We start from the raw sequence: 72089 nt of genomic DNA on the forward strand, positions 1-72089 counted from the left end.
ATGAGCTTAATCGACCATCATAGCCTAAAAGAATATAAGCTCTCTGATACCCTTCTCGACCCCGTCCAATGTGGATTGTTCCTATATTTTTTTAATCTTTCCAAAAGCGAATTTTAGGTACTGATACAATTTTTTATGAATTTTTCTGGTAATAAAATAAATTTTAAACGCAAGCGAAGAAAAATATAACTGTCTAGACTAGCCTAATTTTAAAGCCCCTAATTTTCCCACATTCACTTTAAAAAGCAATAAAAGACACAATGCCCTAAGCCGCTCTTATAAACTGCTGCTATCCACACACATAATCTTCTGCGACAACTTTTATGAACTAATGAAATTTCCAAACCGATATCCACCAGCCAATACATTGTAGTCCTTTGTTGCCCCGTAAAGTAGCGAACAGGTGAGCAAATTGAAGTTCTGCTGCAAATAATGTGTTGTTAGTGATTTTCCGTATCAATAGCACCGTTATCAGGCTAACCTTATTGCGAAAGTAAATCCAATGACGTCGTATTTGGGGCGGACAAATTCAATTTTGGAACATAATAACTACGGGCAACGGTGCATGTGATATACCCATGCGCACTCACCTATATTTTTACAACAAAGCAAGGGATATGAGAAATTGGTTAAAGAAGTTGACAGCAGAAAGTAAAAAAGCAAGTAAAAGTGATAAAAGCAATCATAAACATAATCTACCAACAATGAGTACAAAACACCCGTTATATTACCGTTTTACTATAGGAGTAGCAATAGCAACGCAAGCCTGGTACAATCACTACACGGTAGCTTGTGGTGCGCTGTCGCTAAGTACCGTAAGAAATGCTCTAAATGTGCAACAAATCGCTGACAAAAGAATACCGCCACAAAAACACCGACAGAGGCAAATAAGACATCTCAACCACGAACAAATGTGTGTTAAGTCAACGCAGCCCCTAATTTACCCTCATTCACACTGCTCCTTGGCTCAGTGTGACACCCTTTTGAGTATTCGAGAGTTCGCCTATTGCACTGTCATCATATTTTGATGATTCCACCTTTCGTGTTGCCGGCATTTTTCCCTTCCCTCCTCAGTCTTCCGTTTTCCTCAACCACTTATTTTAATGGTTTCCTGTTTTAAATTACCTAAATGACGTATACGCCATTTTGGCGACGAGAGGTGAAAGTGGCGCTTCCGATTTATTTTACTCTGTTGTGGAAGTTAACCGCACGCGCTTAACTTCTTCCCCTCGGTATGACGCACCACAATTGATAAATGCGGGCGGCACTCAAATCAGACACTTAACAAAACCAAAACTAAACAATCACTTCCGTAAATCAGAGTATCCGCGCGGAATACAAATTTTAACGGTTTTACATTGAAGGTATTTTCGCTGGTTTCATCCTTCCACCATACCAAATACAAAGAACTGTTTTTAACTTTTTCGTGGCTTTTTCTAAAATTCAATTTTGGTTTTTACCCTCTATTTCTTTCTCTAATTGGAGTTTGCACAGCTGGCCCGCATGAGAAACGCCTTCTTCACGCCCTGCTCCACAGCTACAACAGTTTGGAGCGACCCGTCGTAAACGAATCCGATCCACTGCAGCTGAGCTTCGGGCTAACGCTAATGCAAATCATCGATGTGGTGAGTTTTGTTAGTCTTTCACTCTTCTTTTTTGGAAGTAAGTAGGTGTTACCCGTATCACACGCTCTCACACGTTCAGCAGAAGTTTAATGTGCAAATTACATTTTAATACGCCCTGAGGTATGCTACACTAATATCATTACATGAGCAAGCAAAGGCAGTCACGCGGGTATAGCGCACAAAAGGGATTATTTAGCCTTCAATTAGCCTAAAAATATATACAAATATTATATGTGAGCGTGTTTCACACACATCGTCAAGCTCTCGCCTAGTATAGCGACCGTAAAACCGATACTGGTAGCAAAACCGGCGAACAAAATTGTAGGCGGTAAAAAAAGATTTCACACGAACCTAATTAACAAGTGTTTAAGCGTATATTAAGAAAACGAAATAGGAAAAACGACTGCTATCATAGAAGTAAGCACATGGGGGAAGTGATTCCGTAGCTCTTTTTTAATGCTACAAAAGCATATAAACATTAATTTAGGGGCCACAAGTTGTGAAAAATTTAAACAAAAATGATTATTTTTTACATTTCGGTGGTCTATGCCTTTAAAATAAACTACTAAAATTAACAATAAGTATTCGAAATATTAAGTTACAGAGTTCCCAAGTCAGCTTATCTTGTTCCAACACAGCATTTCTCGATTTCGTTGCGGCGGCCCACTAATAACTAGACATTGATTGTATAATTAGATGTGTATTTATTGCAATTCAATTAGCAACTTTCCTGTTTGTTCGTTGTCGGGTACGCGTCTTGCATGTTCGTCAAGTTGGGATTGACTACGGTTACTTTAGCATGGTTGCATTCTTTAGTACTTAGGTAGCTTAAGTTAGAAATGTAAGTAATAGTTATTTAATATGGCTGTCCGCTTCGAGTTGTCCGTCCGTGTACGTCTCCTACATTTATTTTACCTACCAGATGTAATACACTTTTCCAGTCCCCCAAACACGGAGCGGACACTTCAGTTTGGAGAACAACAGAAAATCATACGGAGTCAAATCTGGATCTGAATTCGTATACGGTAGTTGATCGATCGTATTAATTGTGTTGTGGCTTTAAATTTGATCACAATCGCGACTCTATGCGATGGTGTCTTATCATCGTGCAAAATCCATGAATTATTCTACCGCAATTCCGGCCAGATATTCTCACGCAAACGTCCCAATACAGCTAAATAGACCTCTTTATTTACTATCTGTCCCTCCGGAACAATTTTGTTATGCACCAAGCCACGAATTTGGAAAAACAATGAGCATTACCTTGATTTTTGAGCGGCTTTGGCGTTTTTTTCGATTTATTTTCGTTTTTTTGTCTCCATTCGAATGATAGTTAGCATGTTTGCATGTCAAACTCATAAACCCATGTCTCATCGACGGTTATAACGCTCTCCATTAATGTGAGATCGGAGTTCACAATGTCAAGGATGTTTACGGTGCTATTTTTATTTTCTATTTAAAATATCAACAAAATCATTCGCACGGATTTGCGAGAGATGGCGAGCTCTCTTGATACCTCTCTAACACTTGCTTGATGATTTTCCAGCACCATATCCTTCACCTTTTTTTTCATCATCTAACACCCCTTTCCTTTTGGTCCGACCCCGTCGAAACAGCACGTTTCCTGCACCTCCCGTTGGATGACGTCGACGAAAACCTAGATAACCCCTTATCATCCTAACGGGGATTGATAAACGTTAGAACAACAAGGCCGTCCAGTACGAAGCACATCTTTAACGATCTCTCTAACGTTCTTGAAGTCTTTCTACCACTCGTTAGACTTGTGTTTTTGATAAAACTGAATCACTGTAAGCCTTTTGCAACATTCGTAGGATCATAGATCACATGTAAATGGAAAAATATTAGATTTTTTGCTTCAAAAATTTGTGTGTGTATTAAAACAAGTAATACAGTGATTCTATTTTTACATAATAACCTTTTTAGGCTGGGCCCCTTTACCATCAAAAGTAAATTATTTTTAATTATAAGAAAATATTGTTTACCGTAGAATATTCTTAGAGCCAATAGTTCATTAGTTTTATATCCAAGTACAAGCATATACGTTTTTTTAAATAAACTCTAATATATTCTCAATATTAAAACGATGATGTTATTTTTATATTTAAACTAAAGACGAGCGAAGCTTGAACAACTTGGTGGACCCAAAGTGGCAGTAGAAAATGCAGTTGTCGGTAAAGGGAGTAATTAACTTGCAGTTAGACAGACAGGCTGACGTCATGCGGTTAAGCTGTAGAGCCGCCGCATTGTGAAGTGAATAGCATGAAAGCAAAAGTGTCGCTTATCACGTAATTTATTATTGCTCGTCTAAGCAGTTGACACCAAATGTAATTCCACACACTAACACGCACAGTTTATAGCAGACAATGGTGCGTGTAAGCAGTAACATTCCGGTGCACCCGTCACTCCAGTAAGAAGAGGTCACCTGCGGCCACTTTTATGATATCTGTGTGCGTAAATGCTTAGCAAGTTCAAGTACAAAGCAAACTTTATTTATTTCCGTTTCCGTCGCTGCCATTACTTTACTTATATAAAATTGTATTGTATATATTTACTTTACAGCAGGAAATTTCATATTTGGAAACTATGAACGCCAGCACGACCTTGACTTTACATGACCTGTGCAGCTTTTCGCTCTTTTTCACTACACCCATATTTAATTTATCAGCACAGAGATCGCAGTTGGTAATCATATTTGCTACAGCGCTCATTCAACACACAATATGTTTACTCAGCACTGCCAACTTTCCTCCCTAATTAAAGTTCTAATTAAAAGAAAACAGAATAAATCTTTTAAAAGCGTATTAAAAATGAAAATTAACACAACAAAATTATTTAGTGTGAGTCATTTGAAAATGGAAGCTTCTACGAGCGCTGTAGAGGAAATTCGCAACAGAAACGGAAACTTACTCTTAACCAATGCCAAGCGAAATTCGAGGAATAACACACGAATAAAAAAAATAAAAAAAAATAAAAAAATAAGTTAATCAAACACTCGTCAAGGTAGGATGCAGTCGCACTGGTGCACGCGAATGCTTTCATAAGCCCAACGATGCAGCTGCGCCTATTGTTATGCTACGTTTGCCGCAATTATCTTCCGCTGAGTCTTCTCATTCAGCTTTGCGTTTTTGTTGCTTTGTGGCTTTGGAAACCTACAAGTGCACTTGCATACACATCCTCAGCCACATTTACACACACACTGGCGTGAGGCATTTGATTACCACTTGAGTTGAGTAGCTGGCGAGACGACACTACTGGCATAATTAGAAGGCAATGCCACTTCGATGCTGAGTGGCGCAACAATTTTCAAAGTCTGCAGCTCAGCCGCCAGCTCACTCACAACATACCAACCCACAAGCCGAGTGACAAGCCAAAGCACAAACCATTGCTTAAACTCTTACGGTGGACTACAGAGTTTACACAAGCTTGCAATATTTATCACTTCATTCGAGAAATTCACGCCCTCTACCTCCACACACACCCACATATGATACACACAACCATATGATTTACTTGTGGTTTCCCTTCCGCTTTTCCGCGTTTTCTTTTGCCAATTACGAGTTCAGGCTGTCGCCTCAATCCACATGCCCTGGTTTACTTATTAAACAACACACACAAACAAACATATTGTTTGCAATACATTGCGACTATTTAACAATACTATAATATCTGTTTATCTAACCAACTTAAAATTATAGTAATTTCGAACAAATCAGCCAATATGCATTGTAATGTAATGCCCCCTGCAAAATAATTCAGTTTTACTGTAACGGAAAATTACCTGCTTACAAAACTAAAAATATTGCTGCTGAACACTTTTTTCTTATTAATATGTCCTTGACTTTATTTCTTCTCAATTTTCATTCACTTTATAGTTTCTTCATTGGATTTTCTGCAATGTCATCAAACTGTACTTAAGAACACTTTAAAACTGTTTTCTTTGCAAATCACTGAAAGTAATAAGCCATTAATTTATTATTTGATTTATTGGTGACTTTTATTCCGTTCATTTTGGCAATGCATTTCACCTAGGCATCTTTCGTTTCATCCAGCAAAATATTTTTTTTACATTGCCAGTCGTGTCCTTTGTTATATTTATCTGTCTGATACATTTCATCAGCTGAAAATTTAATGAACTCAGCATCTAGTTTGTCTAAGGCTAACTTTATTAATTTTATTCAAAGTCGATTTTATGAATATTTATGAGGTCACCAAAGGTTTCACACCGAACAAGTACACAAGCTCTCACTTTGAATAAGCAAGGGAAGTTGCCATTATTTACTATCAAAATATGTTCATTCATTCATTTAAATATTGTAGGAAAGTTCATACAACTTTACCCACTTCTCCACACTTGAAATCTCCTACAAAGAATGCGTCTCATTCATCAATATGAGTGAATCTTTATTATACGAAATTATATTCAAACACATCGAAGCTTAGTATTCGTTATATTATTTTATACTCTTGCAACATGCTGCCACAGAGTATATTAGTTTTGTTCACCTAATGATTGCAAGTATCACCTAAAACTAAACGAGATAGATGTAGGGTTATATATACATATACATAAATGATAAGAATGAAGATACGTGTTAAAATCAGGTGCCTGTCTGTCCGTCCGATTTTTAATCCGTGCAAGCTATAAGTTGAGTATGAGTAGAGATATTTTGATGAACTTGGTAGTGTGTTCCTTGGACGAGTTCGCTGATTGGCGTAATCGAACCACAGTTACGTCCACAAAATCGAAAACCTATAAAGCGCCACAACAAAGCACTAAATTAAGACATAAAACTTTAATTTGGCACAAGAGATCACAGTAGCAAGAGGCGCCTGTGAACCAAGAATTTTGAAAAAATACCTTCGTCTTTTAATTGGCTTAATGTACATATCACCTAAGCCACTTAAGCTAAAATAACCAAAATCGCTTAGGACATACACCTTTGGGATCCCCATCTACACTGAACAAATCATCTATTTGAAACAAATCGGAATATGGCCCAGTTAACCCCATTTAAAGGTACTGCTAAGAACTAAAAATGCGATAAATCTATAACTAAATACGCCAGAGACGTTAAATATTAAATCTAGGATGATCTGAAAGGGCACTAATAATTCCCTTAAAGTATGCAACCTTATGACCAAAATTTTCCAAATCCAAACCAAACCGTCCAAGACCCGTGGCACCGAATATGTGGACACCAGATCTTGATACTTAACTTTTGACCGAAAATATTGGTCAATGTATGGGATATACAATCGAAATTCATAGAGAATCCTTTCTTAACAATAGTCGGGTCAATACTTCCCTGAGCTTCCATATACCTAATACAATGATTTTGGAACTTCCGTGTGGCTTTACTCCATATGATTGGTGATTGCATTTGAGGTACCGCAATGAAACCCAAGGAACATTTTTATTAGTATGTGGCATGTTAATAGTATGTGCATAGTATTGGCAGTAATAGATAAAATCGGGTCGGTATTACCCCAACTCCCATATACTAGATATGTACATATAATGGTTTTCGTATTTCTAACAAGCCTTATGCCGAATATGTCGATCAGTTTATGAGCTATATACAGTGTATTTATTTATATATAAACTTCCTTGGATGTTGATCTTCTGGTTGACGTTTTGCTTCTTAAGGACTACCCTAGCTTTGATTCAAAGTTGAAAGAAAAAGTTATGCAAGTATAAAAGTACCAATGAAAAGGATGCAGAGGCTCAAAGGAGGCTATAAGAGCAACTTTACTAGGCGGCAGACTGGTATCAAACCTGCCACCTATAGACCACTTCGCTGAAAACTGCATAGCAAAATCGGTGTAACAACTACTGTCTGCAGGAGAATTTACATATATTGTAGAACCTACGGACATAGCTCGGTACGTAATGGCGGTTTGGTAAACACCGACTACATGATTCCACTTTTCAACTAGAAACATATAAAAAGATAGTTGGCGTAAAGGTATGTTTGCTACGCGCAACACTCTAAACATTTATACGGATGGATCGAAAATGGATGATGTACCTGCAAAAAAAAAAATTGTTTCCAGATGCAAACAACTACACTTGTACTGGGTGCAGGCCCTGTATTGTCTACACGACGATCAGGACAGAAGTATGGTAAAGAAAATAAAATCTCAACGGAACGAGCTACCTGAGAACAAACCTGTAAAAGTCATGTGCGAAACGGTAGAACAGAGGTTCATAAACTTCTTATGGGCACTCGATAGAAGAGATTGAGGTAACATGATCGCAGTATTGGTCACTGTCTGGTGGCGACACACGCCTGCAGAATGGGGCTGACAGACTGAGAAGACTGCAGGAAATCTCTACATCAAGGCACTGTGTTATAGTCTGTTGATATTACATTGAGGCTACACACTTCGCGCATCTATGCGTGTATGTGTGTTACCTATTACTATTTCCTTTTCTTTCACTTGTTACACTTTTTTGAAACCGCATTTCGAGGCATAAGATAAGTTTGGGGCAATGAATCACTAAATTCATTTAATATTCAGTCCCATGGCAATTTCGCCACTATTGGAAAGCCTGTATATGAATTAATTATTAACGTGTAAGAAAGAGCAGAGTACGGGACAGACCGTCACTCGGATTTAAATTCTTCTCACAATGCTGATCATTTATATTGGGTAGTCGAAAAAGTATTTTGGTATTTTGTCAATTGATGTCATTGCAGTCCGATATCATTGTTACCGGTCACATTGCGACATATAGTTTTGAAAAGGTAAGATCTTAAGCTTCATTTAAACAAAAGAAATGGAACGTGGAAGTTGAAATAAAGTTGTTCAAAAATTATGCTGTATCAGTTCGAGTAGCACAACAATGGTTCGCTCCCTTCCGTGCGAATTTCGAAATTTCATACAACCGTTAGGTGAACGAAACTATTATAATCCGTTGCAACATGTCTTATATTGTTGATAAAAATTTGAAATTAAAAATTTGCAAAAATATTTTCATATTCATATTTTATGAACAGGTATTTATAAAACTGCCAAGGACTAATTAAGTTTATTTCTCAAAAATTGATTTGTTGCTATGTTTACTATGTTCAACAGCCTAAAACAACAAAAAATGACTAATTACCAACGTGCCAATACTTTTTCCGTGCCGTTTTCCGTGTCAGAACATCATTTACAACACTCACGCGAAGAAGTATGAGCTTACTCTCTACATATGCATTCCGTTTGCTGGGAGTAATTTATTTATATTATATAATGTGAGGGTTTGATGCCAGAATGACTACCTTTAATGATATTTTTCCCTTCATTATCGCTTTAAAGCTCTTTTTCTATTCTATTGAACGCTATACATTATCCTTATAAAAATGTGGACGCAACTAAATGTGCCTAAAAGTTTTACAAATTCTTCCAATAATATTCTATATGTATTATGTTACAAAAAAGGTATGTATGTCAGTTAGTGACAAATGGAAACTACACATGCGAAGATAAACATAAACATATCTAAGTACAAGGACATCCGTGGAAATCATGCTCCCAGGATGAGAAACCAAAAGTGAGATAAAGTGTAAGTGTATGTAGTACGTTTGATGTCAGTCGACACCTTCACGTACACAAACAATTCGCTTAATGGATATTTACTGCAGATGTTTCCAAGCACGCTAATCTCGATTTTATTTTCAAAACCCAGATTTGTGTCGCTACGCCTTGTGCAGATTGATGCTGCGGCTTTTACTGCAAGTCAGTGCAAATTTTCAAATACATCATATGCTTCTCTCAAAATAATCAAGAATTGCAAACATGTAAAGCCAATTAGCCTTTTCAACTTCATTTTTTCCATTCATTGACTGCCCACACACTATCTTCCAAAAAGTGAAAAATTGTCACGCATGCTGATTTGTCTTTCTATTCGCTCATGGTTACGCCTTTTTCCGAGCCCATCAAAATAGCACATGATAATTCAAATTGTGCTAATATGTCAGTTATTTACATAAAAATCCACTTAAGGAGTTACATGGGTTTACTCGTATAAAAACAGCATTTTTTCAAAATTTTTTTCTTATAAAAACTAAAGTAATGGGTTGTCAAAAAAGTCTTGCGGTATTTTTGTTGATTTTTTTTTTATTGAAATTGAAATGAATTTTTGATGACTCATGCCCAGCTCTTGACCGATGCTACGGCTGCTACTATGCCGGTCTCTTTCGACCAATTCAGCGATTTTATCGCATTTTTCGACGACAGGCCGTCCGGAGCGTGGCGCATCTGCGACGGGTCCATAAACTGCACAAATTTTATTGGCGGCTTGAGATGCATTTTTGACTTTATCGTAGTAGTACTGTAGAATATGCCGTATTTTCTCTTTATTTTGCTCCACGTTTGCGACGCTATAGCTCACGAACGACTTAAAAGAAACGACAATCAATCAAACACGTGTTAGCGCGTGAAATGAGCCTTCCAAAAAGGTATAGCAAGACCCGATGTTACTAGAACTACGCGCTTTCAGCGTCAACTAGCGAAAATACCGCAAGACTTTTTTGACAACCCATTATTTTATTAGAATTTCTTATCGTCAAAAACAATTGTATCTTCGAAATCATTACTAGCACCAACTTGAAAATTTAGGACAATATTCTAAAGCTGTTATAAAATTTAATAGGACAAAGTCGATTTCTTGGAACCCGTAAACCCATGTAACCCCTTAACTGCATTGATAAGATAGCGAAGGGAAAAAGTATGAACCCAACAGCGAGCAGTTGGTTAATGAGTGAATGCTGTTACCAGTTAAATGCCAAATATTTTTTAAAAGACTGTCTGTATGTACGAAAATATTAGCATCTGAAAATGAGTTATGTAACCGAAAATGAATTTAACGGTATTAATTTAAATGAGCATGAAAAGAAGCATTATTATGCCACAACTAAATTTATTAATTGTTGCTCCTCAAAATAACATATTTACATTTTTTTTAACAAATAATACGGTACATTGGTATTCAGTTAAATCGATTTAAACTTCTTTAGAAGGTTGTCAAGGAAATATAAAAGTAGTCTGTGGCCTCATATATTACAATTAATATCACAAAATTTTAATAGAACGATCCGTAGGCGAGAATTTCAATTTTGAAATGATAATAACCTATACGGGAAAAGCTAAATTTTTCAAGCTAAAATTTTACAACTTCTTATTTTACATCCAAATATGGAATACATGTCTGTCTGCATGTTCATTTAATAAATCTTACTTAAAATTCAAAATTTTTTCAGAAGCGTGAAATTATACGCGCAGCATCGCCATAATTTTCTATGTTTCACATACAAAAATGAAGAGCAGAGTACATATGAGCACCATCATAAAAGGGCAAGTAAAACGCTAATAAAGATACATCTGAAGTCTACTAGGCGGCTGAGGCACGTGAACATTACTAAAAGTACACAGATTGAATGAAAAGCACAAGTAAATGCTAAATGGATGTGGAGAGGGAGTAGTAGATACTGGGAAACGAAATGAATGAAAATACTTCAAAGCCACTGATTTCCTCTTGACTTTCGCGCTGCGTGCTGCTAGGCTGAGAAGCCGCACGTGACAGGCACACAAATGCTGCTAAATGCGTAGAAATATTTTCGTTCATATTTCACTTTATGCGTGTAATATAATGAGGCAAAGTGAAGATTGTTGATTTGCTGAAGACAAATTTGTTGAAGCAACATTCGGTTTCAAATGGAGAACTTGTTAGCAACATTCGGAGGCTGTAGGTCGTGCAGACGAAGATCTCATGAGCAGCTTTTTGCTATGAAATGGTAGAAGCAAGCAAAGAGGAGTATGAAAAATTAATCTGAGATTAATAATGTTGATAACACTGTAGCGATAATAATGATTACATTTTGGGTTCACTGTGATTGTACTATTCGCTTAGTTTATTGTTGGTACGTCACAAACGTGAGTTTAAAAGTTCATCAAGTAATTGTAAATAAGGCGTTCACACAAATTTCAATTTTTGTCTCACACATGCTAGAACTTATTTTGCATCATTTTTCTTTTATGCTCATTAATATCTTTTCGTTGTTCGTGCCAAACTCCGACATGCTTCATTGAAATAGAAAAAATTACTAAAATATACCGGGATTCAGTATCCAACTGAGCTTTGCATTATTCTCACTGGTCAAAGGCACTGTGTAGTGTGGTTGTAGCCGCAGTGGCTGAGCTGTAAAGGCAAAAATTGTAACATAAATAGGAACAGCAATAATAACACACACACACACACACACACACATTATTTCTTCCATACTCAAGCTGACATAACGCTGCCTCTTTCCTTTCTCTAAAGAGTTAATGTAAGTTTTTGTGAAATTTTCTGGTTTTCTGTGCTGTCATTTTAAAATAATGTGAGTGATCGTACTTCCTGATCCTTCAATTTTATTTTTTTTGGAAATTCCTTTCCTCATTTTACAATTTTCAAATAGCTTCATAGCATATTTTCAGGCGTCCGAGCGTCATATGCAGCAAAAATGCTTTTCACATCAATTCTGCCAACCGAGCAGTCAAGCGGGAATAAGGCTCCGGACCTAAACCACAAATATGTTCATATACAGGAAACTCTTTTTTGCATAGTTTTACATTTTTGTGCTTTCGCAGCTTCTTATTTTGTGGTTTGCCTTTGTGTTAGTGTACATAATGCTCAAACCAAATTCACACTTCGGATTTTTTTGAGTCATATAATGGAATACCACCGACCTGCTCTCGAATGTGTTTATTTATGAGAATACACTGGAGTATTCACACTTGAATGTAAGTTAAAAATGAAAACTGAGCAAAATTTAACAAAAGAATTGAATTTTTGAAACTTTAAAAGGGTTGTATCTACGGTTTCTTTCATTGAGACACGGATAATAGGACTAAAAATAATTATGGTTGCTTATGTCCAATTTTGGCGAAAATATCTGACAATCTCACTAACGAGCGGATATAATGGAAACATTTTTGCTAGAATTTCCTCACTTTGAGCAAATAAAAACAAACTTTATATACCCTCACATATATACTATTAACCAACCGCTAGCTATCTCATTTGCATGAAAACCTTCTTATCTAATGCTCTTCGAAAACTGTATTTAAATTTGTGTAAATAATTTTTATCCGAAAGAAGTACCCGTGTATTTAAATTGCATTCAGCAATTGGACTTTAAATCGTTTGTGAGAACTATACACTCAAACCATACCATTTCAAATAACTGTTATCAATAAAGGTACAAACATCCACCTTTGCATATGCGGTCACACTGCAATTGCTAAAACTACCAACTCTACTTTAAAAAATTATAGAGGCTCCGCTTTGTTATCATTTTAACAACCTTTGTTTTTGTTACTGGCCCAGCTGCGCAGTCTAACGATAACAAGTTCCACAGTGACGATAACACCAATGGCAGTGGTAAAATAAAGCAACCAACAAAGCAAAGCCACAACCAAGCGGCACGCGGCTCTGCATCGTCGGTGGTGTTCCATCAACTCGCACTTCCGCTACCACAACGGTGAGTGTAACGGAAATGACCCCACACGCATAGTGGCGAAGCGAATTTATTATATATGGGAATATGAATGTGAATTTCTGTGTGTGTGTGTTAACCTATATGAAAACCTATCCACCATGTTCATCGTTTGCACCTTTTCGTCGCCATTGATGAGAGTTTTCCCACTCCTGGTGTCGCTTTCAAAAGCAGGAATAAACAAACAGAAGTATGGGTTTTCACACAGGCCAGCGAAAGCTGTGGGACATGTTAAGGAGTTTTCAATTCACCGGCAAAATGTAACGCATTGCAAGGTTACGCATACGCTCCGCTGCACCGACCAACATTTCAATCTAAGCGATCATTTGAGTTATTGTTTTTGTTGATGATGTTGTTGTGGCTTTTCGCTTTGTGCTGCAAGTCATGCAAAATAAGACATTTTAAGCTCTCATGTGGGAAACGGTCAACTAAGTAGCATGAGCGCAAGTAGGTGTGTACCCTAACCAAAATACAAAGCAGAAGCAGCGCAAAACTAATTTCCATGCAAGCCCACATAATAAGAAAATTATATATCTAAAAAGGATGCGTTTTTGTTCTAATTTTCACTTCACTTTTCTTAGTAAATTACATGAAAGTTGGCGCGGAGATTTCATTCTTCGCATTCCCCGCGATGAGTTTTGCCGGCAGTAATTTCTTCCCAAAATAAAATAATCTTTTGAATTGTGGTGGCTGACGCTCAAAACAGAATTAAATGCTACTTATTACATTTTTCCCTCTTTCCTAGTTTTTCGTTCGTTGCTTTGTTGTCATTTCTCGGTTTTTAGTTTCACGCAGCGGAGCGCCCCTAATAAGTTGAGTTGCATAACAAATGTAATGAGCAAGCCGACGGTGAAATACAAATGAAAAAATGTTGGAAAACTTGTCATGCAACTTCCGGGCAGTTTCACGCCACAACAACAAGAATAATAATAACAAGTAAGGTAGCAAAAAGTTCGGGTGCAACCGAATATTTTATACTCTTGCAGCTTTTAAGAAGAGAAGCCAAGGAAATACCTAAAGGTATAAAACTTCAACCAGAGGATCAAAATCCAAGAAGTTATAGTGTTAGTTTCGACCCGATTTTATCGATTTAAAGGAGAAGGATATATGCGGTATAAAGTCACCTCAAAGTTCGAAAATCGACATACCGATTTTCATACTGTCGTTAAAGGCTTTTAAGGGAAATGATCTTACCGAATTTGACAACAGTAGCTGAAGTAGTCTAGGAGAAATACAAGTATACATTAAACCTATTATACACGCTGTCAAGAAAATATCGGGAATTTCTAAATAAAATTAAAATTATTCAATCATCATCCAAATTTAATTTAATGGCCTTCAAAGTAACATTTGAGCATGTTCCCCGAAGTGGATATTTCAGTGTGGAGAAGAAGAAAAAGTCACAGGGGGCCTTATCAGGTGAATACGGTGCTTGATCAATGATGATTGTTGAGTGTTTGGTCAAAAGTTCATTCACAACGATAGCTTTGTGCGATGGTGCATTATCATGATGAAGAATCCTTGAATTGTTGGCCCACAAATTTGGACGTTTACGACGGATAGCGTCTCGTTAGCGCCTCATTACACCAAGATAATACTCTTTGGTTTGACGGTTTGACCAGTTGGAACGTATTCTTAGTGGACACGGCACTACGATTATCGAAGATAACAATGAACATTACCTTCCTGATACTTTCTTGATAGGGCGTAGGGCGGGACCATCTACGAACTCGAAACTTCTTTTGTACCAAGGAACCTATACACAAAGTTTCATAAAGATGTCTCAATTTTTACTTAAGTTACAGCTTCCACGAACGGGCGGTCGAACAGACAAAGAGACAGTCACCCGGATTTAAAATCGTCTCGTTATCCTGATAATTTAAAGGATACTCACTCGCTTAGAAAATTAATTTTATTTTCACTCAAAAACTGTTTTAATTTAAGAACAACAACAGTGTAGAAATGGGAGCCTAAACAAACTCGAGTAGTAAGACCTCTAAACATATTATCTCATAACCCTTCCCATAAATTCCAATAAGGGAATTACACAATATTTCTTTTACTCCTTTGCATAACAAAATATTTTTCCCAGTTCAAATCTTAAATGCGACAAGAATTCGCCAGTGCTTCAAGGCAACGAATTTAAATTTTTCCCAAAACTCAGTGGGCATACGAGCATGAAATATCTACCCAAATTCTCTGCTTGCATGAGACCTCCGCTGTTTTTCATTTTTGGCATATTCGCATTTAAATTATTCGCTCAGAATTTGCTATCATTTTGTTCATCTTTATGAAGTCAAGACAAATTCTAGCGTTGCAAGTGCTCAGCAGCTAATGGAATGTCTTGTCACAACACAACAACACACGTGGGCGTGTAATGGCGGGTTTTCCTCTCAGTACACACAGACGGTCGTTGTTTCTAAAACCACATAGCTCCTGAAACAGCAACTGCAATCTCCAACAATTGGTTCTCAACAACCTCTGAATGTTGCTATAGATGCCGAACGCTGCTTTAACAAATTCGTTTTCAGTGAACCAACAATGCTCGTTTTGCCTTACTACTCACCACGTTGTACGCCATGTCATATACAAAAATAAAAGCAATATTAAATATAGTTCGTTTTAATTGTTATTCTTGCTTTCATTGAGTTTTTCGATATTTCTGTTAAAGTTGTAAAAGTACAAATCGCAGATTTCCATAAAGATATGCCAACGAACCCAATTTATTTCACATGAGGATATAACAACGTCCAATCACATACTAATTTGTCGCGTAACAGTGATTAATTACGTAATTATAAATTCAAATTAATTTCCAATTGAAATCATATTTATGACTGTGATATGATTAGAGTAATTAAATAATTAAATTTTCATTTTGACACTTTTGAAAGACCAACAACAACAGTGCCATAAGTTTGTACAACATTTCACCATCACCACACGAAAGCCAAAGCGACAAATTGAATTAAATAGATGTCAAATTAGTAAAACGAAAAAATTTATAAAAATTTGCGAACCTGATTCCGTTAAACCATTCAAACTGCAGCAGAAACTGTGTGAATTCCCCTAAGCAAGCGCAGCTTTACTGTTTTGTGAAAACATTGTCAACACCAAAGCAAACGAGCATGTTGTTGCTATTGGCGTTTATTTATTTACAGCACGCCAACAAGCGGCAATTTGCAAACATTTTGCAGCAACGAATTTTGTTGACGCTATCGATTTTTGGGCCGCAATTATTCGCTGAGCTTATGCAATAGCAACAACGAGAGCCAACTCGGTTGTGAGCAAATAAAAAAGCGAGCAAACAATTTTGGACGAAATTTTCCGGTTATTTGCGAAAATCATTGTGGCAACTCTAATTAGCCACGTGTGAGAGTGTACATGTGTGATCTAGTGCCCTTTAGCATTTCAGCCGCTTTTTATTTACGGGCTAATTGCACAGTCGTTTTGTAGTTCAGGTTTTTGAGGGGTGAAAACTACATAAATATTTACCTTTTTTCGTTAATTTAAATATGAACCACTTTCCACTTTAACGACTGTCAAATGAAAATTCGCTCGTCAAATTGTTATCACAAAAATGTGTGATTTTTTATGCTACTTCTATTACTATTACATTTTTCTATGATTGTTTATTTTCCACCTATATTTTTTATTGTTCCATAGCAAATTGAATTTGTTCTCAAAAAAATACCAACACAACAAAAGCGACGTTCACAGATATCAACTTTAAAGGAAAAATAATTGTTTTCTAATCAAATTATAAATGTAAATGATTCTTTGGCAAAAAAATCCATTTTGAATGGCGGGCAGCAATTTATCTGCGTAGAAATAACGGGTAATCCATGTAGAGTTACTTTTTCCAATAGCATTTTTTTAAAGATCAGGCGTGAGTCGTGTCAAGTTTTAGTGTTATTTTTGTTCAGTATTGTTTGTAATTTCATCTTGGAAAGACTTACGCCTGAACAAAGTTTGCAAATCGTTCAACTTTATTACGATTCACGTACGTTATTCACGTTCTGCAAAGAATATATTTCGCGCGCTTCGCTCAATATATGGTCAATAAAATCGGCTTACTGAGCGAGCTATTCACATACACCCATCTTGAGACCCAGCATTTAATATTGGATAATATTCGAACGAATTGAACTTGTCCAGTAGGCAGTAAAGAAGATATACCCGTCGTGGCTGAGAGTGTACAGAGACTATGGATAGTCGATCCGGCATCAATCGCAGCAACTCAAACTGAGGTGTGGAGCGACTTGGCGCATTTTACGTCGAATCTTAAATTGGAAGCGTACAAAATACAGCTTGCTTGGGCCTCCCCAGCGAAGTTCCAAGAAGAGTCGGCGTTTTTGAAGCACATTTTGTTCAGCGACGAGATCCATTTATGGCTAAATGAGTTTGTAAACACACACCACATTGCAAAAAGAAGAACCGCGTAAGCGGTTTCGACACCAGTAAAGAAGAAGAAAAAGGGTATGTATGTAAACAAGCAAAATTGCCGCATTTGGAACGAAGAGGAACCTGAAGAGATTTAATAGCTGCAATTCATCCAGAAAAAATAACGATTTGATGTGCTTTTTAGGCCGGTGGAATCATCGGTCTATATTTCTTCACAAATGATGCCGGTGAAAACGTATTGAAGCTCAGTGACATTTGATTTCAACAAAACGGCGCCACTTCCCTCACTTGGTATCAATCAATGGATTTAACACTTGAAGATCATGATCAAGATCCAAAATCATGTGATATCACACTGTTAGACTTTTTGCTGTGGGGATATGTAAGGTCTAAAGTCTATACGGACAATCCCGCTTCGATTCAGACCAAAAACTTCACGGATATCATTCGCCAGTTTCCATTCTTCGAAAATCGGACTGAAAGGATGGACCAACTGAGACCTAGTCGTGGCACATTTGAAAGAGATAATCTTCAAAAAATAATAACAAAGAATCTTTTTCGAAGGATAATAAACATTATTCATTAAATTTGTTTCTGTGTTTTTTCTTTAAAAAAAGTAGGCAGCCTCGAAATGGATCACCCTTTAATTAGAAAGTGTGGGACTTAAAAAGTTTTTTATGAATGGCTCAGTGGCAAGCAATTAAATTTATTGAAGATTAATTAAATAGATAATCTTTAGAAGTAATTTAAAAATAATGAGGAACTATTAAATTTATGCCAGTCATTGGTATGTTGGAAAACTTAAAATATAGTATATAAGTATTTGTATGTTAGGTTTAGTAAAAATACAAGTAAATCCATTATTTTGACATTAAATTTAAACCTTTTTTAGTAGTTAGAATTTTTTAATTTATCCCGATTGAAAACACTTCCTTTCTCATTGGCCCAAGTTGAGCGATTACGTACTGCAGACGGTTCAATTATTGGACTTGTACTGTAGATGATTCCCTGCAAATCCCACTGACCACTTTCCCTTAACTTTATTTTAAGTAACCAACATTTCATCACCAGTAACCTTCACCTTCAGAAAAGGCAACGAATCGCAAATGGAACTTTAGTCTACGAGGTTTTTTTGCTTTAATTTGTCAAAATGGTGCAAATTTTTAGCTTCCGGGCATTACATGACGGTTGGACTCGAAGTTTTCATAATTTTACTGAGTAGCTTTACATAAGGTTGCTTAATATAATTTCTGTTATATATGTAGAGTATATAAATAAATAAATCTCTGACCACTTATTACTTGAAAATGTCTCCAAAAAATAACCAAGACCTATTTTTTAAATAACTTAAGACTAAAATAATATAGAATATTAGCATATTTGTAAATACCATAGGCAAATGCTTGACCTCTATACTAACGCATACTTTATTTGTGCTCTTTCATTTTGCAGGATGAAAATAATCAATTGCTTATAACAAATATTTGGCTCAAACTGGTAAGTTGGGAATCAAAAGTACAGCAGATGCAATAAATATTGTCACACCCTACAATAACAAATACCACAAAACACATTCTCACTCGTCATACAAAATTAAACCGAATCAAACGCAAATGAATAAAGGCAGAAAATATCATATAAATAACGAAGCATTATATAAATAAAATACAGCAGAATAAGCAAACTGCTGGTCGGAATACAAATTTATTCAAATCTGAACATGCACGAGCGTCAAATAGTTCGATTAGAGACGCATTAATCTTCACCGTCGGCAAATCGTCTGTCCAGTGTGGTGTCAACATCTCTTGTGAACACACTTGCGCAGACATAGTAAGTAAACATAATTTGTGGTTAAGTGATGGGAGATATAAGAAATTGTATTTGTAAGAGGCAATATTGAATACTAAAATTCGATTTACCATAGACTGCGTTCTTTCTGTTCATTCCTTTCTTAGTGCGCGACTTGATGATTTTGTGCACTAAATTTATTGCCTTTCTTTGGCTAAGAAAACTCAATACTGAAAGCTTGAATAATTGCTTTCGTATGGCCAGACAGAGCGCCTATATTAGTCTAGATTTGAGCTGGTGAGAAATCTGCCATCAGAACGTGCTGCAGTGGACTTTGCAGTGATAAAACTTAATACATTTTGGTGATTCTATTAGGTATATGAGGGCTAAGGGAAGTGATGACACGATTCAACCCATGTATAGCACACATACCTACTACTATCGGGAAAGGATTATCTCTGAATTTCAAATATATATCTCGGACATTGACCGATATCTTAGGTAAAAAGTCATATATGTATAAGCATTGGTCTACATATTCAAGACATAAAACTTGAACAGTTTTGGTTCGGTTTGTGCAATTTTTAGTCATAAGGTGGCACATCTCAAATTTTCACGCAAAGTTATATCCCAAAATATATTAATTAACCCTTGATTTGTAAGCTGAAAATTGAAAGTATCAATTGAAATTTAAAATTTTGTTATATGGACAGTAGGCGTGACTGTTGTCCAATTTTGCCCATTTTCACACTATAACATAGGAATGTCACTTACCAAATTTGGTTGAAAACGTAAGGCGAGTCCCAAGATATGAGATTTCATCTAAAAGTGGGCGGTGCCACACCCATCGTGGAGACGTTGCTCGATAAGGATTCATGTAAAAAGCCAGAAGAGATTTTTTCAGCACTGTGGGTCACCCGTCAAGCCAATTCAAAGCGACCTCATGCGCTGGGAATGCTTTAGAAATAAGAAATTTGCTTGCCTTATGATCTCAATACCAGGAGAGGCACGAAAAAGTGATTCTGTTGCGTGACAACGCTCGGCCTACCCATCTGTAAACGCTTTAATGGCAAGTTCTAACCCACCCGTCAGATTCTCCAGATATTACACCGTCTGATTAGTATTTGTTCCGTTCAATGGCACAAGGTCTGGCTCGGAAGCTGTTCCACTCACAAGACGACATCAGAAAATGATTTGATTCTTGGATAGCTTCAGAAGGTGAACAGTTCTACCATTTGTCAGTAAGATGGGAAAAAGTTGTGTCTAGCGATGGGAAATACTTCACACAAGTCATTTGTAACTAACTTCTAACCATAAAATTGCATATCATTAGAAAAAAAAACGGAGAACTAGTTGCGCACCTAATAAATTCAAGGATATTTTTCTTTGCTCCTGTAAAATTCGTAGTAACAAAAAAAAGAGAATAAAATATAAAAAATTGGATAAAATTTGGAACCAGACCAAGAAACCATGCGTATTAATATACAATGGAAATGTTTAGTCTTACACAAATCAATATTATTCGATGGAGAAAGAATAAAAAAGAGAAAAACCCTGGAAAATAAACTAAACTGATAGACAGATACATGAAACAAAGCTTGGCACAAAAAATTTTTGAAGAAAGACGATGAAGAAGAAAACGAATATAATTGATGTTTGTGTCCAAATCTTTAGTTCTCTTTTCGCCTCGTAAGCGTTGATATGACGAAGAGTGACAACCCAAATCCAAAGCAAGAAGGCAAAGTCTTCAAAACGTGTTTCAAAAAAACAAAAATACAATTCAAGGAAGCAAAGAGAGAAACCCTCAAACAACTTCAATTACATTTCAGCTACAAATCCGCAATTCACTTAAACGGCTAAGCGGCTTTTAGCGAAATTTGATGATGAAGTTAGATTTAATGCACTCACACTCTAATGCAGGCGCTTAGGGACAAATTTATGTTCTTTTAAATCTTCATCCTCCTAGCTTCCAATACTCGAAGTTAGTGAATTGGTGCTTAAAAAAGCACATTTTTAATTTGTAGGGTTTGGGTGAGAGTGTGACGGTGCGTATGAGTGACATTAATTGCTTGTCACTTACGTATGCATGTAATTATAACTGTTCATAAATGATTGATCTAAGTTTGCTTGTGCAGATTACATAGCTATTCACACTTAGAAACCATTTACCTTATTATTCCCACAGTAACAACAACAATCATGGGAGTAATTTTGTTCTCATTTCTTTACATATTCACAATTACCGATAACTCATTTACGAATTATGGCGTATAAATTGCGCACAAGCTGAACGAAATGTGGCATATGTGCCCAAAAGCTTCTCATATGCCTGCATGTTTGTATATTGTACAATCTCGAGATTGCATTGTTCGTTTTGTCTTCAAAAAATATGAATTGGGCGCAGTGGCTGATGCCGCTCGTTTGTGAAATGTTAGAAATTACGTCTGCCTTGAAACCATCTCCCATATGCCGCTTCCGTTTGAAATAGTTTGTTAGCCACGTTACTCTGTTGCGGTCACTATCCGCTACTCCTTTGCCACAACTCACGATGAAATGCCTTCCGTCACTCAGCTTGCAGCACTGCCTTCCTGTAATTTGTCTCTTTCGACTATTGTTCTAGCGCTGGTTATTTGTTCAAGAATATTGGCGAGTCTTCATTTTCGTTTGCTTTGTCAAAATTGCTTTTTGTGGAAATTGGAAATCTCTTTTTCCATTCTCAATAACAGAAACATGCACATATTTGTCACAGATTGTCCACTGGTGAAGAAGAGCGTGCCTGTTTGTTCAAGTATACCACAATCACTTGCCTCCCAATCATTTGTTTGCAGCCGTTTCCATTTGAGCACAATAAAATTAGTTCCAAATAAGCAAAAACTGGCAGGCTTTTCAAATTAAGAAAATACAACATGGAAACAATCTCGTCTCTATTTCAGTGCTGGTTGCCATCTACTTATTTCTCGACTACGCCCCCATTTAAGGCTCTCCTCATGCATTTCTCTCATTCATCTGTTATTAGTGCCTTCGTCGAACCCGCTCACGTGTTAATCCTATGCACTCGCTGAAATCTAAATTAGTGGCTAAAAGCGACTGAAAGTGAGTGCTTGTATAAGCGTTCTTCCCCCCTCCATTTTCTATGAGTTCGTTCAAGCAATTTGTCCGCTTTGCATGCCGCTTATGATTTGGCTGTTGCGCCAGATGCTCTTTGATTACTTCTGGCAACACATGTACTTAGGAAATTTCATTTTAGCGCAGCAAACAATACAACTAATACTACACTGCGCTATTAATAACGGTTTGCCAAAATTAGGCCCGTAAAACGGATTTTAAATAAAAACGTTCGATTGTTTTTGTTGTTATTTAGAACGAATTTGCTTGGAATTCATCGAGAAGCACTGTGGCACGTAAAAAGCATGGACTTCATGATTGCTGTCCTAATTATCACATTTTTCAAAATTGTTTTATTGGAAAGTTAGGAGTACAAATTTAGACGACAATGAAGCCACGAGTAATGGTAAAACTAATATTATTTGGTTAAAATAATAAAGACCATTACATGCTAGTTTTTAACTTAAAATACACACAAGTCGCCCTTATAGTTTTTAAAATATTTTTATTTATTTTAAAAATCGAATGAATTCCCAACTCTAAAACATTCTCAAACGTTCTTTGAAAACAATTAAGAATAATCTTTCATCTATATTTTTAATTCCACGCTGCTTTGGAATGGAATGATGTGAACTTCCGCTGGAACTCAAGCGAGTATGGCGGTGTACGGGATCTCCGTTTCCCTCCACAGATTTTGGAAACGGATGTGTTCATGTACAACAGGTAAGTGAAACTGTTTTAGTATTAACAACAACAAACACGTAATTAAGAAGCTTTTTTATTTTTACGAGTGAGTCATACAGCATAAAAAGCCAAACGAAGACATACATTTTTCGAAAAGAGTATTAGAGCCACGTTATCTTCTCGTCCTGACCGCAGACAATGAAAAAACTTTTGCTTGCGGTTGTAGTTGTTGCCCACGCTAATGCTGTTTGTGGCACCTGCCGAGCTGCCTTCAGCGCAACAGTGACTAGTCCTCCGGGCGCGATGATTATTCCATTCAAAAGCTTATTTCATTTATTCCTGCAGGCACGTTAGAGCCCCTGAGCATTTAATGAAGATTACTACAGTAATTTTCTTCCTTTCATTTTGCTTGTCTCTAAGCTCGCCTGTGCAACTTTATATGTGTGTATGTAATCAGTGGTTTAGTTGGTTCATCTGTTCGTGGCAAGTTAAAACAGGAAAAACCATTGATTCCGTTGCACCGAAGCTAGAATTCCCTTCACAAATTAAAAACTGTATGATATCTTGTTCCGATCTCAATAATTTCATCAGATATATAATATTACTTATATTGTTTCCTTGTATAATAAAGAGACTTTTCTTTTTTTATCAATCAGGTTGATCTTTTGATAAATTAAGTGTTATATGTTTCCATAAATTGACCAGATTTTGGTCGTTGGGTTTGTATGCCACCTATATGATATATTGAGTAGTCGAAAAAGTCTTTTCGTATTTTTTCAACTATCCCAAATTTAATGTTTTTTTTTTGTCTTAATGAGGCTTAAAATCTCACCTTTCCAACATTATATGATGTGACACAATGTGATTATTTGGACTGGAGATATACGACTGCAACGACATCTGCTGACAAAATACGAAAAATCTTTTTCGACCACCCAATTATTTAAAAGTTGATGAGAAAGGAAACTAATTTAATCGTCAATTTTGTCTAAAATTAGAAATGTTGCGATCGGAAAATAATATATTCGTGAAATTTGTATAGGAAGAGTTTTCTAGTAGCCTTTTCAGCATTTCATTGAGGCATTTAAATTTTAATCGATAAAGTAAACTGGAAACACAGTAGTCCTCATGCTCATACATTATGCGGAACGCGTATTTTTGAATAAAAATCCACGATTTCTGGCGTTTTAATTGTCGCTGCCAACCGAAATATTCACATGCAGCGTAACAAGAGGCACATATAATAATTGCATACAAATAAAGTCTGCACAATATTTCATCCGTATGCTTGAGTGGAATCCAGAACACAGCGAAATTAATATTTCAATGAATACTTTGAGCCAACATCAGCATTAATTGTGGTTATTGTTTCGCTCTTTGTGCTTGGAAACGTTCCTAGGGGTGTGGAGGATCTGCATACGTGGTCATGCATAAATACTTGTGTATGTGACGCGTGTGGCTACAAAGTCCTGTCGTGTTAATCCTCACATTCAAAGCGAGGCAAAAAGTGTGAGCATTTGCTAAATCAGTACACCGCTCGCAGAAATAAAGTTGCTATAATCCTAAATTGCCATATTTTTCATTTTAAGTCTTCTTTTAGTGTTTTATTTTTTGTTATTATAAGTTCCTCGCTTCAGAAAAAAACTAAATACTCCTTATAAACCTTTCGAAGTGAATAGAGCTAATCTTAAAATATTGTACTAGGGTGTAATATTTATTTTCGAGTACGACTAAAGTAATCTGTAACATATTTCCTACTGGGCACAAGTTTCTGTACTTTTCCGTGTATGCGCCTCGCTTTCGATTACCACTACGAGACACATTTTATTGCATTCTTCTCTTTCAGCTTCCCCACAGTGCATGGGTATGACTGTAGGACATCGGCATTGCCGATATAACATATAAATCACCAATGTTTCCACAGTCAAATCAATATCAGCATTGCAGCGCTACGAAAAGTAATATGGGTAACATAAACATTTTCATTGTGCTTCACACACATATGCCCTAAATATAGCATAATTGTGTCTTCGTAAAATAAATATTTCTATAAACCGAGAAGTGACGTGTGTAAAAGAGTTGCAAGGTAAAAGTAATGAAAATATAATTATTTATTATTTCTCCATTTATGAGAAAACATACCTATTAACAATGCATTATACGAATTCGAACTAAGCACTCCTGAATAGATGGAGGCTGTCAGAGCCTTGTCATATACATAGAGGCAATTTGTACGCTGCGCCCTCTCTCTCCCTCGTTCTAGCAGATCAGCGCGTTCAACTTTGGCGCAATTCTCACTTCTGCTTTAATTTACGACTTTACTCCCTCCCGGTTACTTTTTGTTTAGTTTTGTAAACCTTGAGTTTCTTACAAAAATATCCCAGAGAGGCATTATATTCACCCACGCGTTCACATACATACACGCACAATAAGTGTTCTTATTTTTCACTTACTCAGTTTTCCGCATGTAACTCACGTGCAGACTTTCGTCGGTCGCACTAAATGAACTTCCCGTTGTTATTACCTTTTTCCGTCTTTTCCACACTTCGTACATACTCACTTTTAGTTTACCCCTACACATACGTCCACATGAGCTTTTGAGTATAGTGAACATCATCTCACAATTCTAGGTTCCAACTAATTTTTTTGCTGTCTTTAACTTTTTGTCTGTTTTCGTTTATTCTTCGCTACGAGGGTACTCATACGGGTAGTGTTCTTATGACTGCTGCACGTCTCGTTAGTTGCTTTTATTGCTCTTTGATATTGTTATTATTATTTCTTTATTATTTTGTTTCATTGCATTTTACATATTTTACTTCATTCATTCATTTATTTTTTTCATTATTTTTGGTCATCCAAAATTCGAGAGGAGAAAATAATAAAAATTCAGACAGAGCACAAGTTCGCACTTTCCAGTCACTGAGTGTCTTTTGGAGAAATATAAGCCCTCTTATTGTTACTTTAGAGAATTTTTCTAGATTAAGATCTAAGACCGAACTTCCGTTATTTCCAGGGTTTTCTTAGACTTACTACAAGTTAATGTAAGGCTACGATTAAAGACCTGCATGTTGCTAAATAATCCTTTGCTTTATTTTTCCACAGCGTCGACGAGGGTTTCAACGGTACCTACGCCACCAATTTTGTTGTCCGAAATAACGGCTCGCGTCTGTACGTTCCGTCCGGTATTTTTAAGTCCACCTGCAGAATCGACATGACGTGATTCCCATTTGACGATCAGCGCTGTGAAATGAAGTTCGGCTCTTGGACATATGATGGCTTTCAGGTAAGCTCTCTCGCAATTAACAGAAAATATATTAACTATTACTAACTCGTTTAATTAGCAAAAAGTTTAAAATAATAAAATTTTTAGCGCGAAAAAAGTAAGTAAAAAGTAAAAGTAAGTAAAGCAAAAGCAACAGCCAATAATGGACCCACAATCCTCTTTTACACGCCGCAAACAATTTCATCGATGTAATTTGGTGGAATTAATTTAACGCCTTTTTAATTTGCTCGCTGCAGTCATCAATTTATTCACTTCCCTCTGAGCAGTTGACACAGGAAGTATTGTTTTAAAATTACTTTCAGGTTCCATGCCAATTTAGAGGGTAAAGTGGAGAGTCCAAATGGCACAATTTATCTAAATCAACTAACCTAACTATATCTGCCTCAATTGAATATCAATAAATAATACTTTTAAAATCCATGTCCTTTCATTAAATATGTGATAATCATCGATATTGGACCGTTTTCGACACGCTCTAACCTAAAAACTAATTATAACAAACTAAAGTGCATTTCTCTCCTCAATAGCGGTAAGTAGTCGGAGGAAAACCACTGCAAACCAAATTCTTCTAATGTGTTGGCTTACATTTACTTCTGAAAGTTAAATAAATAATTCTTTTTCTTCAAAGTAAATCCGAACAATCGCACATAACTATGTCTCTTTCTAATAAGTTCCATACTCACTGTACTCAGAAACTCTGTCAAAATTATTAAAGCACGAACAGATGGCAACAATGGCTGAACTCTTCGATATTCCTCAACAAATATAACCAAAATCTCATCGAAATTCGAATATCACCAACCATTTGAACCTTAGCTCAAGCAAAAACAGTTAAGTTGCAACAACAAACACACGCAATTAATATTACAATCTAAGGAACACTTCTTCAGTGATCCACGTGAATTTTGCGAAATGCCAAAGGCGTTCACTGCTATAAAGTTGGCGTTGCAGTGGCACCAGCATTTGGTTGTTTAGCGACTGCTAAGGCTTGCTCTGAGTAAGTGACGATGCGTATTTGCAAATAGCCATTTTGGTATCTACGATGTTGCATATTTGCCGATATTACACTTCACAAATTCTACATTTATTATGCACTAAAAGAGTTCACAATTAAACGCGGCGGTTCTGCGGCGGCAGGCTGATTGATAAATGTTGGCGTTTGGTGGTATCGGCAAATTATGGCGAATAAATACACAAGCCAATCGCTATTTAACGCTTGAAATATTGGAGAGGAGCACTGAAATAATTTGTTCGTGGTTGCAAGTATTAGTTGCAAGTTCGTGAATTTGCGAATGCAATTTTGATAAGCTCTCCTTGAGTTGGAAATATGCCTTGGCACCGCCACGAAAGGAGCTGACGTAAAATGGCATACGTGAAACCCCCACGGACTATTAAGTTGGCATAAATGTTTGATTTTGGCTGTTCCTTGCAACCACGTAACAAATGTGGTTGAAGCCGAAGTTGCTCAAGTTGATTGCGATTTGTTGCGGTTGCCTCTCGCACAGCTTCTAGTTCATCTTAATTTATATTTTGGCATCAGCATTCTTTCCAGCGCAAATGATTTCAATGTAATATTTCACGAAGAAACTTTTCGTGGGGAAAAAAGGAAGCGAAATGTAGGCGGCCCTGACTCACTAGGGCGTCGATGTGCTATAAAGTAGTAAATTTTAATATTTATATCTTTCCTGTTGAAAAATTTCATTTATCGAAAATACATATGTACAAGTGTAATTGTTTGGCTCGACCAAACATTTTGGCTCCCTCCTGCTGATGAATGTTATGTGAGCTTTAGTGACTTGCAAATACCCCAAAATTCCCTAAACATTTGCTTTTACGTGTAACAAAATTAGATGCCTAGCTCCATTTGTTGGTACCGATGGGTATTAATGAAAACCCACCCAGTGAAACCGTTCAGTTCCCGAACAACAACAGAGACAGCGAATTATCCAACACTAGATGAACCACACGAGTTCGTTATAGTTCTTGGGGTTAAACTATAAATAAGCATTAATATTTTGCAAAAGTAATATTTTAACCTCAAATTATTGCACAAAAATATTTTTCTGGCATCGGTTTTATCGACTTATTCGGGTTTCATACTTTTCGCACCTACTCGTCAAGAGAGCGACGCCAGGTGGACGAGCTTAATTGAATTACTCAACTTTGGACATACACTATTTTTTACCCTGATATCCTCTTTATTATTTTCCAGTTGTATTCTACAGCTTCTCTTAATATATGAAAGCTGAATATTGTTGAATATTTCATTTGCATTTCACTGACTTTTTAATAAGGCTTTTAAGCGCCGGAGATCAAATAACACCATTGCGCGGATAACCTTGTTACCATACTGAATTAAGAATAACAACAAATGTGTGTGCTGCCATGACACCTTTCAGAGAGTATTTCCCAATTGGCTAAATCCATGATTTCACCGCTTTTCCATTTCAAACAAATTCTCTCGCACTTTTTTCGGCACTGTGTGGGGGAAGCAGAGGCACCCGTCGTTTGGAATTCAGTAAAAAATTAGCACATTTTTACGGTTATGTTATTACACACATACACACATGTATGAGCACTTTTTAAGTAGTCGTATATCCGCCATAGCAATTTATATGCTCTCTTGGGAAAGCTGATAGGCAAGGTTGTAGTGAACGTTATTTACCGCTATGACCTCATGTGGCTAACAATTGGTCGTATCTTAAATTACTTTTTGTTGTAAATGAAAATGTAAGTGAGAAACTGTATTTAATATAATTTACGAAGAAATATGAGAAAATATAATAACCCTTAGAACAGCAGAGGCAGCGGCCCACACTGTTGACAGCAACAAAATTGTGTTAAAAAGCTTACATTGGAAGCCTCTTAAACATTTTTAGCCAACCGAAGTCTCATTTAATATATAAAAGATATAGGAACTAACTATATAACGATAAGTACATATCTATATCAAATACATGCATCTGAAAGATTTTTAAGTGTTCAAAATTAAGTTTTTACATTCGAAACGCTGCATTACTTTCGCAGTAAACTGTTGTATGCGCCTCTACATCTTTTCTAATTAAAATCAATTATGTAATATATATTACTGCATCCACCTCCACCTTTCGAAATTTCAAGGCAATCAGCAAACAAATAAATCTAAAATAAACGCCAAAAACTTTCAGAAGATTTTCAGCTTCTCCTCTCAATCTAGCACAAGCAGCACTATTCACTTGAAAGTTTAAAATTCGTTTGTAGACATCTAGTTTTGTTCGGACGGAAGCAATGCACCTTTTCATGGGGTTAATATAAACTTCAAGATGCAATCAGGCGTCATCAATTCAGCGAGAAGCAATTACTTTACAAAGCAAAACGGATTATTAATTTCGCCGACTCAGCCAGCCACTCAGCCAGCCGCAGACAAAGCCGCAGACAAAGATGCAAAGAAAGCGAAATTTAGAGATGTAAGCTCAGCGAATCCGCTTCTGTTGCACAAGCAGATTAGCTGCCAAGGAGCCTGTGGACCGACGGCAGCGAAACTACTATTTAGTTCGTTAAATCAGCATATTGTCCAAAAGCAATATAATAATTTTTCAATACTAAAGTTAAATCTAGTCGCTAAGTTGTTTGTAAATCTGTTGTGTAATGATATTGGTTCACCACTGGCCGTGACTAAATTTCGAATTTATTTTTTTCACTATAAAAGAAATCCAACATTGTGCCAATATTGCTTAGTTGCATTTGATTGAGGCACAATTTTCTCAGGTCAGCCGCATTATTTTCATGAAATTGCAAAATACAACAACAATACATGTGTCAAGGTTACTCGCGTTTGCTGCAGAAGAAAGCTTTTTCAACGTAGGTTCGCCCAGAAATGTCAATTGTACAGTGAACGCCATATAATCGCAACCAACCGAGAAGAGAGCACCATTCTTCGAACATAGCCGGACTTTAGTTTTCAAAGACTTCATTTTTTGTCATCATATTTGCAGAAGAAGACATTTGACAATTTATTTTGATATTCACTATGAAGAATTACCGACATTTTTGACACTAACTTAAATAATACTCTTGTCGAAGATACCGGACTCATAGTTGATTATTTCAATTATTAAGGGAGCAGAGATTTATTTTTATATTTGATTTGGCCACTGCTGACTTTGACTTTAACCGGTGTTGATCTTTACGTACTTATGTTTTTACGAAGCTTCTAATTTTATCTGATGAAGAAAAGTCTTCAGGAAAATTGTCAGAAGTTTTGTGATTTGAACCGACGACCCTGTGGCCACCAGTCGCAGGGTAAAACGTTACCTCTAAAGAATGCATCCCTCTCCATAAGCATTCATATTTGCATTTATTTAAAGAAGAATTGCGAAAGTTCTATTTTATTTGCAATTCGAGGGAGTCTCAACTGGTCCCAACCCAATTTCAAATCTATCCAGCCTTGCAAAATTTAAACTGTAAACAACGCACAACTAAAATACAACTGAAAATAACGGTAATAATGGCAATGGTATAAAATAAATACAAGCGAAAATTCTAAACCTCGTCGAAACTGCAAAAGCTTGCACGCAACACAGGTAGTTGTGGTTGTTGTTGTTGCTGCGCAGATGTTAAAACTTTCACTTTGACACACAACAGCGCAGTGAAATGCCTTCTTGCCCCTTATTCGTTCTCACTCTGCTACAAATTTCATCAGTCCGCACTTTGTCCGGTTGCCCTGCGGCCAAAAGCGACCTTGCGAGCGAACTAACTCGGCTATTCACAAAGTGACGAGCAAGCAACTGTCAGCCGAGAAGCAAGAAACATCAGCCAACAGAATTCCAGTGCAAATACAAAATGCGACTAAGTGACAACTGACCGAGTTTGGAAGTCGCGTTTGTTAAGGGTAACAAGTTAATTCGTGTTTTCAGAAAACTTCCTTCTTAGTGAAATCGCCACATTTCTATTTGTCCTTTGTTTAAAAACAGCAAAAGAACTATTCAACAAACCACAGCCATCGTAGCTGAAATGTAAAACAGCAAGAACGTTGACTCTCGTTAAACCAACGGTATAATACCTTTCACAAAAACAAAATATTCCGTCCAAGTACTATGATCAGCCGATTTATATGGTAGCTACATGCTACAGAGACTCGATTCATTTAGGGTGTGCGAATTATTTACTCGAAATTAGTTGGAAGCTCTGTTGTCGCGCTTTATGTGACTTCAAAATCCCACAAAGTGATGATAGTGCCGCAGAGAGCTCTCAGAAGGGAGAAAAGCGTAGTTGCCAAAAAATTATGATAAATGTAACATAAATCCAGTTTAAGAACCTCAAGCAAAATATGTATGCTTCAACTACAGGGAGAAGCAAAGAGAAGACACATAGCGAAGAAAGAAGAATGAAGGCATTGAAAGGCTATAAAGCCCTGCTGGCAGATGAGAGCGCCATAAAATGCCATCACTTCCGATCAATGTCAACGGTACAGAACGTTGACGGTGCAGAGCATAACAAACGCTGGTGGTACGGCCAAGTGGTAAAACGTAAAATGTTTCGAAATTTAGGTGGCAGTAGACGTGCTTTGAAAATAGTATGTAAACCCTGCAACACAAAGACACACATACACACACTAACGCTGCGTGAACACAGTACCCTTGACCCAAAGGAACAACAGCAACAAGTAAAAAAAGAATTCATTGCGAATATTTAAATGTCCCTTACCCAAGTATGCAGGCTGTTCTCTTTGTGCTCGGAATGGGAGCAAGAGCGTAAGAGGAAATGAAAGCGCACAGTTTCGCTGGTGAAGCCTCAAAGGAGTCGATGAATACTGCATATGACGATAGCAACTGAAGCGCATAAATAATAACTTCAAAACTTACTATTTAATAGATAGCTTCTTAAAACCAATATTCTATATTTAGTTATCCTACATCTGAATTTATAGCGAAAACGTTTTTCTTCAAACGCTAACAAATTTCACATTTGTGTGGTTTATACAAAAGTAGCATCACATATTGAAGGTGAACCATTGCAAAAGCTGTAATATTTGCTATGTATTCACGTTTTTTGGAAATCCCTTTATTCCTTTACCACAGATCATTATTTATTTGAAAAAAAAAAAAAAAAAAAAATAACGATAGAAGTATTCTAGTCTCGTCATCAAATAATCATTGCAACGTTTTCTGAGGCCAAGTAAGAAACAAAATAATATAAACAAAATCACATTGGAAAACTGGTAAACCACGAAGTAGTGAAACTCACCACACATAATCGTACGTGTAAAGCTATGGAAAAAAGGACAGAAAAACACACAAACACACATTTCCATTTTTCTCTTGTTTCTACCTGAAAATACAACAAATAAAAACACAGAAACTACAGCAATGTATGGGGGCAACTCAGCCTCACGCAACTCATGCTAAGTGATAAGAGACGCAACAACAGGTGCCAAGTGCACTAGCTTTACCAGACTTTGGCAACATGTTGCACGTGTCATAATGCCACCACCACCACACCAAAATGAAAAAAAAACAAAAAAAATGTATGTTTCTATTATAAAATTCAGCATTACTTTTCTTTTCTTTTTGTGAAATTATGCAAATAGCACGGAGATAGTACTTAAGGTACATAATATATTTTACCCATAACCAAAATTATTTTAACCAAACGATCCTGCAGTCGTCTTAGTTCAAATACATGAAAATATCCTAAACTCTCTTATAGCAAAGAATAAATTAAAATTAAATTTGAAGGAAAATAGATTTTTGATAACCCAAAAAATATCTCAAATTATACCTCATATAAACGTAACAAAAACAATGACATTAAATATTTCTTAAGCGACCAACCTTTGAACGTATACGGAAGCTAATCGCAGGCGTAAATTTATGCTCGCTCTTTATTATTGCAAAGTAAATTGCTGTTAATGGCAATGAAGTGATAAACGCTAACAATCATGTTGGGTCACACACACATACAATTATATAGGTATATTTACAAAAATACATATGTCTGTCCCTTCAAATGTTGCTTATATGCCCTAATCCACCACCGATATAAAAAATTAACATAACATTTTGAAGTGACAACTAATATGGCTGTTTAAAATAAAACATCTAAGCTTAGATTGGCCTATTGTGGTCAAAATACTATTAGTACAGGTTTTCATAACTAACTAAATGAAACCTTGTAGTCTAATTCGCTTCGAAATCATTTACCTTTTCTCACTTTTAAAATCACGCAGGCAGACGAAAAGCAATCGATTGTAGGTCAGGGTAACTCCTTAACTTAGCTATGTCATCCCATTACATACCTAATGTCGACGTCTTGACCTCAAACGCTCAGGCACTTTGGATGCTAATGTGTCTGAGATAAAGGATAGCAACTATACCATAATGGCAGTAACCTGAATTACATCTCATAGCACAAAAGCAATAAATACTATTTGGGTTTCGACATCTGGCCACTGTCGCGGATAGACAAGCTAATATGTGATGCGTTAAGATGAGTAAGTTCATTTTGGTATTATTAATGAAGATTTTAAATTGAAATTTGGATCAATTCATCTTCCAGGAACTGTAAGGTCGGAGTCCACATCTTTGAAAATCTACACCAGTATTTGATATTGACGAATAATGTGCTACATTTTAGCGTAGCCTGGGTTGAACGGAAATGGGAATAGTTTTATTAATTGTACTTTTAATAAATATCTCAAGTTTCAATAATAATATAAGCACAATACGTAATCGTGTTTTTCAATTTAAAAACGGAAAAATGAACTCCAAGTAAGATTTTCTTTCATGCCATGGACCTTATATGGAGAAATTGCAGCCATAATAATAGTACATTATATTTTCTTTCAAATTTATATTCAAGAGGCGGTATTGACGAATTTTTAACGTTTATACTTCAGTTTCAAGTGCCAAAGTAACGGATGTCCCACTTGTGATAATCAAAAATGGCGCTTTATGGACTGTTTGGGAACTAAAACACGAATGCTGAAATACGAACCTCCAAACACAGAACACGCCTCATATATCCCTACCTTTTGACTTAATCACATACCTACATAAGCACATACTCAATCAATATAATTGCGTAATTTAAAATAAAATATTTGCATTTTTTACAAAGGAATGTAGAAAAAAGTATAGTATAGTTGAATATAATAGTTAACGAAAAAATTGCATTTTGAGAAATTTTTTAGAGCTTATTCAAAATTATTCAAAAGTATATAATACAAAATCTGTTTTAAATTTCAAAGCTAAATCACTACAAAGCAACTAACAGTCGTAGCGTGAAAAAATGTGAAATGAAATAACAAAAATTGAATGTACAGTTGCAAATGGTGGATTGTTTCTGGCACCAAAATGTATCTCAGCAGCGGTGCTTTGTGAAAAGGTCATCGCATAAAAACACGCGACTCATCAAAATTATATAAAGCTATCAGCAGGTGAACAAATTCCATTAAAATCATTGGTCCGTTTATAGAAATGTCAGAAAATCAAAAGCATTGGAGACCACTCTACAATTTAGATGAAGTAAAAGAGAACAAAGGTGAACTCACACACACATGCATCAAAATTGCGAAAATTATTCACTCGTAACAGAATTTCAAAATATTATTTGTGATACGTGAGCTATGCCTGTGGCAGTCCCAACAGTAATATTCGGTGTATTTGGTAATTTTTGCGAAACTATTAACATTTTCTGTGGCAACGAATCGGTTTTTGCTTCATCTATGGCAATAATCAGCAAATTTGAAAATTCACATTTTATTTTATTTCAGTTTGACACATCCTTGATCTCCACTATTGTATTGCCAATTAATATACTTATTTAGATATAGACATTATATATACTGCAAATATAAGAATATAGATACATACATCCTTTACTTACAAGGAAATTTGCCAACATTGTTTAATGTTGCAAGCAGTTTGGTCTTATTTCTGTGTGAAGTGTCTTCACTCACAGATTGACTAACAGCATTAATACAATACAAATTTTCAATATTTGTCTGTGCATATTTGCTTTAGTGGTACAAAAGGGAAGACGTACAAATGTGTTTCTTTTCCTCTGGAGCACTGTCGTGGTTGCCGTGTTCCGCAACACTTAGCACCGCATGCAAGCACAAAGCCTTCTACTATGTCATTTTGACGTTCTCGCATCATTTGCTGCATCTGAATTTGATTAGTGCTTTTTTGGATGTGGCAAACTCCAGGCAATCAGGGCAACATACAAATTGTTAGAGCAATTGTGAGTATGTATGTCTCTGTGTATCTTCTGCTCGTTGGCATCGTGATATATGTATAAGATAGTAATTTGACTCCGCTGAAGCTTAACTCACTAAATCTGAGTGTACAGTTAGAAAGTTGCGAGCTGGCAGAAATAAGAGGTTGTGTGATTAAAAATTGTATTCGTTAAATATTTGACTTTACTAGTATGAAACAACGTGAATGCATACATACATATGTTTTTTTGAGCTACTACTGACCACATCAGAAGGGTCATAGCTAATGAAGCAGTCTCTTACAATATTGCTCACATCTTCAAGAATAATTTGCAAAAAAAAGGTATTTTTATAGTCTTGCAACCAGTTCCTAAGAAGTGGTGCTGAGACAATATAAAACCATTTCATCATGCAAAAGTATCTCAGGTCACTCTTCCGTATTGCTTATTCAACGAGTGTCCAAGCACAATATGCTCAGACGCCCGCATTGCAAGACTGTAATAATGCAATGCACCAAGGTGAAAAAAGCTTTCCAATGTAGTCGGGACTTACGTAAACTATGTATGCTGTGCCCTTCATGATCTGCAATTAGTCGCTTTTCTTTGCATAAAGTTGCCTACCTTCCATTGGTCAAATTTCTTAGGGAACCTTTTGATGCTGCTCTGCGCATGTGTCAAGTGGGTGTCCAAAAGTGTTGTGTGAGAGCGTCATTAATGGCATTGAATCAGCAGTGTAAATACCGTTAGAGGCCGGCGGCTATTTGGTGTTGCACGATCTGTGAATAATTTAGGTCTTGCAGTGGACTAGTAGCATAAGTATGAAAAGAGATTAAAGCCTTGCAACCAAATGCTATGATACTGCGTTGTTTCCTATTTCAACTACACTCCTTTGTACTGAGCAAGCAATGCGGGCTTTAGATTACATTACATTCATGCAGAAAGCTTTTAAGGTGCTTATTTGGCATAATGAGTGTTAACTCTTTCAAGTTTGCCTATAGTCCGCCTAATTTGCGCGAGATAAATTTAAAGGAATTTTAGTCTGCAATTTAGCTATAAATTTTGTTATTATACATACTTTCTATCTTAATGTAGCTCTAAGAGTTTTAGGTAAGTCATTATCCAGTAATGCAACGATATCTCTTCTCCACAATGTGTTTCTACAGAGAGGTCAGAAAACTATACCCTAAATTATCAAGCCAAAGTATTTTTTACTATAATTTCTCATCTTAATCCAAGTGTCTCTCTAAGCTCTTTCAGAAAGAAAAATATAAATTCGCTATCTTTTTGCAGTTGTTCTTATATTTTACTAAAAAAAAAATTAGAAAAGCTAAGCTTAAATTTCTGAATCAGCAAAGTTTGTGCCTTTTGTAAGCGACAGTACTTGATATCTGGTGCAAATAGCATAGTAACACTGTAGTATACTTTTGGCCTTTCCATTTCCTGAATATAGCTGAGTTGATTTGATTTTATGACCTTTTAAATTTTTTCGTTAATGCCAAAATGTTACAACTAAGCGAAAAAACATCAAGATAAGGAAAAAATTTAAAAGGTCATAAAAAAAAACTGACACATACGAACGCCAAACACTTTGAGGGTTTTACTATACTGACCTAGTACCATCACCCTGACTTGGAATTTCTCACCCCCCAGACAATAATCCCAAAAATGTTCCACAGTGTAATATGTCGGCGCTTATTACATACACTGTTTGGAACTGATTAGGTTACACAGGTAAGCCGATTGCCTATACTTTTATCATTCTCCATACACAGCTGCGTGTACGCAACATATTGCGTTTGCAAACAATTTTGCATTTCCGTTTGAGTTTAAGGTGTAAACTCGCTTATTTTCAATTTGGCACTTGTTTGCAGGGGATAATAAAGCTTTATGGCTGCATAAATCAAAGATTACTTTTAATTAAAATGCTTTGCTCTATAAGGCAAAAGTGCGGTTAACTCAGGGTAACAACAGCAGTAGTAACAGCATTTCTCGTCTGAAAGCAGTAAATTACTTTATTACATGGAGTAATTTTGTTACAGTGATGAACAAGTTTTCTCAACGCTCATAAGTTTACGCATTCCACTGACCTGCAAGCGAACCAGTGGAGCATATGACCAAGAGGTGGCAATATAAGCAATTAAGGCAAACCTTAATCGGCTTGGCAGATTAAGGAGGGTTAAATACTATGAAGGAATCATCAAAATAAATAAATACGATACAAGAAGTTTATAATATATGAACTCCAAGCGGCTCTACACACTCATTAATTTAGCAGAGGTAAGAATTTTAATCACACTGCTGCTCCTGTCATAAGTGTTGACCTTAAAACTATGAACCCTAAAAATAAACACATTGAACACTTTACTAGCAAATAGAAGCTAGTTATTGAAAAAATAAGCAAAAGTTGTTTTCAACACCATTAAAGTAATAAGTTCATAAGCAAAGAGATGAAAACTGCGCAATGCCAAATGCTTTCACATAAAACCTTCCCCGTGTCTCTGCCGTTATTTTACACAACGACCTTTCAAAATTCATTTAAATTTTTTCAAACTTTCGGATAGTACAACTCAGCGACACACACACATAAATAAATGTACAGAGAACACGTAGCGGAATTTTAATTCATTTGAACTTTGGTACTTAGAGAAACCTTGAAATACTTGCCACATCCTTTCGGTATTACTTAGAGAAGCGTGTGTCAGCAATATGCGGTTATATTTATATTTATGCGGATGAAACATGTGTGACAGTACACTGCGGCTAGTCCACTGTAATGTGTGAAGAGCAAAAGTGTCACTTTTAATGGAATTTATGTTTACTGTTCAGCGGCGTTGAAAGAAGAGCTGAAGTAAACTTGTGGCAACGGGTGAAAGAGCGTCTTTAGTTCAACAACTAAAAGATTTTTTTTACCAAATTTTGTGCTGCTGCGGCATTTTAACAATTATGACAACTATTACAACTCAACAAGCGGCGGCTGCAATATGATTATAATATTTCGTTATGAGGGAATGCCTCTAAGAATAAATGCTTTGGACTGCCATGGTAAGTTATTACCTGTGATAGCACTTACGAAACTCGAAAGTGTGGGGAAGTTAGTCATTGAGTTTCAATATTCCAGAAGCATATAAAACATATATGTACATTTCGTTCTATTTCAAAGTTGTAATTCTGCGTCAATACAGAAAAAACTTGTGCTCTCCATGAACGCCAACTTCGCAAAATTAAACATTTCAAAAAGAAGAAGAGTCAAATGGGCTTCATTACAGAGATATTGCAAAAGGTATACGGCTATATGTGGTCATAAAAGCTGACAGTTATGATTGCACGGTGGCTGTTTTTGCGCGAGAATGACTGAAAGCCTTTTTTATCGTATGCAGTCAATTCTCTCTCTCCGCCATATAAGCCATTCACATGTAAAAACTCCAAATTGATGTGAAAAACAAAAAGTGAAAGGTCTATCGTTTGTGTTTCATACAGACTGTGTATACGGAATGTAGTACCCATCAGCGGAATAGAGGCAATTAGTTAGCAATCCGCACCTGAATAGACTCTCGATGAATGAATTGCAATTGAACATATTTGACAAAAAAATCCATTCTGTTTGGTTGGCTGAGGTGAGGTAGCCGGTTTGTAAATCTTCTTTTTAGTATCAACAATATATTTTGTTCGAAGCAAAGCCTTTGGTTATATCACTTTTTCCATCGTTTGCCACAAATTCATGCACAGCTAATACAAAGTTAGCTTATACAGTTACGTTAGTCGAAATTTCGCGCGCCAAGCAATGAGTTCAAAGTGAGTAATAAAGCTTACATAACTAATGGAAATAGTCTACTACCCATCTCCTTACCAGCCACAAACCACTTCGACCAACCATTTATTAAATTTTATTTCATTTCTTAATAATCCGTGGTCTAAAAAATTTAACATGAAATTTTACATTACGAATGTAGGAATTCTATCTTTATATATATGAAATGAAACTCTTTCTTAATTGAGATAACAACACGTCTTTCCTTTATTAGATACGATTTGCAAGTGTACGTTCTCGGTCGTCGTCGGTAAGCAGGGTGGCATAAAATATACATATGTAAGTTTTTCATTAGTTTCAGTTTTCCACGCAGGATACAGCAAATTTCCCGCAAAGCTTCTGCAGCACAAATTGCTTCTGGGCGGAACTGCGACAACGTTTTTTTTCTCCGTGAAAATATATGTTTATTATGATAACAAACTGAAAAGGTAACTGGCAACTCTAAATAAAAAAATTATGCTAGCTCGTGTCCTAAGTGTGAAACATATGGCAAATGGACGAACTCAACAGAGAAATTCATTTTAATATTCTTTGTTATTTAGTCAAAATGTTTTAAACTAAAACTGAAAACAACTAAACCTGGTACAAAATGTAAGCTAAAGCTTATCTGTTATATATTTTATGTATTAAAAGCTGAATTCAATCTCGAAATATTGTTTATGCTTTTCAGACAAGTTCTCTTTAAATATTGCAAACACAAACTTCACTACTGTCATTCCCGAAGCAATATCTTATTGAGGAGCAAAATGAACGAGAACAAGAAAAAACGTAAACTTCGGTTGCACCGATGGTAATATACCCTTCACAGGTGCATTTCTTTTAGTAACTATGTGTTCAGTTTGTATGGAATTTGAATCCGATCTGAACAATTTATTCGGAGATTATGTTATTACCTTAAGGGGGTATTCTAGTCTAGAAATGTTATTTAACGGCATTTTTTAAAGTCCAATAAAAACAAACTAAGAACATTTTTAGTATCCAATTTTTTATCAGATATTTATTGATATTTTAAGTATACAAAAAAAAAATAATAAAAAATTTTTGTGATAATTTGATTAATTGCGGCGTGGTGGCGTGGCGGGGGTTTTAATCAGTACAAATGCCGCTATCGTCTGAACTAGGATAAAAAAAAAAAAATTTCAGTAAATGGCGACTGTTTGAACTTTTTGCCCGTTTTTTGGCAAAGATCAAAATTTTTTAAAAATAGTAAGAATCAAAATTTTTTAATAATCCTCATTCCAACCATAGAAAGATATATAAAGGAGGTCCACACCGAATTTCAAGTTAATCGGTTCATTAGAACTTGAGAAATCATATCAGAAGTGTTGAAAATAATAGTTTCCAGAAAACCGCGATTAAAAATTTGAGTCTGACTGCAGGCAGTCTATACTTACTTTACTAAAATAGCTATAAGTCGGTAAATAATAGGAATTTTAAAAATTACTTTGGGGAATATATTCTTAAAGATCCAGTCCTTAAGAATATGCAAAAAAAATCGTTTTTTTTTTTTTAATTCTAGACTAGAATACCCCCTTAAGCAGTAATCCATGTCAAATTTCGGTTTGTATGGCAGCTATACACTATAGTAAGCCGATCTGAACAATTTCTTCTGATATTAAATTATTATCTTAGAAAATAACATGTGCCAACTTTCGTGAATATATCTTGTCAAATGTTAAAGTTGTCCATACAAGCATTTGATTCCGATCGTTCAGTTTGTATGGCAGCTATATGCTATAGTGGTCCGATATCGGCCGATCCGACAAATGAGCAGCTTCTTGAAGAGAAAATGACGTTTGCAAAATTTCAAAACGATATCTGAAAAACTGAAGGACTAGTTCGTATATATACAGACAGACGGGCGGACGGAGAGCCGGACAGACAGACAGACGGACACTGCTAAAACTACTCAGCTCGTCATGCTGATCATTTACATATGTACATTTTGCATGGATTCCGACATTTCCTACTGTGTGTTACAACCTTCGTGGCAATCTTAATATGCCCTGTCCAAGGCAACTGTTCTCAATTGAAAGCGTGTTCACACTCGCAAGCTTCCATTCGGTTTTTCAACCAAAGCCTTTAAATATGTGTATCTAAGCCCCACTACTTTAATTTATGTCATATATTGAGTGTACTGTGAATTATTGATGTTGCCGCATTTTTCTGTTTGCACTGCAGTCGATGCACTTTCGACAAATTTCCCTCATTCTTGCGTCCATTCCACCCAGTAAATTGTTATGGGCCAACCTGAAGCAGATGCAGTTGCTGTTGCGGGTGTAAAGTATCATGGATGGCAGCTGTTATTTGTTGGCGCTTCCTACTGGCGCAATCGACTGCACTTAACATATAACCTTCATGGCATTTTAGTGAGCAGTGCAAACACCTTTAGAACCTCACAAGAATCTTTTATAACATTACCTCGAATAATTTAAGTGTGAGAATTGGTAAGGGAATTAAAGAGAAAGAGGAACATGAAAAAGGGTAGGACGGGTTAGTTGCTAAGGCGGTGGGTGCTAATGATTTATTTTGCTTTCGAATGAATAAGAAGGTACTTTAAATGTACTCTCTTAAACTAGAAGCGACCATTTTACTACATTTACATTGCATACTTCGGGTATTTTCTCTGAAAAGCTCGCTGTGTTATTATTGCACATTTTGTTTGAAATGAGTATCATCTTCACCAAACAGCAAACATAAGCACATGAAGTAAAGTGAATCTGTAACCTGCTAATCTTTCGTTGTGTTATTTAAAGTTGCTTGTTTATGAATATATACTGACAGTTCTCCTCACTTTCAATCCCGATGTATTGATTATTTATTTATTTATTTATTGAAGCATTTGTGTCGGTGTTTTCTCGTACTTAACATCGTACTCATAAATATTATCATATTTTACGACTATTTCCTCGCTTGGCTTGTCTACCCACCAACAATTTAGTTGGGAGAACATTACATTAAAAATTTGTATGAGGAATATGAAATGAATCCGTGTTTTATGCAAGCTATCAGATAATCACAAATTAACCGAAGTTTGCGGAAAATGTTTCATTCAAACAGAAATACTACTTGATCAAATTGAAAAGAGAATTTTTAATTTATACTTCGCGTGTTTTTCGAATCGGTAATTTTTTGTATGTGTGTTGGTAGTACTGTTAATCTCATCTGTCATCTATGCTAAATTTCTCGCAAAATATTCATTAGTATTTGAGATACGCATCGTTTTGTGAGGCTATAAAAGTGAATTCTTCGATTATTACTATGGCTGAATTTATTGAAAAAAGAAGGGCGATAATGCACCACCTCATACTGCGTTGGTTATTCGTAATCATTTCGCCCCAGTTTTACTTAATATCGTGCCGCAACCACCGCATTCGTCTGATTTACCTTCGTGTAACTTCTGGCTATTCAGCAAATTCACATGATCACTCCGAGGACACCGTTTTGACTCAATTGAGGATATTTGTATAAAATCTGAATCAAAGATGGCCATCAATCACGACGGAGGATGCTATGATGACTGGAAAATTTGTTTGCCTAAGTGTATTGCAGCGGAAGAATGGGATTTTGATCACAGAAGTATGCTCCTGCCTGTTCTTTATGTGCTCAAAATTAATATTCAAATTACTTTGGAAAGCAACAGCCCGCTTACTATGAGGCTTAGAAGTCAGTAGTGTGGTCCCTTTATTATTATATTTTTTATATTTATAATAAGAAAACTGATTTGGACTTACCTGGTTCGTGGTTGTCTTGAAAATATCTCTATTTTTTCAGATTCACCAACAAAAATAATGAGGAGCTTAATTTTTTGCACATATGACAAAGGATCAATCTCATTGACCTGAGTTCCCGAAATGAACCGATATACAGTGTTGTGTGAGAGTGAATGAGATTTTTTAATTCATTAAGCAGTTTCATTCATTGGCGAAAAAAAACTACGGTAATGAGAGATCACTGAGCCCTGTTAAACAATACACATACCGCCTAAAGATAATGACGAATATTAAATGGAAAATGCAAAATATTCCGAGTTTTCTTCGGCGCCCCAAAGAAAACAGCCACACAACTGGAAATTGAATGAAAATTACAAACTAACACAGTGTATGATTCAGTGGCCTAAAATCGTGTTAAATTTTTCTCAATTTCTTCACTTTTTACTCCACTTATAACATATAAAGAGGAAACGAATATTGAGGTCATCAAATGCAAAGCATTGAGAGAACAAAATACAAAGACACACATACGAAGGAGTCAAAAATTAAAGATTTAATTCAAATGCGAATTAATTATACTTTGGGGCAATCGATTGGAAGAATAATCGAGACTTTGATTTTACGGCCCAGAAAAAAGCTATTCAGCAAACTTTAGGCACAGATGTAGTGAGGCTAATGGTCTTGCTGATGGGGCAGTTAAAAATAAGTTGTGTCTACAGTAACTTTTTGAGTAGTAAGTTATACAGAGCGGAATAAAAATTGTAGTATCGGACTTTTCAAATGGTCATAAACGGAAAGTTACCTTTGGTATCCATACCAGTGTTGCAGTTACTTATTGCAATTGAATCAAATTCATAAAATTTTCATTTTTTTCAGCTCTTAGCGAAGGTATAATAATCTCTCATAATTCGTATCCACCTCCGGATGGACCTCAAATACAATAACTGTGTACATTCATATGTTCATATACACAAATGCATTGTTACATACCACCAGACATACTAACACTATATATATGAACACAGTAGAAATCTCAACATGATTCATATTGACTTACAAGTAATTCCCCTTCAGTGCATTCAATTAAAACCAATGCAAATATTTCCACTTCTCCCACTCCATTTCAATTTGCATTGCATTGCATATCGCACCTATTCTCCACTAAATCCACACCCGCTTTGCCTCATACGCAGAAGCATATACATACTAATAGCCTGCGGACATATTTTCGCTTGCCTAGGATATATAACTGAGTCAAAGCGTTTGGGATTTTTCTATGGTTTTCCTGTCTGCAACAAATTCGCATCCATCGACAACAACAACAATGAGTTTGCAAACTAGCGTATCTAGTCCCGTCCTAGAAATATCGATTAGGCAGAGCCGCCATTATCCTACTTTACATTTCACAACAACAACGGTAACGCTAAGTCCATCGTCCAACACAAAATTTAGTTGCGTTTTTGGCGAAAAGAGCACACACCGATTGCTTTGTAAATTTTGGGAAATTACTAATTTCTAATGAAAATGAAAAACTTCTTCAATGTGTTGCTGAGGATACCGATTCGTAACTGATTGTTCTTATTATCATATTCATATATGATCCTCCTTATGCTTAGGTATGAGCTTTATAACTGCAGTAACTTTTTTTATTTACTCTCAAAATAACAGAAGCTTCAAAAATACCTGGTCATTCCAAATACTCGTACATATATTGTTGGTCGATCCGACTCCTTGAGTGACGCAAACACTGAAAGCAGATAGCATTCAAAAATCTCGAAAAATGCAAACATGGCATCACAATATAAATCGTGTGATCTGTCAACAACAAAACCAACAAAGTATCATTTGAAAGCAAGATTTGAGCACACATCATTTAAAATAATCCTGTAGACGAGTCGCAATGTCAAAAAGCGAAAGGGGAAAATGGGAATGTAGTGTAGTGGTCCATGTTGAATAAACTGGGTTAATAGATGGGCAAGTAAATGTTAAACTAATCGATATTATAATGGTGCTCGAGTTACTCATTAGCGTTTTTCTTCTTTAAGTATGGCATGGTCTTCTTATATGAATTTTCTTTTACTGTTTAACTGTTATTTTACCTCATGACAACAAATCAAATACGGATAATAAATAATTTCGGCTTAAATTTTATGTCCCTCTTGTTTGTACTCAAAATAATCCATGAAACAGTTATTACAAAGTTCTTCATATAAATAATGTTAATTTTTAAATCTTGATGGAAAAATATGAACACATTCATGTTTAATTTTGAGCGACTTATTTGTCTATCTGGGATTCATTTTCAAAATACTCCATAAGAGATCTCGCCCAGTTCCCAAATTCCGCCAGCTGACGATGGTAAACTTTACCACGACTCGTGAATTTGGATCACATGTACACGTCAGCCTAGGTTTAATTTAAAAAGCATAGAGTTTAATTTTGGATATTTCCATTTCTTTAATGAACTCAGAACTTGTTGCATCCCTCAGCTAATAATGCAATAAAATCAAGAAAAATTAAAATATTTTGGTTATTTACCCACATAAAAACTGTTTTGAATCCAAATCTAGTAACTTGTTATATTAATTTTATAATAATTAGTATGACAATTATTAATAATTAGTATAAAATTTTGAAATTAGAACATCACTTTTTTAGCATTTTCCTCATAATGTTTTGATAAATATTTTAGGTAGAAAATTCAACAAACTATGTAAGACACTTTAAAATTATAAGTCGCTTAAAAAACAAATACGCCCACTTATTTGTAAGATCGTAGTGTCATATCCTCGTTTCATCTTTTAGCCCCCCTAAATGTATATAAAAATAAATTAAGAAGGCACATTTAATAAGCATAGAACAACATTAATTAAAAACTAAATTGGATTTGCTGGACACAACCTAAAACTTAACATTACATTATTCGATTTAAACAATTGCTTGCAGCTCCAGCTCTTTTCGCTTAAGAAATCATTCAACAAATGGTCATCACTTTAACTGACGCCCAGCAACTGCCGACTAATTACGATGGGAATCTAAAATTAAATTCACAGAGCTGGCAGACAATAACAGAGAAAGCAATTTGATCATTTAGTTCGTTTATTTACTGTCTATGAAATTTTCCTTCGGAAGCTGTACTTCTGCATGTCAGCTCTGCGCAGCTTCTATAATCATTTGGCATTCTCCCGTCATACACCAATAAAAATTCATAATTTTGTTTTTGCAGATTCTTGTTAAGTGTTGTTTTGGTAAGTATTATAAATATGATAAACAAATAAAATGTGACAAGATGATGAAAAGACAAGTAAGGAAGGGCTAAGTTCGGGAAATACTTTTAGGTGTAAAACCAATCATATAGAGTATTAAATTTTATCAAAATAATCGTTCTTCAATTGCAACTTTTCGTGCACTTTTGCCATTTTATGGTCGTACTAATCGTCCACCTGTGCTTGCTATTCATGGAATTGTTGAAAATTTTGAGCGTCCATTTTATTAACATAATTACGAATAAAGACAAAGAACCACTCGAAGTAATGAAAAATTGCTGCGGTTGAGGCAAATGTTGCTAAGGAACGCAATTTTTCAATACGAAGGCGTTTTCAAGAACTAGGACCGTCTGAATCCACAACATTTGAGCTTGCGTCCATATAAAATTGTACTCACTCAACTCAACTCAAAAGTCTTTGAACTACCGTAAACGTCGTGAGTTTCCTGATTTTGCCATCGAACACCTTGATAAGGACAACGATTTTTTTTAAGAAAACCCTCTTCTCCGAACCAAACTATCGATTCTGGTGAAAAGAAAATTCACAAATTATCCAAAAGCAGCCTTTATTTACACTTACATTGACAGTTTGGTGTGATTTTTGGTCTGGTGGTCTTTCGCGGTCAGTACTTCTTTCGTCATTAAGCTGGTGACACCATTACTGTCAACGAAGAGCTCTATAGATCGAGTATAATTAAGTTTCCATGACCGCAATCGGAAGAAGTTGACCTTTAGATCATCTGATTCCAACAAGACGGGGCTACCTGCCCCACAGCACGTGAAACACCTGTGTTATTGTGAAAAAGGCTTGGAGATTCGATTACTTCAAGAAATTTTGTCTTTAAATGTCCTCCAAGACATTCATCCAAGACTCAGAACAACATAAAAATGAACAATCCAAAATACTACTACTGCACTACTTTTAATGTGCAAAAGTATATTTTATCTTATACCTGCTCTTATTGCATTTGTGGGAATAGCCCCAGTAATCGTGCTGTTATATGTAAATGCTGCAAAATGAACCGCAGAAAGTTCAACCAAAGTCAGCTCGCCATATTGCGTCGCCCACGGCGTATGAGTAATATACTTCGACAAGTACGCGAAACTATGTCTAAGATAACAGTGAAAGAACGTGTGTGTGTGAAAACCTGTGAAACTATATTTGCATTACAGAGAATTGTATGTGTAACTATTGAGGTTTGCTGTTGCGGCTCGTAATGGTTTTGCTAATATTTATATTGAAAGCAGCGAAGCATAAAATTTATTTCAGGACAAGAACTGAAAGCAATTTATTAAATTAAATTTTATTTGAAAAATGTGCAAAGTATTCGTTCGAATATGTTAGAATTCCTATCATGAAAAATATGCAAGCGAAAAATTCAAGCTAAAAATTTTAAAATCGGTATGAAGTGGCAGTCCGCTTCTCTTTTACTCCAAGCGTTGGCACATGCTCGAAATTATGATGGCAGCCTGGCTGCAAGCGCACGACGAGCACAAACATAAATTGCGAATAAAAACACTAAATATTCACGAGGAACTTTGTACCGCATTTACGCAGATAACAAAGTTGTTGGCCATTTCTAAAATTTCAGTCCTTTCAACTTCGTCGTGCTGCGATCAAAAACACAGCTGCCGCCACTCGACCTGTAGGTTGCCAGCTGCCACCGTCACATGTGATGACACTGCCATGGTTGGCTGACACTAATGCCACACTTTTACCATCTACTGCAGACTCTACCGCCGTCGGTTCATTGTCCTTAAACAGTGCGAAGTCGCATCCTTTTTTTTTTATTTAGTTTGGACGGAAGTTTTTTATTTCCGTCTTTTTCCCCGTACTTTTCGGTGATGCTGCCCGATTCATCTGCGGGTTTCTCGCTTCTATTGTTAGTAAAAGCTGACGCCATCAGTGACAGCTGACTAATTGGCAACTTTGTCACTCAACCACTTACATTTCAAGAGGAAGCCACATTGCAACGAAAACAAAATCACCGCAAATCAACCAGTGGCTAGAAACAAGCGATGCAGAGAGGGCGAATAGAAAACCCTCTGACGATGAATGAATCCAACAGTGAAAAATCTTTTATTATAGTAAACAAACGCAATAATTTGTTGCTTTATTTTGGCATCAAAAAGTAAAACAACTATTATTATATAAAGAAAAAGAGGAAAAAAGATTTGGCTAAAGTTATTTTACGATTTTGATAGCCACACCTAACTATGCTACCGCATATTTTGCTCTCCTTCCAAACTTTATTTTTTCTACTCGGTTTAGAGTTTTCTTTCTCCAACTCTTTCTATTCGTAATAATTCAGCAATTTCGAGCTCTCCTTTGCCCTGTTTGCATATTTCTCATCTATTCTTATTCTTTGCAAACAAAATATTCCCATCTGAGTATCAAATCTTACATCGATTTACATATGAAAACAAGTTGTACAGGCGGCCCGCATTTGCTTAGCACTCCCAAAACTACTGCCCTACTCTGAACGCCATACTCGCCTCGTGACATATTTCTGAAAAGTGTTGATGGCCTCGGAATATTTACAAACGGAATCCCAAGCACTCCAGTTTCAAATCGTTGTAATTTACTGTTTTTTAAGGGCAGTTGTTTCACTTGGATGATGCGATAATGCCACAGGAGATCGAAAAAAATGCAGCTCTTTAGGGCCCAGATATGGTATAAAAGCATTTGTCAACGGACGGACGAAAACGGACTTAAATGCGAATTGCAGCAGTTTGCCAAAAAGAATTATACAGGCGTGCTCAAAGTGTTGGCTCGCCGAAAAAAATGCTAGACTAGATATTAGCAAAATAGGTAATCTATGTGAAGCATTGCGACTTTGAAAAAGAAAATTGCAACAATGTCTCTACTTAAAATAAAATTGAAAACCAAGGAAGTTGTAGAGATGTACTTGAAAGTGTTAGGAGGGACGCAGAACGTTTCCCGGCATCTGGAGTGGGCTGTTCTTTGTGGTATTTCATCTAGCTTGCTTCGTGTAGCATGAAACACGTCTGCACCAAGCTTGCTTGAGTGAAACCATGGAATATTACACTTGAAAGCCTTAGACAGATATTGAAAGTTTTTAGCCATGGACATATCATACATATTCTTAAATTATTAGATGTATACACAGATGTATGGACATAGACACAGTATAGGACATGAATTCGTGAAGTCCATGCGAACAATCGATCTTATTTAACAACAGTGATTCAGAAGGAGAGTGTAACACAATACCACTGAACAATATAAAATGCCGGACAAAAAGTTAATAAGCAAACAATGCAAACTGCTGAGCTGACAATATAAGCGCTCGCTTAATGCTATTGTTTGCTGACGAAAAGTAAGCAAAATTAAGTCAGCAGGAAAACATATATATATATGTATACTACTGAGTTAGCCTAGTTCAAATTTGAAGTAACACTTTTACTTCTGAATGCCTCTAATCGCCTGCTAGTGGAGTTTTTAACAAACTCGAAAGACAATGCAGATGCTTCGCGACAAATAATATGCTAACAGGCTTTATAGCAAAGCGATAAAAGGGTAAAGGGTGACTGAAGTTATTTGTTCTATAAAGTTTTTGCATTTCCTAGTTATTATCTCTCCTCTTTTGTTAAGCACTGAAAACGTATTTTTTCGGTTTTGTCATTTTCATCTTCTTGAATGCCAACGTTTTCTTATGTTAGTACTCCGTTGGCTTCTCATTCTCATTTTTTACATAAGTCAAATGATTTCCGTCTCAGATGCTTTAGGTGATAACAGAGCCGCAGCGCTCTCGAATGCCGTGGATCTCAGTATTCGAAATCAGCCTGTCCTCCAAAGTAAAAACTTAAAAGGTTAACGCATAAGTTTTATAGTTTATGGTATTCAATACATGTAATTTTTAGCTTGGCCAACTTCTTCCAAGTCTTGTGATGGCTTTCGAATTAGTTTAAATGGCCTCAGTTCAGTCATAATTTCTTACAAACATTGCTCTTTTTCATAGTTTAATAAATCCTGTACAAGAGCTGAAGAAGCTTATTTGGACTTTAAGGAATGTAAAGATATTATCTACTAAAAGATGATTTTAATTACCATCTTCCAATTCAGCAATGTTCAAAAATAAAAAAATCGAAAAACTTCTGCAAACGATGGCTGAGGTTATCTCGACACTGTCAAGTGCGCTGTCAACGCCAACTGCGCAGCAAAATCGCGACAACGAAGAAAAATCTTAACGCATTTCAACATTTGTTCCTGTGGCCTTCATAGTGAAAAAACAATGCCACAAAAGAGTCGAAGAGATAGAAGTGCAAAAATTGAATTTATAAAAAGTAGTTTGTGACTCTTGTGAACTCGGATCTTCCATAGATTTTATTTACCTGAGCGCGTTAAAAAGTCGCAGTCTTGTTCTTCATTTGATAGCGTCTTTTGCGGATCTGTTTGTGGCTGCAGTAACTTTTGGTTATGCAGCACAGATATTCTAGTCTGGGAGTGGAAGCTAGCAAATTACTGATGACGCAAATAAACACGTAGCGGTAAGTGCACATAAACGACTGCTTACATCTTCTGCAGCTGGCGGTGATGATGGCACTTGTTTGAGCTCGAGTTGGCTGCAGCAAATTGCTGCCGCCACAGCTAAAAAGCAAGCACTCACAGACAAGCTCGCGGATGGGCATATAGGCAAACGGACTGACGTGTCGTCGCAATGAGCTGCAGAAACATCGCAATGCGATTTATGCTTGTAATTTACCGCTAGACCAAGTAGTTAAAGTGCATTTTCCCTCACTCACACACACAGCAGGAAGCTACTAGCGATGAGTGCGTGCATTTATATCCGAGTGCTTTCGCCACCACTAAGTCGGCAGCCGCTTCGCTGACGGAAATTTAATTTTGCGTGTATATTTGCCTCTACATTTGAATTCGTGAGTGTGATAAGTTCAAGTGCAAGACAAATAGTCTGCCATTTTATACTTTTCTAGTGAAGAATTGGAAAATAGTTTCATAAACCTGAAAACTGTTATGTCTGTCTATTTGTGGACGCAGGGCTGTGATAATTATCAGGTGGAAGATACTATCGGGTGATTTTTTTGAGGTTAGGATTTTCATGCATTAGTATTTGACAGATCACGTGGGATTTCAGACATGGTGTCAAAGAGAAAGATGCTCAGTATGCTTTGACATTTCATCATGAATAGACTTACTAACGAGCAACGCTTGCAAATCATTGAATTTTATTACCAAAATCAGTGTTCGGTTCGAAATGTGTTTCGCGCTTTACGTCCGATTTATATGGTCTAATTTTGTTCAGCGATGAGGCTCATTTCTGGTTGAATGGCTACGTAAATAAGCAAAATTGCCGCATTTGGGGTGAAGAGCAACCAGAAGCCGTTCAAGAACTGCCCATGCATCCCGAAAAATGCACTGTTTGGTGTGGTTTGTACGCTGGTGGAATCATTGGACCGTATTTTTTCAAAGATGCTGTTGGACGCAACGTTACGCTGAATGGCGATCGCTATCGTTCGATGCTAACAAACTTTTTGTTGCCAAAAATGGAAGAACTGAACTTGGTTGACATGTGGTTTCAAACAAGATGGCGCTACATGCCACACAGCTCGCGATTCTATGGCCATTTTGAGGGAAAACTTCGGAGAACAATTCATCTCAAGAAATGGACCCGTAAGTTGGCCACCAAGATCATGCGATTTAACGCCTTTAGACTATTTTTTGTGGGGCTACGTCAAGTCTAAAGTCTACAGAAATAAGCCAGCAACTATTCCAGCTTTGGAAGACAACATTTCCGAAGAAATTCGGGCTATTCCGGCCGAAATGCTCGAAAAAGTTGCCCAAAATTGGACTTTCCGAATGGACCACCTAAGACGCAGCCGCGGTCAACATTTAAATGAAATTATCTTCAAAAAGTAAATGTCATGAACCAATCTAACGTTTCAAATAAAGAACCGATGAGATTTTGCAAATTTTATGCGTTTTTTTTTAAAAAAAAGTTATCAAGCTCTTAAAAAATCACCCGATATAAGGCAGATATCAGATTCAAGTTTATTGGAATTAAAACTGTTACGAGTAAACATTTTTTGCACAGTTTATTCCAATTCATTTTTAATTCAAATTCTTTAAATCAAATTGTGTCTTTTAATGCTCCTGTTACGGGAGAAGTGGTGAGGAAAACCGGAAATTGAAAATATTATAAATACTAAAAGTAGTAGAAGCAATCGTAATGACAGTGAAGGCTTACACTATTCAGACCATATTTGTGCGCCTATTTGTATTCTGCATTTGCCGAATTGAAGTTTTTCTCTTTTTTCTCATTCGATTGTGCAAATGCACTTAGCACCATATACTGGCGTAAATCACGTAATTACCACTTGAGTTGAGTAGCTGGCGAGACGAGTAGAGAAGTCAATGCGATGTTTCGAACCAACTTAGCATAATAAGTGGGAATGATGTTGCTACGATTTTCATAGCACACTGCTCTAATGCGTATTACGTATGCAGACAACCACTATTTAATATGTAGCATACCGGCAGCTGCAACCGAAACCATTGGCTTTCGGAAAATGCAAAAGAACATCTGGTACGAGGAGTGCCGTGTTGCAGCGGAGAGAAAACAGGCTGCCTACCTCCCAATGTTACGATCGACCACAACACGTGCGGGATGGGATAGATACCGAGAGTTGAAGAGGGAAGCGAGACGCATTTGCAGACAGAAAAAGAAAGAGGCTGAAATGCGTGAGTAAGAAGAGCTAGACAAGCTGGCCGACAGGGGTATTGCTCAAAAATTCTATGAAAAAATGCGGCGGCTAACAGAAGGTTCCAAGACCGGAGCGTACTCTTGTAGAACTCCCAAAGGTGATCTAGTCACCGATGCCCAGAGCATACTTAAATTATGGAGGGAACACTTCTCCAGCCTGCCGAATGGCAGTGAAGGTACAACACCAGGAGAAGGCGAACCCGATTCCCCAATCGATGACGATGGAGCAGACGTTCCATTGCCCGACCATGAAGAAGTTCGTATAGCAATTACACGCCTGAAGAACAACAAAGCAGCGGGGGCCGATGGATTACCGGCCGAGCTATTCAAACACGGCAGCAAAGAACTGAAAAGGAGCATGCATCAGCTTTTTTGCAAAATATGGTATCACACCGCTCTGAACATTAATGTGTTGGGTATATGTAAACATGTTTTGTTTTTATCAGTATCGTCGCGATCACAAAATATAAATATACATAAATTCTTTTTTATAACGAAACACCAGATTTGTTTCGATTAATTTTGCGGTTTCTTCATAGGTTATTGAAGCTTCGAGATTCGTGTAAAATATTTGTGTTTTATATATTTTTTATAGCACAAACACTGAGGGTACGTTACAAAAAGCTTTTGACCAACTTTCAACAAAATAAAAGATGATGAAATTTTGAGTGAATGATTCGTTTCTACTGTTTACAACAGTTAATTGTGTCCATATGCGTGTGGATCTCAGATGGAAATCGCCATTTTAGCAACTATTAGCAACCGTTTCGCTCAGATTCATATTTATTCGTTAATAAAAATCTGTTGGCAATTTAAATTGTGCAAATATGTGAGTTGATCACATCCAAATCCACTGCAATATAAACATAGCGAAGAGAATTTGACAGTGTGACAAAGCGTTGATCCCTACAGAGCTGTGTCGGTGTAAAATTATACAAAAGTCTTGGTCAAGGGAAGGAGATAAGCGTTCAAATATAAAAGTATATGAGTAAGCAATCGACTGTATATTGGATATGTAAAATGTTGAGTTGAAATAATAGAGCCCATTGAATGAATGCGATGGGTTTTGTTATTTACATTTTCGTGGAAATTAATTTAAAAAATTTATTTACTCATACTTTTAGTGAAGTACAAGATAAATATATCTTCGGCTGAGGCTTTCAAATAACAGCGGAGAAGCACGTTAATTGAACTAAAATAACATCATTTAATATGAAAAAGAGGGAAGAATTCAGTGAACTGTCTAAAAAGGCAATTGGAGGAAATGTCAAAAGAAATTGATTTTGGGGATCAGCACGTGACATTCCTACAAATGCTTTAAAGTATTCAATAATTGTATTGTTCGCATCACAGCATTTAATTACCATCATTAGAATAAATGTGGCTTTACGAAGCAGAAAGAAATTGTGCTGGCATAACGATTATGCAACATGGTAACTGTAATACCGTAATGTGCCATTTTCGTTTTGATTTTGACATATAATATGCCAGCAGCTGTCAACTGAAACAAATTGTATTGCATGACACATACTTATGCAAGTAGAATAATGCCAGCCCAAACGCAAACATGAATTCATATTTAAATGTTTGTCTGTGATTACTTGAGTATTCATTTTCTGATTTGTGTGAAGCAGACTTTGTCTGTATTTATAGATATGTTAAGAATGAATCATCCTCAAATATTTTAAAACATTATGAATATATGTTCAAGCAGAAACAAAAGTACATATTTTAAGTTTTTAAACAGAAAATTTAACTCAAACGTCAGTAGTGAAAACTCAAAAAACACTCATATTTAAAGTACCCCACATGCATTTTATCTGCCTTCCAAAGTTCCGTGTACGCCACGGACTGGACTGAATATTGTGCACTTGATATTGCAAATTCTTTTGGTGGTAGTTCTTGATGATGTTAAAGAAGAAGGTACAGTAATGATTGTGGTTTGGCCCAGTGAGGCGCAGAGTGCTGTTGTCTATTTTTTGCGAGAGCTGGTGTGGCTGAAACTTGGAATCAAATTAAACCCTATTTTGCATATTTACAGCACTCTCCTTTTCTTATATTTTGTACTAGCCGTTTTTGTTGTCATTTCGCGGTTTTTTTCTACATATAGCAGAGCATTTTTAATAAGTCGAGTTGCATAACAAATGTATGGAGCAACTCAACAAACAAAAGTGCGCTTAATATCCTTCAAAATGCTTTCTTTCATACATACATTTTGCATCGCAGGGTGCCCTCAGTGCATATTTTGGCAAATTGAATTGCAAATGCGACAAATATACATCAGTGCGAGGAGCAATTCAAATATTTTGTGCGAGGCAATTTTAGTTTTTTCAAAACTATTTCTCCGCTTGCTTGAGACCCCTCTTTGGCATACCATCTCTCCATTGCTGGCATATTTGCATTTCAATTTTCGCATAGACTTGGCCATCGTTTTGTTCATAAAGTCAACAAATATTTGCATATTTTCAGTATCATACGTGTGTGTGCCAAGAAGGTTGTAACACTCACACAAGCTCACATGGATGTCCCGCACGAAAATTGTGAATTGTGCTCATATTCTTCTGCATGGCTGTCGTGGCATCAAACGCAGTGACTCGTTGGACAACCCGTTATTTCTTCAGCTATTTCACTATTTCATAGTAAAATAACAGCAACAAAAAACATTATCAAAAAATTCTCTTCATATGTCGAAAAGGCATTTAAGTTGTTTCGCCATAACGGTGTGTTCTTCAGACAGTTGATAATAGATGAATTACAATTTTTATGTATTTCAAATTTTTGTGTCTGTGAAAATGTAAAATGCCATATCTGCTATATTTTTCGAAATACAAGCTGGCCATTATACAAGGTACGTTCCAAAGTAAACAGGACTTTTGGAATCTAGCGCCCCCTGGTGGCGCCATCTATGTGCCGACTAGTGCGTTAGAATCTGCTATTTTTAGAGATTGTCCGGTGAGAATTTCATGATATTTCATTGATTGGAACTGAAGTTATTGCGTTTTAAGTGTCAGTATGTTTGTTTTATCGGTGCAAAAATGAGCCGTTTAATTGATGAAACAAGTTTATGGCGATGATTGCCTATCCTGTAGTAGAGTGAACGAGTGGTTTCAATGTTGTGAAAGTGGTGGTGAGGACATAACTGACAATCATCATGTGGGCCAATCAAAATCCGTGATCACCGCGGAAATTCCATCGAAACTGTGCGTAAATTCATCAAAAATCAGCGGGTATCATTATTGAAAATCATGGAAATGGCATTGAACACTTCCAATACAACGACTTATCGCATTTTGACCGAACATTTGGGCTTACGAAAGGTGTGTGCACGGTTCGTTCCGCACAAATTGACTGACGACCAAATCGACGCTTGTGACCGATTACTTGACCACCTGATATGGCACCGTGCGACTTCCTTCTTTTCGGAAAAATGCATTTTCCCATGAAAGAAAAGCGTTTTGCAGACGTAGAGGCTATTCAAAAGCTTGCACCGGCATACTGGCGGCAATACCGGCCAACGAGCTAAAATACTCGTTCGACATGCTTTTGGACCGTGCAAAAAGCTGTATTGAAGTAGAAGGATAAAATAAATTGATTTTGCCGGAAAACCATCTCTTCTGTTTTTGTTTTTAAGTCCTGTTTCCTTTGGAACTCGCCTTGTTTGCAAATGGCTTAGTTGTTTCTTAGTCAGTCATATCAACATTTCTTATGCCCAGTTGGCCCATAATTTAAATCGGAGCTTAGACTTATACCTCTGCCTTTCAATCTGTTTGCGTACTCCTCACAATTATGAAAAAACATAACCTTGATTTATTTCTATCTTTTACATTTGAATGAACTACAACTTGTCTAGACTTATACATAAAAAGTCCGAAAGATTTCTAGCCAAAAATTAGGCAAAAAGATATTAGAAAAAATGTTTAAATTTGGTTCTGTTAAATGGCTTAAGCTCCAACTGAAACTTAACACATTATCAAAGTAAGAACATCTGTAATAATTTAAATATAGCCGTTGTCGTCAAAGGCGTTTATTTATTTAACGGCACGTCAACAAGCGTCACGTGCATGTCTGCGCACTGTGGTGCATCTGAGTTGTATGGCTATGCCCCATAAGTGATGTTTAACGACAATAGGAAAAGCAAACAGGAGTTGACAGCAACTGAAACAGCAGGCAAACATTTTGAGCACGAAACTTTCAGAAAAACTATGTGGCAACTCTAATTAGTCAAAATTTTCAACAATTTGCCATATTGCATTTACGAACGCGAAAACGAACAATAAACAGTTTTGACTTTGTTTCGCAGTGGTCCGCACATGTTATGGGTAAGTATATGTTGGTGCATTACCTCGTGACCTTCTGAGTTATATTTTAGTTAGCTTGCAACATAAATGCCAATCAGCCTACATATTACTACACGTTTTCTCAGTTTACCGAGCAATTGCGTAATCGTTAAGGCTTTTTTCTCGGTTTAAAAAAAATAGCTTTTGTCTCATTGCTGCTGTTAATTTTATTAAATACGAGTTGCCAAAGTAGCAGCTTTCAAATGGAAACTCGCTTGTTCAATCACTGCCACAATTATTTGCAATTGCCCTTATTCTATTAAATTCCCTCAATTTTTTATTGATCGCCAGCAAATTTAATTTATTTTCAAATAAATACCAACCCAACAAAAAAAACACACACCAGCATTTGTATTTAGAACAAAAAAAGTCAATTAATTTTAAATTTAAAGTATGAGCAATTCTCTGGCAAATAGCCAATTGAAATGTTGCATGAGTCTTAGAGCAAAGAAATCAAATAACTGAACGGTGGTGAAATAGTTAAAATGTGCAAAGCTTATAAAACAATATATTTTTATATTTATATCTCAGATAAGTTAGTGTGCGTGTTTTGTTGATAAATAAGCAATTTTTAAGAGTAGTTTGGAAAGCAATTAATGTGACATGTTTAGTTAATTGTCCATTATAAGTGATGACAAAAAACTTCACTTCTCAAAAGTTCTTAACTTTTAATAACAGATCTACTATTCGAATCATATTGGAATATATTAGACACTGGAAGGTATTCAAGGGGTGAAGTATCTGCTCATTAAGCAAGTTACTCTTACACTTAATTTTATTAATTTTATCTGACCAATGAACTGAATCGATAACTATTGGCTATAAGTGTATACTCATATAATAAAAAAAAAAATGCAGAACTAGCACTGACATTTCTGATTTTTTCATATATTTTTAAAAACTGCGATGACTGAATTATCATCGAAATGAAATATCTGAAGCAATATTTTGAACCAATTATTATTTTAATAACTTTGTTGTCTGATCTATAAAGGGAACTCCACTCCGCATATGAATTAATTAATTACGCTGGTACCTTAATATCCTGCTCATATTACTCATTTTGCACAGAGATGGCCAGCACATAACATAATTATATAATACTCATGTATGTACGAATGTTAATCTATGAAGAGCGGTGGCTACCCCATAAACATTAAGCTTAATTAATTCACACCAGGCGGCAACACCTGAGCAACGCTTTATCGAATTACGACTGCACAATTAGCGAAATTGATGTGTATCCAAGACAAACCGTTGATTTACGGTTGACAGATATATTCGCATATATGTATGTATGTGTGCATCAGAGTGTGGAAGAGATTCAGATTTTATTTGGGTTATATACAAGGTCCGTCGCAAAAGAAACAGGACTGTTAAAAAAAACAACAAAAAATTAATATTTTTCAAAAGTTATATTTTTTTATTCAAAGTAGTTTCCTTGTCCTTCGACACAGTGTCTAGCCCGGTCAATTAGCATTTAAAATGAGTGTTTAAGGTCATTTTTCGGAATGCTCTTGAGAATATCGGTCGTCGCCTTTTGAATAGCTGAAATGTCCTGAAACCAGTGTCCTTTCATGGGCAAATGAAGTCACAGGGTGCCAGATCAGATGAGCAGGGTGAGTGATTAATGGTTAATATGGAGTTTTTTGTCAAAAAATCAGTGACAAGCGTCAACCAATGACACGGCGCATTATTGTGTAACAGGCGTCAGAACCCTGCCTCACGGTATTGTGGTCGAGCACGACGAATGCATGATAAAAGACGCTTCATAACACCAAGGTTAAACACAGCATTAATCGTTTGGCCAGGTGGGACGAACTCTCGGTGTACAATACCCTCGGAATCGTAAAAACAAGTCAGCATTTTCTTTATTTTTGACTTCTGAAGACGACCGACTTCTGATCGTCACAGAGGTCCTCACGACCTTCTTGGAATCGCTTAAACCACTCATGCACATTACTACATTTGAAATGTTTCAGTAAACGTTTTCCCAGGTTTAAAACAAAATTTAATATTTGCTCTATGTTCAAAATGCATTTTACTACCGACGACCAAAAGCTGCTGTCATCTTTTGATCGATAACATCGATTGTAGTTATCCAATTGTCTTAAAATTTTTACGAAATGTCAACAAGAGATCAAACTTTTTATTTCATATACTCACCAATAGGTGGCGCTACCAGAAACAGTTATATTTAAAAAGTTCTGTTTCTTTTGCGACAGACCTTATATATTTGCTCCATCAGAAGCCGAACACTAGAATGAGGCATATTGCACGGAATTCTAGCTGAAATGTAAGGAATTATCTACTTACTCATAAAATAATCTTTCTCTAGCGACAGATAAAAGTTGTTAAAGGATGAGAAAAACCTTTTGCTTACTTAACTTTCTCAAGTAAGTAAGTCGGAAGACAAAGTACAGCAAATATAATAAATATTGTTACGCATACATTTCATACTACAACAAAAAGTATCCTTCATAAACTGAAAGCACAAGAATATACCAATGAAAAATTAAACCGAAGTAACCGAATAAAAAACAAAAATTTCAAATAAATAACGGATGTTTATGTAACTAAAACAAAACAAAATGAGGAAACAAATTGCATGACAGCATAGGGAAAAGTGTCGATTAATCGATCGATTGATCGGAATACAAATTGCTTTCAACTCTGAACATAGCCCAGCATTACACAGTGATTAGCGTCGGACAGGCAGAAAATAAATACAGATTATGTCAAGTGGCGAGAAAGTATGAAAACTAAAGTCATGTGATGAAGTACTTTCAAATTTCGAAGCTGCAATTTTGAACAACTAATTATTGCTTGGAATAGGTACGGTTAATGCTTTCTTATTGTACCAGACAAGTGAAATTACTATTGAATTCGATGAATTGGGCGCATTTGGCGATCTTATTCGTTTGTAAAATTTTAGAAACTTCTTCCCCTTGCAGCTCATTTCCAATATGCTGTTTATGTTTTCAGCAATTTCTCATACGATACCGCTTTGCCGCAATTCACGATGAAATGCTTTCCAAGCATGCAGCTCAGCCTTCCTGTAATTTGTTGCTTTGGACTTTTGTTCCAGCGACGTTTGTTTGCTTGAGCATGTTTCTATTTTCGTTTGCTTTGCCAAAACTATTTTTTGCGAAAATTGGAGACCTCATTTTGAATATATAAAAATATTGGTCACAGATTGCCAACTGTAAAGAAACAAGTGTGAGTTAGTGTAGTTGAAATATAACATTTGCTAACTATGCTCTAAATATGTACCATATTCTACAAAACGTCAATGTTAAATTGTGAGTAATTTTTTAAAAATGTAAATTCTTGATAAATCTCACATTTGTTAAATGCAGACGAGAATTGTAAATTGATCGTTAGTTGGCAAATGTGATGAGGTTGCAATGTGATGGATTTAAGCTCTTAAGCGCCAAAGAAACTATACCCACACACATATTAAACCACATGCAACCGAAATCAACGCAATCATGTGTGCTTGCATGTATGAGTGGAATATGGTAAAGAGAACACATCGCGGAGTTTAAGTCAACTGACAGTTGTACCAACCTAGGAAAATATATTTATTTGTATTCCATATAAGCGGGACATGAGAGGGATAAATGAAGATACTTTCTTGACAGGCTGTAAATACTTGAAGCCGAAGTTGCTCACCCTGCATGAAAATTGCATTTGTCGGCCACGCAAGTGTAATATTTTGGCTCGACCACACGCCTCTGCTGGGAATGTGACCAAGTGATTTGACTTCCGCTCGCTCATCTGAGGATCCCCGCTGCGCAGTCGTTGCTGGAAAATACTCGCAAGTTTCTAAGGTTTCACTTTTTTAATAAATGAAAGAAGTTCGGTGTTTTTTGCCATTTGTGCGCGCCCAGGCACATTCTCTAGCATTTACGAAAAACCTACTGAAGTGACCTTGCGCATTTGCTAAGGACATTAGAAATGTGGTTTGGAAAATGGCCATAAGGAAATGATGACATTTTCACTGAGTGGGTAATTGATTATTTTTTCTCTACAACAATATTTTTAAATAATATAAAATAAAAATTGTAATAAAATAATATTTATTAATAACCTTTATCTCCAAATAGTTGTGCTAAAAATAAGGAAAATTGGGGCTCTAAGTGTGTAAAACAGAGATTTTTTGCATGATTTTGATACTTTTTCAAATACAAAAAATTTGCGTTGTATCATCTGAATAAACCCTTTTTGTTATCTCCAATTTGAAAAACTCTAAAATAAAATTTCACCAAATTGCAGTTAGCATACGGAATATGGATAATGTCTAAAACTGTTGCCATCCAGCAGCCACAGAGAGAGAAGAGAAGAAAGATCGTAGGGAGCAATAAATTGCATATTCAAGAGTTTTTACACCTACTCGAGATTAAAGATTGCTGGCAAAAAAGCTTACGGGGTTGGCCTGTCACCTATGGATACAAAGTTACCGCTCATAAATAACAACATGCATGCAGAGAAAAGTTTGCGAACGCGCCCTAACATACAGACATTGTGGTGTTTTCTATACTGTGGATCAAATGAAAAAGCAGCAAGGTGAGTCTCATGTGGCTTCATACCCGGGATAAATGAAAGCAAAATTCCGCACGAATTGCAACATTGAAGTAAGTTCGCACGTTCCTTGTCTAATTTTGCCAACAAGCTTAAGTCGTTCCGTTCACACCTCGTGTTTCCATCTCCCAAGGTGACATTCAGCTTGCTTGAAACATTACTTGTAGCTGAGGTGTGACTAACCCCTGAACTAATTTTAATTAAATTTTATTTAGCTGCAGAGAAGCAGATTACACTTTCAAGTTGGCATCTTTACTGTAACCTTCTCTTTGGAAGGAGTTGTTTGCATTCCCTTGCCAGTAGGTTTTTGCCTTGTTCAACATTCCTGCTGAGGATACAACAGCGTCAACTCCGGGAGAATAATAGTGAGAGTAATGTGGTTTCCTTTCTATGAGAATGTATCTTTCACTTTCTCTTAAATTGAATGATGAAATGCAAATGAATTCGCACAAGATGTTTTTCTCGATATAGCAATTATTGTATAGCAAATAATTACCAAATAATTACAAATTTCAATGTCAACGGCAGCACCTTTTATTGCTTAGGGACTTACTGAATACTTCTCTATTTCCTTGAATGGCAGTAAAGAGCATAGAAAATCAAAATCAAAATCAAAATCATCAAATTCACATTTGGCGAGACTATTACTATTTGATCGATAACTATTTGACGTTCTCACTTTGTATAATGTGAAAAAAGTAAGAAGATAGAGACCGTGGTGGACGACCAGCATAGTTTTCATAAAATAATAAGAAATGCAAAATTAAATCTAGTTTAACAGACTCAAGCGTAGTACGCCAGTAAAAACTCACACCAAAGACGAAGGAACTCACATTTTTACGCTGCCTAAACGCAGTAGCCTTGACCCAAAGAAAAGAAACAGCCACTAAGCTAGCAAAAATAATTTAGTGAAAATATTTAAATGCCCCTCACCCAAGTATGCAGGCGGTTCTCTTTGTGCTCAGAATGGAAGCGAGATCGAAATGAGCGTACACAGTTTCGCTGGTGAAGCCTCAAGGGAGTCGATGGTTACTGCAAACTGACGCCATCACCTCGACAATACAGACAGATCAAAGTTCCTTATTTTAAACAAATGCTCTTTTGGAGACTTGTAATATGTTTTGGTTTTTCTTTTGTGCTCAATCACCTTAAAGCCTTACAGCCTTGATATTCAAGGGACTAATACCATATGTTCTTCTCAATAGATTTTCAATTTTAACGAATAATATAATCTAAAATTTCGCAGCAACGGCGAACCTTTACTTTTATATATGTTTTTATATGTACATTTCTGACAAGTCTTTCATAACAGATTATTGATGATGTACAAAACACACAAACATTTTCAATCAGAAAAAAAAAATTACAGATATTTTGCGAGAACCCCCCAGAAATTCTCTTTCTTCGACATTAAATACTTACTGCAACGTCTATTGCGTCTTGTTTAAAAAATATATAAAAGAAGCCAAACTGAAAAACTTGTAAAGAAGGAACCATTTAACAAACGAAGACATGGAGAACAGAGTACAGGAAACAGTATCCCAAAATTCAACAAATGGCACAAGAGAAATTTACGAGTGAGATTTATGGTGGCACTCAGCCTCACGCAACCAAAGCTAAGTGATAAGAAACGCAGCAGCTAGTGTCAAGTACACGAGCATTACCACGACTTTTGAAATAGTTTGTACCTATGGCAGCAGCAGTTCGCTAAAATACTTCGCAACTAGTTACAGCAAAGAAAACAGAATATTACTAGAATTATAAAACTTATTTTTTTTTCAAAACCATAAGAAGTTGCGAGAATGGTAACTTCAGAGCATCTCAAGTGGAGTGAGCGATAAAACGGAATTTCGCTACTCCAATTGCCTTATGAGACAAAAGTGCTCTGTGGGGCATACAGGGTTTGTCCGGAAAGTAACAGGACTGAGTTCGTTTATAAAAATTTATTGAACCAAACGTTACAGTGCTTTAAAAATTTTCAAAATAGGCTCCTTCTGCGTCGATATATAAACATTTGTTAATCGGAAGTTCGTTGCGTCCTGAATTTAAACGAATATTACATAACTTTTGTCTGTTATTTTGTTTCCGTAATTAGTTCCAGCAGTCTGCGGTTAAATGAAAGAGAGAATAATCTCCCTCATTTGTAGTGAGTAATTTTCTTAGCCAAAACTCACCGTTAAAAGATTGATCGTATTTTGAAAGTTTTTGTAATGTTAGGCAAATTATCGAACACATTCTCGTAGAACGTTTCGAAATAAAATGCAATCACCCATTAATTGTATAACCCTTTGGTTTGAAATGTCTACTCTAAGATTGTTTATGTAGAAGTAATATTTATACTTTTACAAAGTTAAAAGAGTTCACGGACCATTAAAATAATTAAATTACACTCATTAATTTTGGATGTCAGCAAACTGCAGTTTTGCAAATCCTATTAAACTCAGCCTCCATAAAAGAAAATGTTGAAATGTCAAACGTCAGCGGAGAATTGTTTACAATTTGAGTGAAGCAAAACAGTAAAAATGCCAGCAATGTAAACCCGTTAACAAAATTGCTTGTGCTTCTAGTTATTGTATTGAACATTTTATTCATCATAATTTTTCAAATTATACTTTGGCTACAGAGAAAATTATGTAAGCAAAATTTACAAACATACCATCAAGTCTATATTCATATGATTTTGATGCCAATGCGGCAAATTCACCTATAAATAAAGCTTAGATTAATACCACTAATGATGAAATGCTTCCCCGTTTGCCACCAGTTGCCAGTTATTCTACATACTCTTGTCGTATTTATGGTGAACTGCCTGAATCAGCATTAAGCACCATAAATATAATTCAGAACATACATTGCACCGAAAACTAAAAACATCAATAGTGTAAAACATCATTTCCAGCTGACACGCTTTTTAGGTTTTTATTCCTACATATTCAGACAATTTCGTTAGTTGTCTCGAGAAGCATGCAATTTATTCCTTGGATGGTGAGTTTTATCTCATTTGAATGAGCGTGCAATAAACGTAAATACTAAAAAATTACAAATAAAGTGGGAGAATTTTCCCTCCTACATTTGTTTGCTAACCGAAGCGGAGCCTTATGCTACACCTCTAGCTGAACATTCCACCTCTATTAATATCTTTTTGCTACTGAAATTTCGCTAGGACACTTTTGACTTCAACATTCTGCTACTGCTGTGACAAGCTTTCGTTTTCAAATGTACTTTAGTTTCACAAACATTCGATATTATAATTCCTGAATTGCTGTTGCAGACGAGGGCATGCTGTTGTTGTTCTAGTTTATATTTGGATCTCTGTTTAACCCCTTTTCGGTTGTGAACTGACTTTTGTTTTGTGATTTCTTCAATTTTATTTACTCTTGACCTCTTCTCTGCTTCTTGTCTGACACTGAAAAATGTTCATTCTTACACTCTATCTAGTGCATTACATAAAGTGCAGTGCACTCCTTATTGAAGATATAAGTCCGAGTCATCTTAATAGAAAGGATAATTCCATATTGTGCCGTAAATTTAAAATTAAAAATTTTTCTTTTTAAAATTTTAATACAAAAACAGACTTTTGTTTCCATGTTGGTTTAAGGTAGATTATTTGACAGATAAAATTCGAATAAATAATGTTTTAGATAAAATTATTGATGAAATTAAGAAAGAAGTAAATTTTGCTGAAGGAAAATTTAGTTGAAAATAAGGCTCTATGGTGCAAAATAAACCGAAATGCTCGATCAATAGGTTGAAGGGCAACCAATCAGCTAATATATGTACAAACGTTGCCCTATTATAGATATTATAATCTCAATAATGTTAATTAAGCTTTTATTTTAGTAAAAAAAAAATTTAAAAAAAGCTGAAGAATAATCCTGGCTCATCCACCACCAAACACCACTGCGCGTATTCATTTTAGCGGCAAAATGCGCATGCGCTCCAAACAAAAAGTTGGTGGGGATTTCGTTTCAGTGAAGTCCAGTGTTTGCACGTATGCAATTAACTCAAACGCAAATTAAGACACGCTTTAATCATGCACGCTGTTATATTTTGCCAACATAAGAGGGTGGCCGTTTGACATTTTCACTTGCGATACCACACAACACCAGCTAGTCTCTATAAAATTTAAAGCTAAGATTCGGGCGTTCCATGCAGAGGCTTCAGCAAATTTATCAATGTCACACTTTGCAAAGCGAATGATTCATGCAACGCTTTTGAACATTTCGCTAAGTTCTGGCAAATCCTCCAGCCTTCAGCAAATATTCATTTATGCAAAAACTCTGATAAGCAAACTCAGACTGGATTATGAATGATTGACTTAGTGACGGTGTAAAAGAAAAATTCTGCTCTGACTATTGTTTAGCGAACACACAAAGGAAAGTGAAAGTAGGTGAGGCCAAGTGCGTACAAAAACGAATAAAAGAGAGGTCGAGGAAAGAAATCTTGTCTAAGAGGCTCTGCAGAAAGCATTGAAAAGAAAGCTTTGTTAAAAAAATCTGTGTTAAATGTGACTTTCGAATGGAATTATTATTTTATCTGTGGTTAGTGGCTGCCTATAAAATTGAATGCAATTTTTTTTTTACTTTTTAAAAATTTGTTCTGGTTGGACAACAGCAAAGGTGGTCACATATTCATAGGAGTGTCAGCGGCTTAGCGGATTGAAATGTACTTGTTAGTGTTCCTCGCTAGTGCTCGTATTGCTTGTATCCAGCCACAGATATTGCGTTCTATTAGGGATTTCCATCTACGTTTTCTGCAGAAACTACGTGTTACGACTTAAGCTTAAATGTAATTTGTAATTTTAAATTTATTGACAAGAAAAATGTAAATTTTTCAAGAAATTTTCTCTGATTTTTCCGGTTTGAATTAAAATTACGAAATTTTGTGAAAAAAATACATTGGATCAATATTTTTATAGAGAAAACTGTTAAGACCTAAGGAAGTGCTTTAATGAAGATATTTGAAATTAATCCACTGTTTGGCATTTCCGGCATATCCAATTATAATTGAGTTGACATTTCTTTGAAAAGCCTCCTGTTGCTAATTACTGATTTAAACACTGATTTGGAACATTGTATAGTAAGTTCACAGCTGTGTTTTACTGACAACCAAATTTGACGCAAATCCAACTGTAATTGCTCGTTGCAAGGCCAAAACCATGATAGTCAGCTGAAAGCTTATTACTCGCTCCTGGTTAATTAGTCGTTGTGTCAGTCGCCCTTGGAATGAGTTGTTTGCGCACCAGCCAGAAACAATGCTACTTACTGTGTACGCTATTGCGTATGCGCAACATATTGCATTTGCAAGGAGTTTGGTTTTTCACGTTGTTTTTCACACACGTTTATTTTCAATTTGCCACTTTTTATATGGAGGGTAAGAAACATAGTTCATAGCATTTATCGCAAGAAATAAGAAGTAAATTATAGCAAAATTTGTTTTTATTCGATTTGGGTATTGTAGTGGTTTTCTCAATTATAAGTCAACTCATATGCGACAGGAAAAAAGTATTCAATGTCTTTACCAAACTCTGTAAAAAAATCAAATTTCGGGCTATGGATTCACCACTTAAATAATAAGTCACTAGTCATAAAATTATTCAAAACAAGAAAGACAGGGCTAAGTTCGGGTGTCACCGAACATTTTATACTCTCGCATGATAAAGTGATAATCGAGATTTCATTATCCGTCATTTACATATTTTTCAAATACCGTATTTGTGTAAAGTTTTATTCCACTATCATCATTGGTTCCTAATGTATATATTATACAGAGAAGGCATCAGTGGAATTCAAAATAGCGTTGTATTGGAAGAAGGCGTGGTTGTGAACCGGTGGGCGTGGTTATTATCCGATTTCTTCCATTTTTGAACTGTATATGGAAATGCCTGAAGGAAACAACTATATAGAGTTTGGTTCACATAGCTATAACAGTTTTCGAGGTATATACAAAAAGCTTAGTAGGGGCGGGACCACGCCCACTTTTCCAAAAAAATTACGTCCAAATATGCCCCTCTCTAATGCGAACCTTTATGCAAAATTTCACTTTAATATCTTTATTTATGGCTTAGTTATGACACTTTATGGGTTTTCGGTTTTCGCCATTTTGTGGGCGTGGCAGTGAGCCGATTTTGCCCATCTTCGCACTTAACCTTCTTATGGAGCCAATAAATACGTCTACCAAGTTTCATCATGATATCTCAATTTTTACTCAAGTTACAGCTTGCACGGACGGACGGACAGACGGACGGACAGACAGACATCCGGATTTCAACTCTACTCGTCACCCTGATCAATACTCTCCTTAATACTCTCCTTAGCAACTGTGTTGCGAGAGTATAAAATGATTCCAATGATAGCGATATGTGTGGTGAGCCCCGATGTCGCTTCGATGAGGCATATAATCTACAAGGAACTACAGCGATAGTGGATAGAAGCAAACCGAGTTATGGTAAATCTTTCCTTATTGTAAGTGTTTACACTCACCTTCTTCCTCTAAATAGTATCGGAAGGGAGCGAACTTAGTCAACAGAAAGCCTGGATTTTTCCAATTTAACTTCAATGTATCAAACACCAGGACTGTGAAGGTAGTTTGTCTGTGTTTCAAGCAAAAATGTTACTCATACTCACTGTTCACTCACTCACTGGTTCATACACTGCAGAAGTTACTACTTACTTTTCGTCATTATACTCTCGCAACAATGTTGCTAAGGAGAGTATTATAGTTTTGTTCACATAACGGTTGTTTGTAAGTCCTAAAACTAAAAGAGTCAGATATAGGGTTATATATACCAAAGTGATCAGGGTGACGAGTAGAGTCGAAATCCGGATGTCTGTCTGTCCGTCCGTCCGTCTAAGCCATAAATAAAGATATTAAAGTGAAATTTGGCATAAAGGATCGCATTAGGGAGGGGCATATTTGGGCGCAGTTTTTTTGGAAAAGTGGGCGTGGCCCCGCCCTCTACTAAGTTTTTTGTACATATCTCAGAAACTACTATAGCTATGTCAACCAAACTCTACAGAGTCGTTTTCTTCAGGCATTTCTATATACAGTTCAAAAATGGAAGACATCGGATAATAACCACGCCCACCTCCCATACAAAGGTTATGTTGAAAATCACTAAAAGTCCGTTAACCGACTAACAAAAAACGTCAGAAACACTAAATTTAACGGAAGAAATGGCAGAAGAAAGCTGCACCCAGGCTTTTTTTAAAAATTGAAAATGGGTGTGGCCTCGCCCACTTATGGACCAAAAACCATATCTCAGGAACTACTAGACCGATTTCAATGAAATTCGGTATATAATATTTTCTTAACACCCTGATGACACGTACGAAATATGGGTGAAATCGGTTCACAACCACGCCTTTTTTCAATATAACGCTATTTCGAATTCCATCTGATGCCTTCTCTGTATAATACGAGTCTAAACATTAGGAACCAATGATGATAGCGGAATAAAACTTTACAAAAATACGGTATTTGAAAAATATGTAAATGACGTATTATGAAATCTCGATTATCACTTTACCATGCGAGAGTATAAAATGTTCGGTGACACCCGAACTTAGCCCTTCCTTACTTGTTTTTATTATCAATAAGCCAATTAACGCAATTTCCATGTAGATCGGTAGCAGCACTGCAAAGGTGAAGTGTTGGATCATTGCTTTGCCTATCTCCAATGCAAAGTTTGACCCCACGAATGGAAGCACATCAACTCACACTTAAAGGTATAGTACTACTACTCAAAGTTGCTAAGGCTGTACTTAACGGACTTGCATTTGGGCGCAATTGTGGCAACGCATACGTGACTCTTAATATCTTCTTAATAATAATTACATGAAAGTGCAATTGAAATAAAGTGTCTGGGAATTTGAAATAAATAGAAAATGCGGGGAAATATAGTAGTATTATTTTCGCTTGAAAGTAAGACTCTTTAGGTGGAACAGATTCTAAGCGAAACCATTAGACCACAAATTTCATTCTTTGTCTATTGAAAGAATCGTTGCATGTATGAAAAGAAGTACTGAAAACGTTATATACGTTAAACGTCAAATAATATTTTATGTGTTAACAATTTATGACCTTATTTTAAAGTCCTTAAATCGTTTTCGTGTCGGCAATACACATTAGTGAATAGTGTAGAAGAACACAAACAGAACAGTGGCGAATATATTACAATCACAATAACTGCCGTTATTATTTTGCAGAGAGGCTCTGCCCTCAAATACGTAAACACAGTGGCAATCCGCAATGCTGTTGAATGGCTTGGGTGGAAATCAAAGAAGGGTTGCTGCTACATTTATCATTACATATTTTTTTTTAGTTTAGTTTAGGAAGTATTTCATCTTTAAAACGCTTCTCACGTTAGTTTAGATTGACTATCGCCTTCACTGGTTTTCATATATATCTATAAAAAGTAAATTAAAAGTAACATTTAATTCACCTGTAGTCATTTTCATTATGAGATTAATCCCATTTTATCAAAACATCTAACACCTACCCGCTCACAGTAAACACTTTCACAGGTCATTGCCGAGCAATTACGATGAATATTTAAAATGAAATATAACAGAAGACAAAAAAACATGAAACTTAATATATTCATAACGCAGTAAATCTACTTTGCCAACAATTTCCGCTGATTACCGATGGCCAATGAGTCAAAAAGTAGAAACATGTACATGTAATGTTATGGCGTATTTCGAATAGATTCCATGCTAGCCACGTAAAAATTGTTCACAGGAAAGAACTTTTTGTCGGGTTAATTTTTTCATTAGATCCGCATAAACACCTTACTTATGCTAGTTCGGTGATTGTTACAGTTATTATGAAAACATTACACACAGTCCGCAAAAGTGTAATATTTTCAAAAATAGAACGCAATGATTAGTTTTATGTATATACCCCGCGGACAATTTCCCAAATATTTTTGCATGAAACTACTGAGAGGATCTTTGAAGATTGTGGCAAAACAGGAAAGTAATAAAGACCTAATATGTTTGGAAGAATGTACAAAATTTTACAAATTTTTGTTGCTTAATTTAATTTTTTAGACTTATATTCCAACTAAGAGCTTAAAAACTTCACATATGTACATGAAAGCGGAATTTTCTCCATTTCATCTCCTCCAAAGTAATCCTCTCCAGAAAGGTATCCAGGGAGTAGTCATGTGAATTTGCTGAATAGCCAGAGGTTACACGAAGGTAAATCAGGCGAATGCGGTGTTGTGGCTCGATATAAGTTGAAAATGTGGCGAAACGATCACCCATAACCAATGTAGTATGAGACGCGGTACATTAGCGCCCTTCTTTGTTCAGTAAGTTCAGATATAATAATAATCGAATAATTCACTTTTAGAGCCTCAAAAAATGAATATTTTGACGTGAAATTTAGCATAGATGTCACCAACTGTACTCGTACCACAAACTTACAGAAAAAAATTAAAGATTCACCTTTCACTTTGATCACAGCAGTATTATCAACTTTTCTTGCTTGCCATTTTCTCGCAGTATCCTAACTCTTGTTCTTTGATCTTTATTCCAGTCACTTTTGTTCTGTTCAATTCAAAGATGCCAAGAAATGACAAATACTTATAACTTTTATTAGTTTGCGAAATACTACTTTCAAATTTCTTGACATCACTTTGCCTAAGTGTATTCATTCTCCTATTAACAGATGATGGGTATATCTTTGAAAAATGAGAAGACCTTGTTTGGTCAGAAGCTCTGTTGGAATTCATACCTCTCATAATATTTTTGATCATTCTTATTTGTAATAATAATAACATAATCGAAGTCTTATCTTTGAAATTCGGTCATAGAAAAATTTGTTCATTATTTTGAACCCTTTGAATTCAGAATTCAAATAATAATCTATATTATCATTGTAACTACCAATACCTCATCAGTTCCACTTTAAATACGCAAACGAAGACCCTTAATATCTTTTAACAGCTGCAGATAATTTCGCATTTTTTGAAAGAATGGTTGCAACTCAAGTGTCATGATAT

The 72089-nt window shown here is 36.0% G+C and overlaps 1 long non-coding RNA gene and 1 pseudogene across 1 annotated transcript; both read left to right on the plus strand.

Moving 5' to 3' along the window:
• Positions 1–1316: 1316 nt before the first annotated feature.
• On the plus strand, positions 1317–26438 carry LOC120773540 (annotated as a pseudogene).
• A 27-nt stretch (positions 26439–26465) lies between these two features.
• On the plus strand, positions 26466–34144 carry LOC120775057. Its single transcript, XR_005705287.1, has 2 exons — positions 26466–33906; positions 33972–34144. It is a non-coding gene; the product is annotated as an uncharacterized LOC120775057 (long non-coding RNA).
• The last annotated feature ends 37945 nt before the right edge of the window (positions 34145–72089 follow it).

The sequence above is a fragment of the Bactrocera tryoni genome, chromosome 4 (genome assembly GCF_016617805.1).
Source record: "Bactrocera tryoni isolate S06 chromosome 4, CSIRO_BtryS06_freeze2, whole genome shotgun sequence".
NCBI lineage: Eukaryota > Metazoa > Arthropoda > Insecta > Diptera > Tephritidae > Bactrocera > Bactrocera tryoni.